Genomic DNA, 72,089 nt, shown 5'->3' with positions numbered 1-72,089 from the left:
AAAAGTGTTTGTGTTCGATTCAAAAGATAAAATAAGAACAACTTTCTAATACACTTTTTTTGAAATCAGAAATTAACTCTCACTTTGGTGAAACTATGTTTTATTATTGAAAACCTGCACATTACCCTTTCTATTTATTTAAAACCATTTTGGACTTGTTTATGAAATTATGCTAACTATGGTACTTGTTTGTATAGGACAAATTTCCTGCTTAGAAATCAGATGTTGCTGCTACTATGATAACAAGAAAAAGATGTTGTAGCTACACACATTCAAACAAAAAAGGCCATCAACCAAATCAAGTTTTAAGTGGTCTCTCACTTGGACATATTTTCTCTTTTTAATGTAATTTTGTAACTAAAAGACTTTTTTTTGCTTAATTATTTTGTTTTTTCCTTATGATGTAGACAAAAGTAACATAAAAACTATTTTTTTTTAATTTTTAAAATAAAACTAATATAATTATAAATGTTACAAAATATTCAAATAAATTCAAATGAAATGAATAAATTGTAAAACCCAGTTAAAATTGTGAAACAAATTGTAAAACAAATTGTAAAATAAATTGTAAAACAAATTATAAAACAAATTGTAGAACAAAAAAAATTATCATTATCATTTTTTTAAAAAATTCATGTGAAATTTAAAAAATAATACCAAGGAAAACCAAAAAGAACCTAATTTTTGAGAATGCAAAGATATAACTGAAAAAACAAATGTATGAATGACATGGTAAATGAAGAAAAAAAATTCTAATGAAAATTAAAAAAAATGCCATTAAAATGAAATTTAAAAAAATGGAATACTTTATGAATATGAATGCTTATGAATGAAGATCATGTTTATTTATGTAAATTGGTAAATAGAAAAAATTCTAATGAAAAAAATTAAAAAAATGGAATAATTTATGTCAATAAGTGGATGCAAATTGATAAATACAAATGCTTGAAATGTAAATGAATGTCTTTAGGCAGGAAAAAATTTAGGGTATGACAATTATCAACTTGCACCTACTTTTGAGGAGTATTCCTATTACATAGGCTTTCCTGTATCAGATTAGATACCGTTTAGTGGTTTATAGGAGGTTCCTAAGTCTCATGTCATTGGAGAGGCTGTGCATTTGAGAAAAAGGGAGATTGATGTTAATCTTGTGACTAAAAAGGGTATTCTTTGTCTACCTGCTAAGTTCTTGATGGAGAAGGTTGTTACTCTTGCTAGTGATGGGAGTATGGTTGCTTTCGGAGTTGTTCTCGTTTTCCTTATCTATGGTGTAGTCTTGTTCCCTAGTGTTGACAATTTTATGGACCCTCAATGTTATCCGTATCTTTTTTATTCGGAATCCAGTTCCTACTTTTCTCGCAGATACCTACTATTCTATCCATCATAGAACGAAGAAGAATAGAGGAAATGTTATGTGTTGTTCACCTTTACTGTACAAGTGGTGTATTTCGCACTTGCCGCAGTTTAACTTATTCAAGGATAACAAGAAGTGTTTAAGGTGGTCTCAGAGGGTCATGTCTCTCACCAATGCAGATGTGACTTGCTATTCTAGATTTTATGATGACGTAAAGATTATTGACAATTGTGGTGAATTCCCTAATGTACCTCTTCTTGGTACAAAAGGAGGTATCAACTACAATCTGATTTTGGCTCGACGTCAGCTTGGGTAGGCTATGAAGGATAAACCAAGCAATATTCTTTTAGAATGGTTCTTCATTCAAGAAGGTGTTGATAGTAGGGGGTTAAAGGATGAGATAGTACATGCCTGACATAAGATTTATAGAAAAGGAAAGGATGAATTAGAAAATAAATATTATGTTGCCTTCGAGCCTTACACTCAGTGGGTTCAAGCAAGAGCTGCTAAGATCAAGATTCCTTATCCTCTTGAAGAACTTATGTTCCCTAAAGTCATAGGACCCATTCCTGTTCCAATTGAAGATCTGAAAGGACTCCAAGTTGCTTTAGCTCGGATGAGGCAAGAAAGAAATGCTTGGGAGAGAAAGTTTCATGATTCAAATGCGAAGAGGTTAGAACTACAAAGGAAATTGAAGGAGAAAGATGATATGTTTCACCAGAAGAACGACTTGATTGAACAACATGGAAATAAAAGAAAGAGGGAGAAAAAGCCTAGGTCTAGTGCTTTGAAAGGTGTCGCTGACAAAATCTTGAAAGAAAAGGCGGGCATGAAGACTGTTTTTGAAGCTCATGTCTGGAAGCTCAGGAGGAAGTTACATCATAGAGGTGGATCTTCTCTAGTTATGGTTCTCTCGGATCTTAGGCCTTGGTTTATGTATTTTGTTTAGGATTGTTTTGAAATCATGTACCAAAATTGTAATCCTTCCAGATATTTTAATGAAATGAAAGTTCTAATTTTTCTTTTAATGTGTTATTACTTATGATGTTTGCAAACTATTTTTAATTCCTTGAAAATAATTATTTGCACATTGCATTTCAAACATCATTTGCATCATTTGATCTTGCTTTCTGTAAGTGTTTTTTAGAGTCTCATTCATTTTCCTTCTTCTTCGTAGAAAACAAGTTGACCCACTGGTACAATACTCGTGCCAACTCAAGAAGAAAGATGGAGACAATTTAGCAAGAACAAAGAGAACTTCATAAGGAAGTGAATTCATTGAAAGCGGGAATAGACAGAATGACTACTCTGTTGGAATCTTTGGTGGCAACTCAGAATCAACCTCAACCGTCTCAACCTCAAGTGATTGTTATCCCCGAGATTGCAATAGCTCTTGTTGTATCTGTTCTACCTACTGGACCTCCATGTCAGAATCAAATTCCTGCTGGTTATTCTTGGGGCATGCCTCCCAATTATATGCCAAAGAATTTCAACCCTTCTACTGAAGCTCCTTTGGTGAATCAGGTTCATCCAGTTCAACCTATAATGGTCACCACTCCTCTAGTTGTGCATGTTGTGCCACAAGTAGATGATCTTATCTATCATACTGCTGCCAGTAAGAATCTGGATGTTTATGAGAGAATGGATGAATTCCATGATCAATTTCAAGAATTGCAGAAAGAGTTGAAAGCTATGAAGGGGAAAGACTTATTTGGTAAAAATGCTGACGATTTGTGCTTGGTGACCAATGTCAAGATCCCTGTTAAATTCAAGGTCCCTGACTTTGAAAAGTACAAGGGTATTTCCTAATCTTCATAGTCACTTGACCATGTATTGTCAGAAGATGGTTACTCACAAACGATGATAAGTTATTGGTCCACTAATTCCTAGACAGTTTGACTGGTGCAACTTTGAAGTGGTATATGGGGTCAGACAGTGCTCATACAAGTTCTTTTAATGACCTTGTAGAGGAATTTGTATGTTAGTACAAGTATAATTTGTTGATTCACTTTGCACTTGACTTGAAACATGGAGAGATCTTGCATCTTCGTAGCCTTTCTCTGCCCCAGTCTATTGGGTATTTGCACGGGTCACCCTAATCACAAGTTATGAAGTCGCCTTGTCATAAGACCATCTCGATTTGACCTACCAAAGCGTCTTAAAACTGTATGCCCCTGATTAACCGTCTCTTGAAGCGGTTGACTTTTTGCCCTCTTAAGGTGGCCTGCACCAGTATGAGCCTTGAAGTAATATTTCCCATGGGTGGTTGATCTTTGAGGGAATGCCCTTATAGCTCATCATTGCAACCTCCTTGATACTAGGTGCTGATTTGCGAATTAAAATTGTTTACTCAAATCTGGTAATTTTGATGCGACACTCATGTAAGTTTTGAGATAAAAATCATTATTTAAAGTGTGAAAGACAATGTGGGAATTTGATATAAATACAAATGTTTTTAGCAAATCTCTAGGAGTCAGGTTTATGCAGTCTCATTGTAGTATGCCTTCAGAATACCTTTGCTTCAATTAGGTCTTTTGAAGGTTGTAACATGGTCTGATTCGCGGTTTGACAAATAAAGGATACAGGGATCAAAATTTTAATTTAGCCCACCCCATTCTACTTTATGTTCTTCAATCCTATGTCCAGCTAACTCGGCAGGTGCATTCAGTTTCCGAAAGAAATTTTGGTTATTTTTGGAATCAATGAGGTTTTTTATTCGTTTGCTTGAGCAACAGTCACCCTTTTTATTAGTATTCACAAAAAATTTCTCTTGATTTTCTTTTTATTGCTGAACATTTTTTTATTCTTTTGTTATCCCTAATTGTTTCCTAGACTGATTTTTCGAGTTTGGAGTCCACCGGGATGCCCTAATTTTTGCCTAATCCATTTCATCATTATTTTTGTTTTTGACTTAGCGGGTTTTTCTTATTTCTTTTTTATTTTATTGCTTTTGAAATATCATGACTACCGATATATTGGTTATTGGTAGACAACCATTGTGAACTTTGGATTTTCAACCTCTTCAACATCAGATGATGCATAAGATGTGATTGATCCCTTAATGGGATGTTCTTTTTGGAATTTGAATGCACAACCAAATTAACTAACGACTACCCTGCCCCTGGTTAAGATTGAATGGTTTTTTCGTACAAAAAGAAATACCAACTTCTAGGCTCAAAGGGGGTTGACGAGATTATCTTCCTTATAACTCTGATATTTAGGAGGTGAAAAATACCTTACATCGTCATCAAAGTTTTATTCAAAAGCAAATTGTCAATAATTTGGGTATTTGTTCTTCATCATTCTCCATTTGATCCTTGCTTAAGTGAAATGGAGAAGTATTTGTATCATTTTTCCATTTTTTTAATGAAAAAGAAAACAGTGAATTAAACATGGAGTGAATACGGATGGATTGACTCAAAAAAAGCATGCTCGTTTTATTCATATCACAATTATGAGTAACAATGTTAAAAGCAAATAATACTTTTACAAGAATAAAATGCAAATGAAAAAGCTAAAGATGGCCCAAGGATGATAATTCTTGAGGATAGTCTAGTAAGGCTTCTTTGTAAAGCGTAGCAATTTTTTTCTCAATGAGCTCTTGAACTTTGGTCTTGAAGGCGAAACAGACTTCTGTAGAGTGCCCTATGTATCCAACATGGTACTTGTATGTGGCATTATGATTATGCTTAAGACGATTGGGAAACCTAGAAGGCTTGATCTCCTTGGGCATAATTTCTGCAACATGAATAAGGTTAGGAAGTAAATGCGTATAAGACATTGGAATCAAATCATAGCGCAGACGTCTCCTCTCTTGATTGTTGTTCCCTTGGCTATTTTTCTTATGCTTTTGTGTTTGGTTTCCTTGGGTGGGCTTCTGACTCGGTAGACGATATTGTTATTGGGGATAAACTGACAGACTACTTGCAGTTGCATTCTGGATTCTACCTGCCTTTAGTTCGTTCTCAGTTTGTTCATCGATCACAACTTGATCTGACAAGTCCGTTGTACTATTATCTAGGAATAGTTCTAAGACCATGTCAATCTTCCTTTGGGCGTGATTCAAGATTTTTCTTGCACATTGCATTCTCATGCTTAACATTTTCCATAGTTCTTTGGAGACTGACTTTTAGTCAAATATCATCATCGGGGAATTGTCGTCTTTTGGATGAGGAAGGGAAAGTGAGTTTTTTCTGGTTTATATGCACGAAATGCAAATGCATAAATGTATGAACATATTTTGAGTTTTCAGAGAATCCGAGAATTATCTACAATTATAGAGTATGGAAGTAAAGACAGAAGACAAATATAGTATGGGAAAAAGAGAAAAGAATTTATGCATTTATGAACTGGTATGTATCTCTTCTGTATGGTTTTATCTTTTTTGAATGTTCAAAAATGACTGAATATTTGGGATTCCCTGGAAAAGATGCATATGACTTTTTCATTTGGATAGAACGCAAATAGATATGCAATATTTTTTGTTTAAATGGTTCAGAGATTTGATGGTGCAATAATTTAGGTTCAAAAGTTCGATATATATATGACGATGCAATAATGGTATGAGATAATATATGTTTAAAGATTCAACACATTTTGGATAATCTGTATATACTTCTCAATGCAGATTCAAAGGTTCGACATATTCATGATTTTCAAGGTGGGTAAAGTCTTGAGTTTCCTGTAAAAATCCATATCCCGTCACAGGTAGGTACTATTCTTCAAAGAAGGAGGTTCCTAAAAAGGTCCCTAGAGTCACAAACCCATTTTAAGATACTACTGCGTAGAACGAATGACTCGTCGAACAATGATGCTCCCAAAAGGATCTAATCTAATTGTGATGTCTCGTGTTGACCATGACCGAGGCATAACACCAAGAAGGTCAACATGATTTTACCACATATTATCTTGTGTGTATACTAAAGCTCGGGTATAGAGCTTTTCTCTCATGTAACTTCATAAAGCCCAACCCACAACAGAGAGTATAACAGATATCCAAAATATGATGAATATAAAGCAATAAAAGCAATAAATGGAATAAATATAAAGCAAGTAAAGAGATAAAGATAAACACTCACACAAATAAAGAAACAAACAAAACTAGGCTTGAACTACTTAAGGAATCCTCATCATAGTCTATCGCGCCGCAAAAAATATATGAGCGCATCGCACGCTCAAAGATACAACATAGTCACCACTGAACTTTATTTATTCCCGAAGGAAAGGGAAAATATTTATAAAACCCATGGGAAGAGAAACGGGTAAGGAAGTCGGTTATGCAATGAGAATGTATTAACACCCCTCACATCTGTTGTACTCAATGGGGACCGTTTTAATTGTTCTTTACGCGAATGGATGTTATTATCTAAATGTTAGTTACGAAAAGGGGAAAACTGTATAATAATTAGTGTGCTCTCCAAGGATTCGAACCCTCTTGCTTACGTATTCACATAGTGCAATGAGAAAATCAGAGCTCCGTAATTCGTGGTAGAAAATACCGATTTTTTGGTTGCTTTTAGGGAACAATTATAATCATATCCTAGAAGTGTGTAGACATTAGCTGATTCTGATCCTTGTTCAGATGCTCTAAGCTTTTAGTCTGATTGCTAAGGAACGAATTATAATAGTTCTTTTATGAAAAGAAAGAAATTTATTTTGAAAAGGTTTGAGTGATAAAAAGAAAAGAAATAGTTGCTTGAATAGAATTAAAAAGAAAGAGTTGCTTGTATTGAAAAAAGTTGAAGTTGGAAGAGAAAAATGTTGTTTGGATATGGTGAAAGTATGGTTTGGATCAAGATAATGTTGTTTGAATCCATAGGGTAGGTGCATATGAACCAAAGAGTATAATCCACCTGGCACAAATCCAAATCCACATTCCACTAAATTCATTCATACCAGAGTATAATCCATACTTAGACATCCACCATCACATCTAAAAGACTATTTATATGCCTCATTTGATGATGCTCCTAATCAATCATCAGGTACTCCTGATGTCTTGTCTAATTAAATGTCTTATTCTCATTTGGCTCCTACTCATTCACATTTAGTCTCTCCATTACCACTGATACTGAACCAAAATCCTAGACTAAGGCTAACAAATATGAATGTTGGAAACAAGCAATGGAAGTTGAACTTTTTGCTCTTGAACAAACTGGTACTTGGAAGATTGTGGATCTTCCTCATAACATCAAACCCATAGGCTGCAAATGGGGTTACAAGATCAAACATAAAGCAGATGGAAGCATTGAAACATTCAAAGCAAGACTAGTTGCCAAAGGTTACAACCAAATCAAAGGATTGGATTTTACTGATACATTCTCCACAATGACAAAACTCACGACTATCAGACTTGTTTTAACTCTTGCATCCATCCATCATTGGAATCTACATCAGTTAGATGTCAATAATGCTTTTCTCCATGGCAAATTACATGAAGATGTTTACATGGTCATCCCACCAGGTATCACTCATACAAAACCTAATTAGGTTTGCAAGTTAGTTAAATCCATATATGGGCTCAAACAGGCCAGTCGCCAATGGTATGAAAAGCTCACGCCATTGCTTATTTCTCATGGATATACGCACAAGCTGCATCTGAACACTTACTCTTTGTCAAAACCAAATTATCATAATTTACAATTCTTTTGGTCTATGTTGATGATGTCATACTAGCAGGCAACTCTCTCTCTCTCTCTCTCTCTCTCTCTCTGAATTTGCAACTATCAAAACAATACTTCACAAAGCTTTCAAAGTCAAGGACTTAGGAATGTTGAAATATTTCTTAGGTCTAGAAGTTGCCCATTCCAAATTGGGAATTTCTATGTGCCAGCACAAGTATTGTCTTAATCTTCTCACTGACTCGGGCTTGCTTGGTGCCAAACCTGTCTCTACTCCCTCAAATCCCGCCATCAAACTGTGCCATGATGATGTTACACATTTGATGACATTCAATACTATCGATGATTGATAGACATAATCATTTATCTGAACACAACCCGACCAAACATCACATATACCACTCAACAACTAAATCAATTTCTCTCCAAACCTTCCATTACTCATCACCATGCAACATGTAGAGTTTTGTGTTATCTTAAATCTTGTCCCGACAAAGGTTTATTTTTCCCATGCAACTCCTCCCTTCATCTTCTTAGATTTTCTGATGTTGATTGGGTCAGATGCAGAGATACACGTAGATCCATTTCAGGTTCATGTTTTTTCATTGGTCAATCTCTCATTTCATTGAAAACAAAGAAGCAACATACAATCTCAAGGTCCTCATCTGAAGCGGAATACAGAGCTTTGGCTGCAGCCACATGCGAGCTTGAAGGGATCATTTACTTGTTACATGACATGCAAGTCAAATGCACCAAGCCGCCGGTCCTTTACTTGTTACATGAATAAGGTTAGGAAGTAAATGCGTATAAGACATTGGAATTAGATCATAGTGCAGACGTCTCCTCTCTTGATTGTTGTTCCCTTGGCTATTTTTCTTATGCTTTTGTGTTTGGTTTCCTTGGGTGGGCTTCTGACTCGGTAGACGATATTGTTATTGGGGATAAACTGACAGACTACTTGCAGTTGCATTCTGGATTCTACCTGCCTTTAGTTCGTTCTCAGTTTGTTCATCGATCACAACTTGATCTGACAAGTCCGTTGTACTATTATCTAGGAATAGTTCTAAGACCATGTCAATCTTGCTTTGGGCGTGATTCAAGATTTTTCTTGCACATTGCATTCTCATGCTTAACATTTTCCATAGTTCTTTGGAGACTGACTTTTAGTCAAATATCATCGTCGGGGTATTGTCGTCTTTTGGATGAGGAAGGGAAAGTGAGTTTTTTCTGGTTTATATGCACGAAATGCAAATGCATAAATGTATGAACATATTTTGAGTTTTCAGAGAATCCGAGAATTATCTTCAATTATAGAGTATGGAAGTAAAGACAGAAGACAAATATAGTATGGGAAAAAGAGAAAAGAATTTATGCATTTATGAACTGGTATGTATCTCTTATGTATGGTTTTATCTTTTTTGAATGTTCAACAATGACTGAATATTTAGGATTCCCTGGAAAAGATGCATATGACTTTTTCATTTGGATAGAACGCAAATACATATGCAATATTTTTTGTTTAAATGGTTCAGAGATTTGATGGTGCAATAATTTAGGTTCAAAAGTTCGATATATATATGACGATGCAATAATGGTATGAGATAATATATGTTTAAAGATTCAACACATTTTGGATAATCTGTATATACTTCTCAATGCAGATTCAAAGGTTCGACATATTCATGATTTTCAAGGTGGGTAAAGTCTTGAGTTTCCTGTAAAAATCCATATCCCGTCACAGGTAGGTACTATTCTTCAAAGAAGGAGGTTCCTAAAAAGGTCCCTAGAGTCACAAACCCATTTTAAGATACTACTGCGTAGAACGAATGACTCGTCGAACAATGATGCTCCCAAAAGGATCTAATCTAATTGTGATGTCTCGTGTTGACCATGACCGAGGCATAACACCAAGAAGGTCAACATGATTTTACCACATATTATCTTGTGTGTATACTAAAGCTCGGGTATAGAGCTTTTCTCTCATGTAACTTCATAAAGCCCAACCCACAACAGAGAGTATAACAGATATCCAAAATATGATGAATATAAAGTAATAAAAGCAATAAATGGAATAAATATAAAGCAAGTAAAGAGATAAAGATAAACACTCACACAAATAAAGAAACAAACAAAACTAGGCTTGAACTACTTAAGGAATCCTCATCATAGTCTATCGCGCCGCAAAAAATATATGAGCGCATCGCACGCTCAAAGATACAACATAGTCACCACTGAACTTTATTTATTCCCGAAGGAAAGGGAAAATATTTATAAAACCCATGGGAAGAGAAACGGGTAAGGAAGTCGGTTATGCAATGAGAATGTATTAACACCCCTCACATCTGTTGTACTCAATGGGGACCGTTTTAATTGTTCTTTACGCGAATGGATGTTATTATCTAAATGTTAGTTACGAAAAGGGGAAAACTGTATAATAATTAGTGTGCTCTCCAAGGATTCGAACCCTCTTGCTTACGTATTCACATAGTGCAATGAGAAAATCAGAGCTCCGTAATTCGTGGTAGAAAATACCGATTTTTTGGTTGCTTTTAGGGAACAATTATAATCATATCCTAGAAGTGTGTAGACATTAGCTGATTCTGATCCTTGTTCAGATGCTCTAAGCTTTTAGTCTGATTGCTAAGGAACGAATTATAATAGTTCTTTTATGAAAAGAAAGAAATTTATTTTGAAAAGGTTTGAGTGATAAAAAGAAAAGAAATAGTTGCTTGAATAGAATTAAAAAGAAAGAGTTGCTTGTATTGAAAAAAGTTGAAGTTGGAAGAGAAAAATGTTGTTTGGATGTGGTGAAAGTATGGTTTGGATCAAGATAATGTTGTTTGAATCCATATGGTAGGTGCATATGAACCAAAGAGTATAATCCACCTGGCACAAATCCAAATCCACATTCCACTAAATTCATTCATACCAGAGTATAATCCATACTTAGACATCCACCATCACATCTAAAAGACTATTTATATGCCTCATTTGATGATGCTCCTAATCAATCATCAGGTACTCCTGATGTCTTGTCTAATTAAATGTCTTATTCTCATTTGGCTCCTACTCATTCACATTTAGTCTCTCCATTACCACTCATACTAAACCAAAATCCTAGACTAAGGCTAACAAATATGAATGTTGAAAACAAGCAATGGAAGTTGAACTTGTTGCTCTTGAACAAACTGGTACTTGGAAGATTGTGGATCTTCCTCATAACATCAAACCCATAGGCTGCAAATGGGGTTACAAGATCAAACATAAAGCAGATGGAAGCATTGAAACATTCAAAGCAAGACTAGTTGCCAAAGGTTACAACAAAATCAAAGGATTGGATTTTACTGATACATTCTCCACAATGACAAAACTCACGACTATCAGACTTGTTTTAACTCTTGCATCCATCCATCATTGGAATCTACATCAGTTAGATGTCAATAATGCTTTTCTCCATGGCAAATTACATGAAGATGTTTACATGGTCATCCCACCAGGTATCACTCATACAAAACCTAATTAGGTTTGCAAGTTAGTTAAATCCATATATGGGCTCAAACAGGCCAGTCGCCAATGGTATGAAAAGCTCACGCCATTGCTTATTTCTCATGGATATACGCACAAGCTGCATCTGAACACTTACTCTTTGTCAAAACCAAATTATCATAATTTACAATTCTTTTGGTCTATGTTGATGATGTCATACTAGCAGGCAACTCTCTCTCTCTCTCTCTCTCTCTCTCTCTCTCTGAATTTGCAACTATCAAAACAATACTTCACAAAGCTTTCAAAGTCAAGGACTTAGGAATGTTGAAATATTTCTTAGGTCTAGAAGTTGCCCATTCCAAATTGGGAATTTCTATGTGCCAGCACAAGTATTGTCTTAATCTTCTCACTGACTCGGGCTTGCTTGGTGCCAAACCTGTCTCTACTCCCTCAAATCCCGCCATCAAACTGTGCCATGATGCTGTTACACATTTGATGACATTCAATACTATCGATGATTGATAGACATAATCATTTATCTGAACACAACCCGACCAAACATCACATATACCACTCAACAACTAAATCAATTTCTCTCCAAACCTTCCATTACTCATCACCATGCAACATGTAGAGTTTTGTGTTATCTTAAATCTTGTCCCGACAAAGGTTTATTTTTCCCATGCAACTCCTCCCTTCATCTTCTTAGATTTTCTGATGTTGATTGGGTCAGATGCAGAGATACACGTAGATCCATTTCAGGTTCATGTTTTTTCATTGGTCAATCTCTCATTTCATTGAAAACAAAGAAGCAACATACAATCTCAAGGTCCTCATCTGAAGCGGAATACAGAGCTTTGGCTGCAGCCACATGCGAGCTTGAAGGGATCATTTACTTGTTACATGACATGCAAGTCAAATGCACCAAGCCGCCGGTCCTTTACTTGTTACATGAATAAGGTTAGGAAGTAAATGCGTATAAGACATTGGAATTAGATCATAGCGCAGACGTCTCCTCTCTTGATTGTTGTTCCCTTGGCTATTTTTCTTATGCTTTTGTGTTTGGTTTCCTTGGGTGGGCTTCTGACTCGGTAGACGATATTGTTATTGGGGATAAACTGACAGACTACTTGCAGTTGCATTCTGGATTCTACCTGCCTTTAGTTCGTTCTCAGTTTGTTCATCGATCACAACTTGATCTGACAAGTCCGTTGTACTATTATCTAGGAATAGTTCTAAGACCATGTCAATCTTGCTTTGGGCGTGATTCAAGATTTTTCTTGCACATTGCATTCTCATGCTTAACATTTTCCATAGTTCTTTGGAGACTGACTTTTAGTCAAATATCATCGTCGGGGAATTGTCGTCTTTTGGATGAGGAAGGGAAAGTGAGTTTTTTCTGGTTTATATGCACGAAATGCAAATGCATAAATGTATGAACATATTTTGAGTTTTCAGAGAATCCGAGAATTATCTTCAATTATAGAGTATGGAAGTAAAGACAGAAGACAAATATAGTATGGGAAAAAGAGAAAAGAATTTATGCATTTATGAACTGGTATGTATCTCTTCTGTATGGTTTTATCTTTTTTGAATGTTCAACAATGACTGAATATTTGGGATTCCCTGGAAAAGATGCATATGGCTTTTTCATTTGGATAGAACACAAATACATATGCAATATTTTTTGTTTAAATGGTTCAGAGATTTGATGGTGCAATAATTTAGGTTCAAAAGTTCGATATATATATGACGATGCAATAATGGTATGAGATAATATATGTTTAAAGATTCAACACATTTTGGATAATCTGTATATACTTCTCAATGCAGATTCAAAGGTTCGACATATTCATGATTTTCAAGGTGGGTAAAGTCTTGAGTTTCCTGTAAAAATCCATATCCCGTCACAGGTAGGTAATATTCTTCAAAGAAGGAGGTTCCTAAAAAGGTCCCTAGAGTCACAAACCCATTTTAAGATACTACTGCGTAGAACGAATGACTCGTCGAACAATGATGCTCCCAAAAGGATCTAATCTAATTGTGATGTCTCGTGTTCACCATGACCGAGGCATAACACCAAGAAGGTCAACATGATTTTACCACATATTATCTTGTGTGTATACTAAAGCTCGGGTATAGAGCTTTTCTCTCATGTAACTTCATAAAGCCCAACCCACAACAGAGAGTATAACAGATATCCAAAATATGATGAATATAAAGCAATAAAAGCAATAAATGGAATAAATATAAAGCAAGTAAAGAGATAAAGATAAACACTCACACAAATAAAGAAACAAACAAAACTAGGCTTGAACTACTTAAGGAATCCTCATCATAGTCTATCGCGCCGCAAAAAATATATGAGCGCATCGCACGCTCAAAGATACAACATAGTCACCACTGAACTTTATTTATTCTCGAAGGAAAGGGAAAATATTTATAAAACCCATGGGAAGAGAAACGGGTAAGGAAGTCGGTTATGCAATGAGAATGTATTAACACCCCTCACATCTGTTGTACTCAATGGGGACCGTTTTAATTGTTCTTTACGCGAATGGATGTTATTATCTAAATGTTAGTTACGAAAAGGGGAAAACTGTATAATAATTAGTGTGCTCTCCAAGGATTCGAACCCTCTTGCTTACGTATTCACATAGTGCAATGAGAAAATCAGAGCTCCGTAATTCGTGGTAGAAAATACCGATTTGTTGGTTGCTTTTAGGGAACAATTATAATCATATCCTAGAAGTGTGTAGACATTAGCTGATTCTGATCCTTGTTCAGATGCTCTAAGCTTTTAGTCTGATTGCTAAGAAACGAATTATAATAGTTCTTTTATGAAAAGAAAGAAATTTATTTTGAAAAGGTTTGAGTGATAAAAAGAAAAGAAATAGTTGCTTGAATATAATTAAAAAGAAAGAGTTGCTTGTATTGAAAAAAGTTGAAGTTGGAAGAGAAAAATGTTGTTTGGATGTGGTGAAAGTATGGTTTGGATCAAGATAATGTTGTTTGAATCCATAGGGTAGGTGCATATGAACCAAAGAGTGTGTGACATTAACCAATAGATGGTGTGACCAATGTAGAATTATAAGGTTTTTCCTAGATCCGGAGATCAATACCTACAAAAGGGGTTCCTAGAGCATGGAGCTCCACAGGACAGTGCATGAGGATTGCCAGAGCATAAGGCTCTACAATGAAATGCATGAGAATTTCTAGGGCATGAGGCTTCACAGGATAATGCATAAGAGTTGCCAGAGCATGGGGGCCCCACAAGGCAATGCATGAGAGTTTCCATAGGGAAAAATAAAATAAAAGGGTTTGTCAGGGCATGAGGTTCCACATGACAACACATAAGGTTGCCAGAGCATGAGGCTCCACAGGACAATGCATGAAGGTTACTAGAGCATGAAGCTCCACAGGGCAATGCATGAGAGGGTATTGGTTCATAGATGGGTGTTTAACCATGAGGTGATTAACCTAAAGAATGTATGGATGTCAAAGAGAGTGTTGTGTTTGGTCCAAAGAGGAAGTGTATTGTTGATGAAGATTATTGAATTGTGGCTTGATGGTTTTGCTAAGGAGATGAAACTTCAAGGTCGAGTTATCATTGTTAAATGTGATAGTCAAAATGCAATACACATGTCGAAGAATTCAGCCTATCATGAGCAAACCAAACATATCGATGCGAGGTTCCATTTCATCAGAGAGATAATCGAGCGCAGAGAAGTCCAAGTGATGAAGGTTTTGACTGATGATAGTGTTGCTGATATGATCACCAAGATATTGTCAAGTAACAAGTTCTTCAACTGTATGTAGTTGATAAAATTGCATGATGACAGTTATTTTGTTCCCTTGTTAGTGTAGAGTTTGTTCCAAGGTGGAGATTTATGGTATTTGGATCAAACTCTAGCCTCGACAAAGTTAGTTTCATGGTTCGACAGTAGTCGAAGATGTGAATGTCGTAGTCGAAGTCTGTTCTTGCATGCAGAAATATGTTACTTGTTGTTTAAGTTAACATGTTGAATTGAGTCAGTTTGTTGGGTCAATTATTTAGTATGTTAGTTGAAAGATATGGTTTAATTTTCTAATAAGTAGCATACTAGTTTTCACTTCTCCATCAATTCCTGATAATTCTAATCAGAGGAAGAAAGTGGTATAGTTGAGATTCAATTGTAAATATTGTTCCCTAATATATAATTGAATCAAGAATCCAATTTTAACCATTTTAAATTATTTTTTTCTCTTCTCACTTTTCCTTTACTCTTTGATTTTTTTATTAATTAAGAAACTAATCAATACTCTATTTTCTGGACATCATTTTTGCACCCTATTTTATTGTTGAAATTCTAAGTTACTTTTCTCCAACTATAATCTTATTGTTTATTATTTATATTATTAACTATGTAAAAACAACCTAAATTAATTATTAAAACTACTTTTTTTAACATCTATAAATTTGGTTGAAGGGTTTTATATAAAACATTAACGAGTGCAACATGTCAAATTCATCAAAGTTTATTAACTCATCGTTGGTGTGAGGGAAAATCAAATGAATGGCCAAATATATAAAAAACTAAAGCATGGGCCATGTTGAATAATAATAATAATAGAATTATCAAATGGTTGCACGAACCATAAATAAAATATGTAACCACCAATACATTCCTTCCACATAAGTGGGAACACATTGCCAACTCAGCACGACATCATCATTGCGACATGTCAACCCACGACGGCATTGTCGATTGTAGATTGTTGATGCATCTTTTCAAATTAAAGAAGAGTTTTATCATGTAATATCATTTTTGTTAATTCATCAAAAAAAATATCACGCATTTGATTTACTATGAACTTCCTTCATGGCTCATAATAATTTAATATTTATGTAAAACTTGAAACAATAATCAATGAAATTTCAATAAATAATCCCTAAATTTTTTTTTTCAAAAATAATCCCTAAAATAACCAATTTTAAAAATGTAGTGGAGAACATACAAATTAATATAATATTTTTAAAAAAAGATGCAAATTAATAAATTAAATTAAATTAAACCAAATTAGTTAGTCTGGTTAATTATATTTTTGAAAATTATTAAAAATTAAATCAAATTAACCCGATAAAAATATCACTAGTTCACATATTTTTTTAATCAAAAGTCAGTTCAAACCTAATTGATTACACTCCTAAATATCTTTGTGAATAATGTGATGACTTAGTTAAGAGAATTTTTTTTTTAAATATCCAAAAATTTTAAAAAAATTTCAAAAATATCCAATTTTTCAAAATAATTACACAAATGGCCAAAATTGGCCATTTTTTACCCTTAGGCGCCACCCTAGTTGGCGCCTACCCTTAATGGGGAGGGCAAGTCGCCACTAGGGGTGGCGCCTATGCCCAATCCTTTTTTTTTTTTTTTTTTTTTTTTTTTAATTTTTTTTTATTTATAAATTTATGTTTTTTATTAAGTATATTAATTTATGTTCACACATATATTTTGTCTAAATTTTTTTATTTATATATATATATATATATATATATATATATTAATTTATATATATATATTAATTTATATATATATATATATATATATATATATTAATATAATTTATAAGTAATTAATATTATTTGTAATTTTTGGAAAAAAAATTAATTTATATATGTATAAAGATATGATAGACAATATTTTTAAAGATAAAGATAAAGATATAAAGATAATAAACAGAAAATATTTTTATTTAAATAATAGACAAGGCAAATATTACAAAGATATGATTAATCACATATGATGCGGTCCCTTGTACGATCCGCACGGGGGAGGTCTAGTTACTCGCCTAGACGGTTCACGTGGTGGTGGTGCTTCCCTATTACCACCCCTTGCCCTAACGCGCCCCCTTGCCGCTTGCCGTTGTGGTTCGGTCGAAGTCCCTTCAGTGCTGTAGGAAAGACGGGTCCCCTCTGCGCCCTCGAAGCTTTGTCTCGGTGGGACAAACTGACTACTGCTGGGTGCGCCCTCGAATTGTGGTCTTTGGTAGTTTAGGGTTGAATCGGGTTGGCCAAAGTGCAATGTTTGTTGTGGTGTGTAGTAGTCCTGTTGGTAGTCCTCTTGTATACCCGTGTCGGGGCTAGGTGGAGGACTGGAAGAGCTTGGGAAATTGCCGTGTTGGAATTGTTGGGATTGGTGGAAGTAGGGGGATTGATATTGTGGTAGGTGTTGGGACTGTTGATGGTGGTGGGAATGTTGAGTTTGTTGTTGGTAGTCTTCATGGTATTGGGATTGAGTTTGTGGTATGTATTGTTGATTTGGTTGGGGGGTGGACATGTGTTGTGGTTGTTGTTGTTGGTAATATGGTGGTGGTGGTTGTTGTTGGTAATAAGGTGGTGGTGGTTGTTGTTGGTAAAATGGTTGTGGTGGTTGTTGTTGGTAATAAGGTGGTGGTTGTTGTTGTTGGGAATACTGTGGTGGTTGTTGTTGTTGGAAATATGGCTGTTGCATCCGGGGATCGTCCAAATAGAACGGGTCAGACACAATCATTTCTGGATTGGTATTTGCTCTATACCATTCCACATATTCCCTTGTCGGCTTCATTTCGTTGGGCGCCACCGGAAATTGTAGAACATAGTGGGCACGGTCTTTCCACATTTTTCGAAACTCCTTAGCAAATTCCTTCCAATTTTGGGCATACCACTGGTGGCTGACTTTTTTTAGATGCCAAGGTTCCATGGACATTGGGGGGCCTGGGATGTCTTGATGCATTCCGAATTGAAGCTTGACACGGTCACTTTGGTGCATCTCCACAGTGGTGAACCGCATTATGGCCGTTTTTGCTGTCCAAACAGCTGCATCTTCGGGGTTTGGTTGATGTTCCAATCCCAAATATGGCCTCCAAATAAACTGCAAAGAAAAAAGTAAATATGTTATTTATCGAGAATGCATGACATTAATAAATCAGTTAGAAGTTGAGTGATTTAGTGGTAATACATCCTGTGCTCGGAGACGATCCAACAGTTGACGATAAAATATAATTTTATTTTTGGGGGTAAGACTGTAATCCAGTCCGGTTGTAATGAACCTAAACAAAAAAAGATAAATAATATTAGTTACAAATATTTATAGAATAAATATACAAAATGAAATAAGATCATAAATTTACCTAGTTGCGTAGGGGAAGGAGTAGTCATTAGGATTTTCTGGGGCTAGCCTCGGCAATCTCCACCACCCCCATGTTTGAAGCAAAAAAGCACATCCAGAAAATGTACAGTGCTCATTTTGTGCATTTTTACACAAAGAGCTATATAGGAATGCTAATACTGCAGAACCCCAACTATATGTGCTTATTCTATCAATGTCCCCGAGCAAACTCAAGTACATAAAATTTATGCTATTTCCCGTCCCTTCGGGAAATAGCAAGTTCCCAAACAATAGCATAATGTAAACCCGGGTTTTTATGACTTTTTCTTGTTCGGAGGATTCCTCAGTCAAAGTTATGGAGTCGTGGTACAATTGTAGGCTAGATAATTTAATACCCTGACCCCTTGCTTTGGCAGACCCCTCACCCTCGACCAGATCTACCCCCAACATTTCAACACATATTTGGTTAGGCTGTTGAACATTTCCGGTCACAGGCTTACCATCTATTCTAAGACCTAAAAGCATGTACACGTCCTCTAATGTGACGGTACATTCACCAGTTGGTAGGTGAAAGGTGTGTGTCTCAGGTCTCCAACGTTCACACAGAGCCAAAATGAATTTGGCATCAATGGTGGCATTTACGACATGCATTACATGACCGAAACCCGCACGCTCTATGTAAGGTACGCACCATGGGTCTGGATAAGGCATTGGGTGTGAACGTTGACGAAATTTCTTGGGATCCTTTAAAAACAAACAATATAAAAAATCATTATATTGGACTTTCAAAAAACTAATTACAAACATACGAAAGAGGCAATGTTCAAGAATAACTTACGAATGAGGCAATGTTTGCCCTAGTACCTCTGTGTTCTTGGCCCATGGTAAGAAGCGACATGACTGCAATGTAGGAAGAAGCTTGGTGGATGAGAAGTTTCGCCTGAGTTCTCTGAATAAAAGTGTTAGTGGTTGATGAAAACTTGCAAGAATGACCCTCTATTTATACTCGTTTTCAAGTAGACTGAATATGCAAAAATGTGACAAGTGTAAGGCATGCGTGGTAGTGTTGGCATGCATTGGTGGAATCTGATGATGCAGAAACGTGACAAGTGTAAAGCATGCGTGGGAATCTTGCATGCATAGGTGCAGACTAGGTGGGAGTTGTCTTGTCTTGGGGAAGACTTGGTGGAATCTGATGATGCAAAGGTGTGACAAGTGTAAGGCATGCGTGGGAATCTTGCAGAATAGGTGCAGACTAGGTGGCAGTGTTGGCATGCATAGGTGCAGACTAGGTGGGAGTTGTCTTGTCTTGGGGAAGACTTGGTGGAATCTGATGATGCAAAGGTGTGACACGTGGAAGGCATGCATGGGAATCTTGCAGAATAGGTGCAGACTAGGTGGTAGTGTTGGCATGCATTGGTGCAGACTAGGTGGTTATGGGTAATCGATCTTAAAATTCACCAAAAGTTTAATTGATTCGAATGAAAAAAATAAATTAAAACAATAACTGATATCAATATTTTGGTGTCTAAATATATTTCTCGAACACATTTACATTAGCATAATTTGTTACTATGATGCATAATAGAACAAAGCCACAAGCAGAAGCTGTCCATAGCTGTAACTCTGGGATCCCTAAATCTCTTGCCACTCTTCCAGCCAACCCGAAAGTTCCATCAGTATGGAAGGATTCAGATGACCCTGTGCTGGAAATGGTACGACTTGGTGGTGAAGACTTGATGGGGAACAGGCATGCATGGGAATCTCTGAGACTAGGTTCAGGCTATAGGTGGATAGGTTGGCATGCATTAGTACAGACTAGGTGGGAGTGTTGCATTCAAGGGTGTGACACGTGTAAGGCATGCGTGGGAATCTCTGAGACAGAATAGGTGAAGACTTGATGGGGAACAGGCATGCGTGGGAATCTCTGAGACTTGGTGGTGAAGACTTGATGGGGAACAGGCATGCATGGGAATCTCTGAGACTAGGTTCAGGCTATAGGTGGATAGGTTGGCATGCATTAGTACAGACTAGGTGGGAGTGTTGCATTCAAGGGTGTGACACGTGTAAGGCATGCGTGGGAATCTCTGAGACAGAATAGGTGAAGACTTGATGGGGAACAGGCATGCGTGGGAATCTATGAGACTTGGTGGTGAAGACTTGATGGGGAACAGGCATGCATGGGAATCTCTGAGACTAGGTTCAGGCTATAGGTGGATAGGTTGGCATGCATTAGTACAGACTAGGTGGGAGTGTTGCATTCAAGGGTGTGACACGTGTAAGGCATGCGTGGGAATCTCTGAGTTATTCACAATATCTTCACAGCAATCTTCACACACATATCTTCACAGCAATCTTCAGTAAGATTCTTGCAGTATAAATATTCACACACATTTTCAAAGGGATTCACAATATCTTCACAGCAATCTTCACAAAACCTTGACAATATCTTCACAAAACCTTCACAAAACCTTCACAAAACCTTCACAAAACCTTCACAATGTCTTCACAAAACATGTCATCTTCTTCACAATACAAAGTCAAAGCTCACGTCAACGGTGAGACTTATGAATGTGATATGTCTGGCTTCCTATTTAGAAACACCGAATGCACTCGGTTTTGTCTAAATAGAGGAGCTGACTTCTCTTATCTGAAAAGGAAGATTGAGTCCAAACTAAGACAACCCGTGTCCCAAATTTTTTATCAACAACCTTTTTTTTCAGAAAACAACTCTGTCAAGTTTTATAAGTCATTGATTCAAAATGACATGGAGACACAATACATGCTTCGTAACCATGAGTACTCTGGTTACGACTACATAGTGTTGTACATTGTGTTGGAACAACCTCAACCAACTCAGAATATTCAATCACAGGTTATTGATCCTGTGATTGATGACGAACAAGATGCTGAGCACCACGTTGAAGACGATGTGGTTGATGATGCTGAAGACGTGGTTGATGACTTGGTGAACCGTCATTCTGAAGACGAAGACCAACCTCAAATACCTATAGCGCAACGCTACTCACCTCCCGCGCACTTCACAACACTTAACTTGGGCGAGGATGAGCCCTCATCAGATATGTTCTACAACCCATATATGAGGTCTGATGAGGACTTAAAGAAGGGTGACCAATTTCGGACCAAGGAAGAGTGTCTGTTAGCAATAAAGAACTGGCACTTGAAAAATTGTGTTGACTACGATGTTATCAAATCAAATCCGGAAAGATACGTTATTGAATGCAAAAATCTGGAGTGTGGATATAGGTTGATGGCATCATACAAGAAGAAGCATAATGCGTGGGTGATAGGGTCCATATCTCAAGCTCACATTTGCGTCAACACCAACATGGCACAGGATCATCGCAAACTTAGCCATGACATGATCTGCCATTCCATATTACCTCTAGTTGAGGCTGACCCGTCACTGAAGGTCAAAACAATTATCTCCCATTGTGTGGCTGTTTTCAAATATACACCGTCATACAGAAAGGCTTGGTTAGCGAAAACCAAGGCAATTGAACTGGTGTACGGTAACTGGGAGGAATCATACAAACAACTACCACGCTACCTGGCTGCACTACGATTGTATTCACCTGGGACGGTTACTATAATGGAGACCTTGCCTGCACAATCCCCTGACGGAACTCGTCTAGAAGGTAATGGAATTTTCCACAGACTTTTCTGGGCATTCCGTCCCTGCATCATCGGGTTCACATTCTGCAAACCACTTGTTCAAGTCGATGGAACTTGGCTGTATGGGAAATACAAAGGATCGTTACTGATGGCGGTCGCACAAGATGGCAATTCAAATATTTTCCCAATAGCCTTTGCATTGGTGGAAGGAGAAACGGCTGCTGCATGGAGTTTCTTCCTTAAGAATCTTCGAACGCACGTGACTCCACAAGCTGGCATCTGCGTGATTTCTGACAGGCACGCTTCAATAGACAGTGCATACAATAATCCAGCAAATGGTTGGCATGACCCCCCGTCTACCCATGTTTACTGCATCAGGCATATTGCCCAAAATTTTATGCGGGAGTTCAAGGATAACTTCTTGAAGCAACATTTGATAAACGCGGGGTATGCCTTAAACCAACCTGGATTCCAATACTATCGCCGGGAAATAGTGTTGGCAAATTCTGATGCAGGGAGGTGGATCGATAATATCGACCGAGCGAAGTGGACTAGATCATATGACGATGGGGTGAGGTGGGGCCACATGACAACAAATCTTGTGGAATCAATGAACGGCGTCTTTAAGGGGATACGTAACCTCCCGGTAACCGCATTGGTGAGTGCGACGTATTTTCGGATGGCAACGTTGTTCGTAACAAGAGGCAGGCGCTGGAATGAAGTATTGCAGACGAGTCAGGTATATAGTGATGCCTGCATGAAGTTTATGAGGCAGGAATCTGCCAAAGCCAGCAGCCATCGGGTTACGGAATTCGACCGCCATGGCCACACTTTTAGTGTCAAGGAAACAATTGACCACAACCAAGGGCTGCCCAGACAAGAGTATAGGGTCCTAATACCAGACCGTTGGTGCGACTGTGGTCAATTTCAGGCCTATCGTATGCCTTGTTCCCATGTCATTGCAGCGTGTTCACACAGCCACTTCGATGCATTATCGCTAGTGTCTCCAATCTACAAAGTTGCAACATTGCTCAATGTATACGACAATCCCTTTCCGGTGGTAGCATTGGAGGCGTATTGGCCAGAGTATGACGGGGAAATTGTTTGGCACAACGAATCGATGCGGCGGAATAAAAGTGGTCGCCCAAATAGCAGGCGCATTAGAACTGAAATGGACGTCGCAGAGAAAATGCAGAGGAAGTGTAGCATATGTAGACAACTAGGGCATAATAAGAACAAATGTCCATATCGTGGATCTAGTTCCACAACTTAGTTTTCACTTTCATAAATCTATGTACCAAAATCATTTTAAATTAAAGTTTACTTTTTATTCCAAATAGAAGATGACACTTGAACAACAAACACAAACATCTAACATTACAACACCAATTACTAAAACAAAAACAAATACTGGAACAAAAACAAGTACTAAAACAAGAACAAGTACTAGAACAATAACAAATACAACAACAACATGACAAACAACCATTAAAATCTAAGAAATTACAACAGTTAACACTATGTCGTCTGATCCATGCATCATTTGGATGCAATCAATGTCGCTTTCAACTTCAACCCACCAACGTATCGTTTCTCCAGTTTCAAATGAGAACCTTGTTCTAAGCCTCTGAATCCTTCTGATGACTTCACCAGGTTGGTAATCTCCCTCTAACCAAGACATCAAGGACCTTTTTAGTTGGTCCAACGAACGGATGTTCCAAAATTTCATCTCCATTGGGGGTTTCAAAGGCGAGAAAATAACATGCCCATCCCTTTTTAAGATTACTGGTTCAGGATCCGGGCACCTTGATGATGTTCGCTGCCATGACGACGGTCTTGGGGATGCCATGACCGAAACCCGATACAGAAGGTGGTAGGAAACAGTGGTGAAGAAAATGCAAGGAAATAACACTTTATTTATAGGAAAAGATCTGGGTTGTACACCAGTCTACCTAACCCTAATTAGTGTCGCACTTGATTAATTAGGGTTTCAATTAGGTCATAACTACCAAACTCGGATTATAACCGATCAATATACCCTAATTATAATTGATACATTAACCTTAACATGAATAACCCTAATTCTCCCAAAAATTTATAAATAATATTATTTACTTATAAATTAAATTAATATATATATAAATTAATACATATATATATATATATATATATATATATATATATATATATATATATATATATATATCTTGTAAATAAATATTTATATATATTAATTAAATGTGTATAATATTAATTGTTTATAAATTAAATTAATATATATATATATATATAAATTAATATATATATAAATTAATATATATATATCTTGTAATAATTTTATTTATATATAAGTGTTAATATAAATTAATATAATTTATAAAAAAAAAATATTTATCAAATATCTAATATTTAAAAAAAAAAATTAAAAAAAAAAATTAATAAAACATTTAAAAAAAAAAAAAAAAAAAAAAAAAAGGGATTGGGCATAGGCGCCACTCCTAGTGGCGACTTGCCCTACCCATTAAGGGTAGGCGCCAACTAGGGTGGCGCCTATGTACACAATTAGGGCAAATTTTGCCCATTTGTGTAATTTTTTTGAAAAAATGGTTAATTTTGAATTTTTTTTTAAAATTTTGGATATTTAAAAAAAAAATTCTAGTTAAGATGAATTTAATATTATATTTTTATCAAATCAATATCAATAAAGGTTTTAATGGTGATATTCTGAAAGTGTAAAAAGATTTATACAATCATTCAATAAAAATATATCATTTTGTTATATCATATTAATATTTTAAAAATTTTAATCTAACTTAACGGAATATATAATCGCTATTAATTGATAATGTAAAATAAATTTATTCTCAATGTATCATTCCTTTTCTCATCAATAAAATCATTATCATAATTGTGAAATAAAAATGTTCATTAACACATGTTTATAAGGAGTGAAGTTTTTGGTTATTGAAATTTTAAGTACTTTTAAGAATTAATGTATTACGACCCACTTTTGAAGATACTTTCTTTTTTAATAAGCTTTTATGTTTATAATTTTTATATAGTTTATTTTTAAAAAATGTAAAGTCAGGGAGACAGACCTAAAGTTTCTCGAATATACATTGGAGTATTCAACATGTAATACGTAAAGAGATAAATGAGATAAGTTATAGAGGTTTGAAAAGAGTTAAGAGAAGATAAATAATACCTTAAAATATACATATTCGACCAAGAAAACCTACTCTTGTTTTTAAGAATTAATTTTGAAAATATCCACTAAACTTGTGAGTTTTTAGAATGATTTATTCACGAACCTCCTTATACAAGAAAATAAATTTTTTAGACTAATTTCTAATCAAACAACTAACAAAACTTAAAGCTTTTAGTCTCCAAATCAGACAAAAATTTGTACAAAATGACTTCGAACCATATTTTCAAAACAAAAGCCTTTACTTAAAGCCTTGAGTAACTCTAACTTCTCAGTCTAAAATATCCTTCAGTATTGTTTGAAGGGTGATTCAAAAATATCTTAAGGGAATGGAAGATTGCAAAACAACTTACACAAAAGCTTGATTTTGAAAAAAAGGTGAGAAGCCCAAACTACTAAAAAATTTCAAAACACTTTAAAGTCACTTTGGAAATCAATTTTGAAGATAGGGCTAGTTTGTTTTGACTTTAAAAAAATAAATATTTTTTAAAATATTACAAGTTTTTTAAATTTATTTTTTATAAATTAAAAGACTAAATATGTTATTCTATAACATAAATATATATTTTTGAAGATCAAAACATAGTCAAAATCATAATTTTTTCAAAAAATTATATCTAAAAATGATGAATAGTTAAAATAACATTTTAAGAATAACTATTTAAACCAAATTTCTATTTAAAGCTTTTATAAAAAATTTCTTTGTAAATTTATTTTACACCAAAATATATAACATTATAAAAATTATTTAAAAAAACAAAACAAAACAAACAGACCCTTAATTTTAATATAAAATGACTATTTTTGGATTTGTATTCTCATTGCTAGATAGCTTATAATTAGTTTGGATGGTCAATGCTTGGTATTTTAAAGTTAGAGTTCTTCGAAGGTGATAATGAGTTGTTAAAAAATAAAAGCCTAGATATGAGGAAATAAATGTCGTGACAAGTAAAAAAAATCCATAATGGAGATGAATTTGAATGAAGTCGATATCTTTGAAAATGTTAATAAAAATGCAAATGATTTTATTCTAGTTGAGCTTAATGGAAATATGACTTAAAAACATGATGGTTCAAGTTCAACATTTTAATGAGTACGACACAGAAAAATTCACAAATGAAAATACTTCAAATTCACAGAATTCTAAATTTGTAGATAAAACGTAGAAAAATGAGCAATCATTAATGGTTGTTCTAAAATTTTCTGTCGTGGTCCTTGAGACATGGAGTTCTTAAGAAAATTTTAAGTTAACATGGCTAAAAATGAGGATGAAAATCCAATTTGTTGGGGGAGTTTGGGAAGCGAATCGCCGAAAGTGTTAATGGACTAAATATTATTGGATATAAGAGGCATTGACACTACATATTCACAAAAACTAAGATATTATTAGTACGAGTAATTTATCTTATAAATTCAATATTTCCTCTATTTCTAGTCGATCACTCATATTTGAATCTCAATAAATTCCACTACAAGTGTTAATCACTCATATCATTAGTCTTGATCCATATTATGATCCACTTCTGCTCCCTCAGTGAGCCTAACCTGCTCGGATACCACTTGCAAGAAAGTTTGAAGAGTGAAGCACCATAAATGTAAATGAGTTAAATGTTAATAGATACAAGAGACTTTGACATCACATATCCAACTAAAATCTTAAGATATTAGGGATATGAGTATTTTTTTTCATTTGTCCTCTGTTATTGTAATTTTTCTTTCTATGTATGAATAAGGTGATGAAATAGATAACTCTCGAATTTGTATAAAAAAAGTTGTTTCTTATATTGAAGACAAGTTATCGTAAGAGTTTGATAGTGAGAGTGAATGTTATCAAGAGAATACCTTTTGAATATCTAGACTTGCTAATAGATGATAGTTCTTTTAAATTAGTTTTTTAGAATCAATTTTTAAATGTAATTTTTATATATATTTAATTACAATAAAACATCATATTTTAAAAAATTAATCAAAAAATTTAAAAGTGTAATTTTATATATATTTAACTACAATAAAATGTCATATTTTAAAAAAAATTTAAAAGTGATTTCAAAAACCATAAATTAATATTCCAAGTAAGGAATTTTTGTAAAAGATTATACTATCGTTATAATATGAACTTATGTTGCAACAATTGGAAAAAGGGTAATTTAAAAAAAAATCAAATTGACCATCAAATCGATTAGGATATTACACTAATAATTTATTGGTCGAATTACTGAATCATTGATCGAATCATATGTTTAATTCAAATAATTTGGTTGAATAGATTAATTTTTATAATAAAATTATTTAGTTATTAAACGATAGAATCAGATGACTCTGTCTTAATTAAAGTTCGATCTAATTGATCTTTATAAAATCAATTTTTAAATTAAAAGATGTCACTTTATATAAACTTTTTAAAAGCTATATGTCTAATCAACATTTTAATAGTCTTTTAAAAAATCCCGACAGCTATACAATTTTAAATTTTCAAAATATTATAATTTTATAAAATTGTTTTTTAATCTCAAATTTTAAGCATACATATCGCGCACAACATACAATATGCAAATTCAAATCAATTTTAAACAAATTCTACTTGAAAATAAATGATCACAAAATTTTTATAGTGTCTAATAAATTTAATTTTAAAAAAGTTTTAAAGGAAATTTACTTATATTTTAATTTTTTATTTATAAAAATTATCAAAACAGCATGGTTAAGAAATATGACAGTTTTTTAAAATCATTGATTCTTGATTTTTATCGATTTTGACTGATTTTTATTGGTTCAATGACCCATCTAATTCAACATCAAATTAGATCGATAAACTTTCCGATTCTTTATTTTATGATATTAATTACTATGCACTGTCAGTATAAAAAAATTTACACGGTCGATTCATCACCATCACCCGTTTGAATTATTTTATAAATTTTAAAAATAAAAGTCAAACTTATTTCAATATTCAATATCTAAGATTAATTTATTTCAATTAAATTATTATTTTATTTGTTGTGTCCAATTTTTAAAAAAATGGAAGACGGATAAGTAATATATTAATTTGTCTATATTTATATATAGGCGTGTTAAATTATGTATTTTATTTTTAAAAAATGACACATTTTTTTAGCAATAGTTGCGGTTGTGTTGAATATATCATCGGTATTGTGAAGTCGTGGTGAGAGTGTGTATCTTCATCTTCACCTACCGAGGCTCTATTCAATGGAGAAACTCAATTTTTCTCGGCAGGTGGAGTGGTGGCAGAAGAACATCATCTATCGTGTTCGAAGGCTTTGGCTTACCATCGCCACACGATTTGGAATTCGTAAAACTGGTTTGTAACACGTTTTGATTTCCGTTTTGCGGAGTTTTCAATTATGCATACCATGTGTTTGTTTTATTGTTTGAATCACATGATGGGCTATATTGCAATTTTGTATAGGTTGATAATGATATGAACATGTTATTACTAAAATTATTGTTCGTTAATTCTTATGTATATAGTTCTTTGTGACTCTGATTGATTTCAAATTTGAATTTTCCAAAAGGAATTGATTCTATATAGTGCATATATGTCTGGTTTTTTGGAATTGTTGGATTGTTGTTTGAATGTTGTCAATTTTATTGATTTGTGGTTTTAAGACTCGGTTAGTTTTTATATTGGGTTTAACTCATTCTTACAACTCCGACTTATAAGAAGGGGGTGATTTATAGATTCTATCTTTAATTTATGTAAAATTTGGGTTTTTGTCAATGCACCAAACCCCTCATGCTCAACCGTATTCGGTTTGGTGTGTCGATATAAATGGTGGGTGACCTGACTGATAGACTATGATATCATATTAGAATTTTGGGTTAAGCCTTAGGCTGAGTTAAGCTCAATCCAAAATTCTAATAAGCTATGAATTTTTATGTGACTAATTATAAATTAGGATTTGAATGTGATATGGTTATGAATTTGTTATTGTGGGAGAAGAAACTGAGACTACGGCAGAAAACTTCATTTTTCTTGTTTGTTTTAAGTCTTCAATCCCTCAGCATTGTCTTGTAGGGTAAAGAGTGAAGAGTGTCTAAGTTTTATAAATCTATTTAAACCTTAGTTTATCAAATGTAGAACTTGAAATTTTCGGAGGATCCCGAATTATAAGTTCTGCCTTAAAAGCTTCATTTTGAAGATTATTTGTAGTGATGATTTGGTTATTTTTTAATTTAATTTTATGATTTGAAGAATTTGTAGGGAAAAGGGTTTGAATGATATTTGGAGTTCATTAGAAGTGAATGTTTTGTTGTGTTATAATGGTTTTTATGTGTTTGAAACAACGAGTTCTGAAATTAGAAGAAATGTGCAGGGCTAAAGAAGCTAAGAAATGATGTGAGGGCTTGTGAGTATGAGGATATTCGTGTGATGTGGGAGATGTTGAACAGGAATGAATCATTATCAGAGTTTGGTGGCAATTCTCCAAACAAAATCAAGAAGATGCATCACTTGAAATTGTTCAAATGGGCAAGGTGTGTTGCTCCATATACTAGTCACTCCTAATCAATCATCATGCTCTTGTGTGTCATCATGTGTGTGAGTTTATTTCTCTTCACAAAAAGCCACTATACTTTGTTTGGTGTGGTTTATTTTCTTCAATCGGGAATAAAGAGATTAGGGTTTCATGTAGAACATGGTCTCTTCTCTCATGTGAATCAGCTCAATTGTTTTGTTGTTGGTGCGCAGTGTGTGTGTGTTGTAAATTGCGAACTACAGAATTTGATTCCTACTAATAAAAAAACTCAAATCATTTTGTAGATATCAATTGTATCCACCAACTTGATGTAGTCACCCCTTAATCTTATGGTATGGAAATAACATAGTGAATCATCAATTTAGTCCTCGAAGTCTAAGAATCAAGAATTTCGATCCTTGAAATTAACAAAATTATAAAATGATTTCCAAAAAATTGAAAATTGTTGATCGCATTAGCTCCTAAAGAATCAATTTCAAGGGAACTAAAATGTCCCACCCAAAATTACGTGTGATCAAGGACTTCCGGTTACAAGGATCATTTTAGAATTTTGTCTATTTCAGGAACTAAATTTTACGACATCTACAATTTCAGGACTATGTTGGCGATTCACTTGAAAATAATGTAAAGTTTTGTTGTGTGATTCATCATCTTGTCACTTTGGAGACCCATGAATTGTGTCTCAGTTTTTACCCCTTCGTTTTGTATCAGAAACAGAAACTATCTGCATTATGCAGAAGATTTTAGAAGATTTTGGAATGGTTCTCTCAATCATAGCAATTATGCATGTAACTTTATAAGTGTTTATGATAAAAGTCGAACATTACATTTCTAATGATTTGATGGTTATGATTAATTCACAGTGTAAAACCCTATTTTAACACAGATGGTGTATGAAATAAATCCAAATTAAAAAGGTAAACATACAAAAAATAAAACGATAATATGTTAAATTTTATATAAAAAATATCTTGTTATATTGGTCATTTTTTTTCAATGTACCTTCTAACAAAAAGAACATCATAGAATTACTATTATATTAATTCAAGGGCAACTAGTTCAACAAACAAAGTTTACGCAAAATTACACTTGAAAACTCTATCAGAAAGAAAAAAGCTCACGTTTCACAATCTGAATCACTTTTACTATAGTAATATTTACACAATAGTGTATACAACAACAAGCTGATTGAACTTAACCAAACTAGAAGCCAATAGTAATTATCCAAACGTGCTTCAACCATATCATCAGAAAACCAACTTGGTGTTCCTTTAGAATCTGTGTATACCTCAACTAGTGTAATCAACAATGCACTCACAAAGCTTCCAACTCCAAAAACACTAGTATACAATGCAATTCCCACTGTTCTCATATTCTTTGGAACTTCACCATAAAAGAATTCCTGCATACCAACAACTGTGAAAATATCTGAAACACCGAGAAGAATGTACTGTGGTAACAACCAGAAAATGCTTATCGGCACTATTTCTAATTTTGACCCTTCACTTCTCATTTGCCGACCGATATCGAGCCGTTTCATTTCAACTAAAGCTGCAATAACCATTGCTATGATTGAGAGAACCATTCCGATTCCCATCCTTTGCATCTTGTTTATACCTTTTTCCTGTCGTGTTATCAGCTGAGCAAACGGTATAAATACTTTGTCGTATAATGGCATCAATAGTATTATCGACAATGTTATAGCGCTTTGGAGTGTTGCTGGTGGTATCTTGAAATTTTTACCAATGTTTCTCTTCATTGTCATGCCTTGTTTTGTGAAAAATGTTGCAGGTTGTTGGAAAATCACTGCAAACATTAGAAGCATTGCCCATATTGGCAATAGCTTAATCACAACTTTGACATTTGGTAGCAGACACATGCTAATTTTTGAATCCTTATCCATAACCTTAATGCTTTCTGAGTTTTCGCGACAAAGAGGTGTCTCTTGAAGCCTGTATCATGAGAAAAATATATTTTGCCCATAAACAATAGATGATAATTTAGTAAATATAACTTTATGCATGTGAAGTCCCCGTTAAGTCAGCTCAATTGATAGCTGTGCAGGGGCATCTGACTGTAGGGGCGCGGGTTCGAACCCGTGACATCCCACTTATTCACCTTTAATCGGTGAAATTCCACCTACTAGGCTATTTGACAAAAAAAAACTTTATGCATGTGAAAGTGGAACTTACTCTAGTTCAACACCTTCAGATTTGTCATTTGGTAGTGTAATTTCACAATGGAAGCATTTCAATGCAGATGCTTTTATAGTTTGAAACATGTTCATGAAAGGCTTCTTATCTTGAAGACCATCATCATCATCCTGTTTTTTATATGAATATATCGAACTTCCGCTAGAGAAAATCAAGATAGAAAGAAGCATTGAAATTGCAGGTATTGCAAACCCTAAAACCCAACCAAAAGTGTCTTGAATGTAAGACATGAATGTAACACCCATTAGGCTTCCAGCACAAACACCAAAATACCACCATTGGAAGAAAAGTGCTTTTTTGTTGCTACTTGTGTCATCTGTGCCACAAGGTAAATCTTCTTCTTCACCAAGTTGATCAGCTCCAAAGGCTTGTAGAGATGGATTATATCCACCTTGGCCTAAGGAAATTAAGTAAAGAGATAATGAAAGGAATGAAGAAGACATTGTTCTGTTTTTGTGATGCCATGACCTTGCTAGTGCTGTTGTTGTCAATGCTGCAAGTCCCTATGAAGAAAACACAAGAAAATGTCATTAATTTTGTGAGAAAAGTTGAACTTTCAAATTATTTGTAAGAGTTTTTGGAGTAGACTTATTTGAGTTTTTCTAACATTTGTGAAACTGTTTGAATGTGATATCAAACATGCGTTATTGCTTTGTATACTGGTGTTCTAAACTAAAAAGTATTTAGTTAGATACCGACACGACACCGACCTTATCATGTAGATAATTGTACTATAGTTTTAGAAAATATAAGTGATTGTACATAAATTTTTAAGTGTTAGCCGGACTCATGTCAGACACTCACCGACACATGTCAATCAGTCGGACACTCTAGCTCGTACTAAAGTGTCTAGGTTATATATATCCAAAAAGAAACTCCCTTTGTTAAGAAAACAAATTTGGAAGAAAAGAATCTTGCCTCACACTACATATGATATAGTAAAATCTTTTCTTGAAGAATTTGAATAGTACTAAAATGAAAAGTTATGGTAAACATTTTTCCCTATAGAGAAAAAAAAGTATAGTTTTCTTTTTTAATGAAAATTTGGATGGATATTCTGATGAAATGTAGAATATAACTTGGAAAAGGAATAAAACTTTCACTGATTGAGAAGTGAAATCTCAACTTTTCCAAAACATCAATATCTGTAATATTTGCAACAGAAACTCTCCAATTTTGACCACAAAAAACTAAAGAAAACTTTAGTCTCGCATATTCTTAAAATATGAGTGTTATGACTCAGACTCCAACAAAATTAATGGATCTCCTAAAGCTTATACTATACTATATATAAAGTAGGTCATCTAAATTTTCAGCCATGTATAATATCCATAACAGATAAAGTTTGAGCAAAACTTTATAACAAATATACTATGAAAATAAATTATCAGTATAAGTTTGAAATCAATTTTGGTATCTGAACTTTTTTAATAAGTATATAATATTTTTGAAAGGTGACTCACCATAACATAGAGAAAAGATGAGGACATTATGGTGGAATATTTTTCCCAATAAGCATCAGCAATAGGTGCCACTAACAATGGCATTATGGAGGTGAATCCAACCCAACTATTAACCATTTTTGCTGCTGATGAGTTGCTTAAGTTCACAACATCTGTTAGATAAGTTACCAAATTTGATGCTACTCCTTTGAATGCAAACCTCTCTATACCTGCAATGACTGTCATATAGAAGCAAAAACAAGTAAAATGTAAGTTCTTACCCTAAGATTGATATAATACAATATAAAAAATCACAAGAGCATGCAAGATCAATAGAATCTTGGTTGGATTATAATATCAAACAAATGAGGACCAGGGTTTTAAATCGTGGTAACGGAATCAGGAGAATCGCAGTTAAATGAGACTCATAAAAATTTAATAGGGATCACGATTGTCTGCAACTTGAATTCAACTGAAGCGTCTTGCATTTAGACTAAAGTCTTAATGCAAGGTCTTGTTGTTGAATTCAACAACGGACAATCCCGATTTATTCAGTTGCGGTCTACGAACACATTGTAGAGACATCAAAAATCATAAAACTGCAATCGAGATTTCGGCAGTCGAAAAAACCCCTATTAAAGACTAGTTTTCTACATTTCCCATTTGCAATTACATATATTCAATGGAATGGATGCTAATTTGTATTCAAGGAACTATTATTTGTTTTATCTTCATGCTATTAAGATGGAATCTAAGATATACTATAAGATAAAGTTAGATACTTCATTTTTGTCATCCAAGAATATGCACATAGAATTTACCTATGAGGAGAATGCATGAATTGCTGAGCCTCTTCTGTTTGTGTCCACCAGCCATAATAAGAATAATAACAAGATACCAAATGCTTGTAGAAAAATGCAGAAACCAATATCCAAATCTGCACTATGAAATTTACTAAATGAACCAAAAGCTAAGAAAAAATCATAAACATAGTTGGTTGTGATTCCTCATGAATCATGTTTTGTTCTTTTGAAATCACTACAATATTGGTATATTCACCAAATTAATGTGAAGATACCAACTAAGTTTCAATTATTAGACCTTAAGTTTAGGCTTTAAATGACATTGAAGATTGTATAGTACACATATATAGAAGGATTGTGTTTGTCTCTAGCACCTTAATGGGACACTAGACATTCACTTTGTTAATGGCATACTAAAAAGCATGACCAAGAAAGTTGCAAATGCATTTCAGTTATAGATAAATATGAAAAATATGAAAAAAGTAGAAGCCACTTTCAGTTTGAGAAATGATATATAATTACATCAGGTTGATTCTGTGAAACAAACTCTCTACTCTCTAAAGTTGTGCCTCACATGTTTGACACATGTTCATGCTATGAATTGTTCTCCTTTGAAATGTTGTGGAAATTGTGTTTATAGCATGTATTGATCTCGACTGTTTGATTTTGTTTAATAATCGAGATTATTTAAATTCGGTGATCGTATAAATCTATATTGTAAAAATAACCTATGAATCAAAATACTTAGTCGTAAAATATTACCTAATATATCACGGAGATTGTCTTTAAAGATTTATCTGATTGATGTGCACAAATAGTATAAAATACATCAGATCTAGAATTTAGAATTAATAGAGAAAAGACAATTCTCTGATTGTAAATTTTTTTATTTAAAATGGGAAGAATAAATAAAAAAATATCTTCCATAAATAAAAAATAGTAATTTAATTATAGGGGGTGTTTGTTTCGTGGATACAAATATTATTCCCGGGAATATGACATTGGAATTCACATATTTCCTTGTTTGTTTCAAGTTTTGATAGTTTATGCCTGGATACTTTTTATTCCCAGGAATATGTTTTGTTCATAAATTTCTCCATTTTTATTCCCATGTCAAATGATGGGAATCTTATATTCCCATGGAAATATAAAATAACTAACCATAACTTCCCACTCTCATGTTATTTTAACACATTTATTTTTAATTTTTTAATTTTTAAAATTTAATTAAATAAAACTTAAAAATATTCCTAGGAACTTTATTGATTTTGCCAAACACATTGATGGGAATAAAGTTCCTGGCAATACTATTCCTAGGAATGATATTCACGGGATTATAATTTTAATCCATCAAACAAACACACCCATAGAGATAGAAAAAGGTAAGTGGTTAAGGGAGGTTACACTAAATCAAGTAAAAGATATTACTATATGACCAAAAAATTTGACCAAATCAAGTACTATCACAAATAAAGAATAATATAATTAATTTTTAAGGAAAAAATATTTTTTCATTTAAAATTAAGAGACAATATATATAGAAAACTATTGAAATATATTACAATTTTACAATAACTCCCTTGTATTAAAATTTTCAAAAGAATATCCAAAAATGGATTTTCTAAATCAAGAGTAACATGAATCAGATCAAGATAAAATTGGTGTATCAAATTCTCTGAACTCAAATACACATTTTATATATTGAGATCTATTCGTCAAATTACATTCTCACAAGTTTTGTTATTAATACTATTTTATCGGTGGATATTTATAAATTTTATAGATATTTCGTCATAGATCAATTCCATTTTATATTTATAATTTTTTTTAAAAAGTTGTTACAAATCATATACCATCCATAAAAAAAATTTAAAAAATTTAAAAATCGTTTATAACAAACTAACTTGGTCAATAATATTTATTCTCATAAACTTTATCCAAAAATTGAATAAGATCACTTATGACTTGACTCTACGTAACTAGATTATATTATAATTTCTATATTTAGTATATACTTTTCATACAAGAGGCAATGGTCATCCTTAAGTTGAGCCAATTAACTAATTGACCTCAATCATATGGTAGATAAACTTAGATGTAATTGTATAGAATTATCAAAAAGAAGAAGAAAAAAAATCAACCTAACAAGCAAAATTTGGAGTGGAGTTACACTGTCCTATGATTCTATTTCACTAAACTTGTTTACTTTAAATGTCGACAATGGTGATTTAGAATGGTTAATCAAACAGTACATACCTAAACATATTTATACATAATCTCAAGTACGCACAATTTTCCTCACTAAATAATTATTGTGCTATTTCATTTTGAATTTAATTGAAATACACTGACAGTGTAAAGAGATTTTACACCGTCAGTTAATCATAAACGTTGGATATTGAAACAAGTTTGACTTTTATTTTAAAAATTTATAAAATAATACAAACAGATGATGGTGATGAATCGATAATGTAAAACTTTTTATACTGACAGTGCATAGTAATTAATCTCATTCATTTTTGTATGTGTATAATATAGAGAATTATTGTATCAATATAACTCCTTTCTTGAAATTGATTTACTATCTTAATGATTGATAATTTTCAAGTAATTGTTATTTTATTTTTCACTTTTATTAACGAAAGAAGATGAAGTTAATTGAGATAACAAGAGTTAGTTAGTATGTAACTAACTTGTGTAGCAAGGTATTATTAAATGCAAGAGATTCATGTTAGTTGTGATGTACCATTATTTCAATATAAATTATGTAATACTATTATATTCAATAATAATGAGAAAACTCTTATTAATTCCTAGCTTTATTTTTCTTCTTTCTTCACCATACATGAACTCACTTATGTTCCATATTGAGAATGTATGATTTCTATATTACTAAGATGGTATCACTTGCAAACACATAGCTCTCATTGATTATGTTCTTATACATCCATCCATTTCATGTACATCTTCTTCATTCTTCTTTGATCATGCACCATTCTTGATCCTTCCACCATGGCACCGCCGCGTGCCACCACTTCTCAAGTTTGTGTCTCCAATGGTGACATACACTCCATTTACTATATTCATCTGAGTGAAGGTCCCAACTCCGTAAAACTCACCCCTTTTCTGATTGATTCCAATTATCTTTCTTGGTCTCGTTCAATGCAACGAGCTCTTGGCGCCAAAAACAAACTTTCATTGAAGTTCCAGACATTCTTGATTTGAATAGAGCAATGTGGGAAAGATGCAACTACTTAGTTCATTCATGGATACTCAACTCATTCTCTTAACCAATTGCTCAAATGATTGTTTTTTAGGAAATACTTTGGATATGTAGATAGATCTCAAAGAAAGATTCGTTAAAGAGGGTTGAATTCGAGTCTATCATCTTCGTGCAGAACTCAACAATCTCAAGCAAGACACGAAATCAGTTCTTGATTATTTTACTGAAATGTGTGGATTGTGGGAAGAACTGAATTCACATAGACCTATGCTGGTTTGTACTTGTATACATCAACATCGTTGTGAAGTCATACGTTCTTCTAAGAATTTTCATTTGGAAGATCAAGTCATTCAGTTTTTAATAGGATTGAATGATTTTTTTTGTCATCAAGACTCAAGTTCTACTCATGGAACTCATATCTTCTATCAACAAAGTCTACTATACGATAGTAAGAAGAGAGCAATAACATTGCTTTACTACCTAAATCAGATGTTATTTATGTTATTGAAGATTTTAACACTTTGATCAATGCTTATGATGCAAGAAAGCTAAATGACCGTGGTAAGAATAATGTATATAAGAAGGATATTCGCATGTGTACTCATTGCAATAGAATTGGTCACATTATGGATGTTTCTATAAGAAACATGGTGTTCCTCCTCACTTTGGAAAGAAACAGGTTAAAGCAAATTCATCTACAACTATTGGTATTGAGGACTAAATTCATTCTAATGGTGGTGAGGATAGTTCAATGCCTGCTCAAGCTGGTATTACTCAAGAACAATATGCTCAACTAATGAGCTTACTTAAACAAACGAATCTCATGCCTCAGGTTCAATCTTTCACTGCTATGCCTAGTTATAATTATACATCAAATGAGAATTCATGTACTTCTATAGTGTCAAGCATAACATGTTCTAGTCATCATGGCTCTAGTTCTTGGAGAATTGATCCAAGATCAAATGATCCTGTTTATTGTTCTTAACAATATTTCAATTCCTATTATTAAAATAAGTCAATTAATGTTTGTCTGCCAAAGGAATCTTTTGTATCAACCAAGTATGCAAGCACAATTATATTCTCTCCAAACCTTTATCTCACACATGTCCTTTACACTTCTGAATTTTCTCTAAATCTAATTATTGTTTCAAAATTATGTCAATCTCTTCAAGGTACACTTCAATTCTTTGATAATAAATGTGTGTTGTAGGACTTGAAATTCCAGAAGATGATTGGTTTAGCTATTAGATGGATGGCTTATACAAGCTTGTGATTGATTGTGATGCTCAAACTGGTGTACCTTCCCTCAAGTTTCAAACCAACATTTATATCCCTTCAATACTTGTATCAATCAGACCCGTACTATACCTAATCAAGCCTTATGATATTTTACATTAGGGCATTTATCTAATGATAGATTTTCCAAAATGTCTTAATTGTACTCCAATATTACTCATGATAATAAAGTAGTGTGCAATATTTTCCATTTTGCTAGACATAAGAAACTACCCTTCAGTTTTAGCATATAAAAAGCTTCTAAATGTTTTGAACTAATTCACTTTGACATTTGGGGTCCTCTAGCTGTTAACTCAATCCATGGCCATAAATATTTTTTATAGTCCTTGATGATTTCAGCAGGTATGTATGGATCATTCTACCTAAATCAAAGGATAACGTCGCTACACATGTTCAACACTTTTTCACCTTAATTGAAAATCAATTCAAAACTTGTCCAAAGTTTATCAGGGCTAATAATGGTCTAGAGTTTTTACTTTCTTCATTTTATGCTTCTAGAGGCATTATCCATCAAAGATCATGTGTGGAAAACCCCTTAACAAAATGGAAGAGTTCAGAGGAAACACCAAAAAGTCCTAAATGTAGGAAGAGCATTATTATATTAGTCCAAACTCCCCAAAACCTTTTGGTCATATGATATCTCCTATGCAACTTTCATTAACAAAAAAAGTTAGTACTCCCCTTCTTGATAACAAATGTCCTGACCAACTAATTAACAATTCTATTCCTGATATGACTAGCATCAAAGTTTTTGGTTCCCTTTGTTATGCATCAACCCTGCAACAACATAGAGCTAAACTTGCTTGTAGAACAAGAAAGTCTATTTTTCTAGGATACAAAATTGGGTTCAAAGGATATGTTTTATTAGATCTGTCAACTCATGAAATTTTCATATCTAGACATGTTACATTTCTTGAACACATTCTTCCATACCATAACGAATCACCATCCCAAGCTCATTATTGGGAATATTTAACTGATGTACACCATAAGACACCTATTGATTCTTCAACATAACCTAATGACAAGTCTATACAAACACACATATCCACTCCTTTACCTCCCTAAAATACCCAGACTCAAACTCCTTCACCCCATGATACTCAATTTCTTGACATTGATCATAATCCACCTGGCACAAATCCAAATCCACATTCCACTAAATTCATTCATACCAGAGTATAATCCATACTTAGACATCCACCATCACATCTAAAAGACTATTTATATGCCTCATTTGATGATGCTCATAATCAATCATCAGGTACTCCCGATGTCTTGTCTAATTAAATGTCTTATTCTCATTTGGCTCCTACTCATTCACATTTAGTCTCTCCATTACCACTCATACTGAACCAAAATCCTAGACTAAGGCTAACAAATATGAATGTTGGAAACAAGAAATGAAAGTTGAACTTGTTGCTCTTGAACAAACTGGTACTTGGAAGATTGTGGATCTTCCTCATAACATCAAACCCATAGGCTGCAAATGGGGTTACAAGATCAAACATAAAGCATATGGAAGCATTTAAATATTCAAAGCAAGACTAGTTTCCAAAGGTTACAACCAAATCAAAGGATTAGATTTTACTGATACATTCTCCACAATGACAAAACTCACGACTATCAGACTTGTTTTAACTCTTGCATCCATCCATCACTGGAATCTACATCAGTTAGATGTCAATAATGCTTTTCTCCATGGCAAATTACATGAACATGTTTACATGGTCATCCCACCAGGTATCACTCATACAAAACCTAATTAGGTTTGCAAGTTAGTTAAATCCATATATGGACTCAAACAGGCCAGTCGCCAATGGTATGAAAAGCTCATGTCATTGCTTATTTCTCATGGATATACGCACAAGCTGCATCTGACCACTTACTCTTTGTCAAAACCAAATTATCAGAATTTACAATTCTTTCGGTTTATGTTGATGATGTCATACTAGCAGGAAATTCTCTCTCTCTCTCTCTCTCTCTCTCTCTCTCTGAATTTGCAACTATCAAAACAATACTTCACAAAGCTTTCAAAGTCAAGGACTTAGGAATGTTGAAATACTTCTTAGGTCTAGAAGTTGCCCATTCCAAATTGGGAATTTCTATGTGTCAGCGCAAGTATTGTCTTGATCTTCTTACTGACTCGGGTTTGCTTGGTGCAAAACCTGTCTCTACTCCCTCAAATCCCGCCATCAAACTGTGCCATGATGATGTTACACATTTGATGACATTCAATACTATCGATGACTGATAGACATAATCATTTATCTGAACACAACCCAACCAAACATCACATATACCACTCAACAACTAAGTCAATTTCTCTCCAAACCTTCCATTACTCATCACCATGCAACATGTAGAGTTTTGTGTTATCTTAAATCTTGTCCCGACAAAGCTTTATTTTTCCCATGCAACTCCTCCCTTCATCTTAGCTTTTTTGATGTTGATTGGGTCGGATGCAGAGATACACGCAGATCCATTTCAGGTTCATGTTTTTTCATTGGTCAATCTCTCATTTCATTGAAAACAAAGAAGCAACATACAATCTCAAGGTCCTCATCTGAAGCGGAATACAGAGCTTTGACTGCAGCCACATGCGAGCTTGAATGGATCATTTACTTGTTACATGACATGCAAGTCAAATGCACCAAGCCACCGATCCTTTACTGTGATAACCAAAGTGTTTTTCACATTGCAGCAAACCCGGTCTTTCATGAATAAACTAAACGCTTGGATATCGATTGTCAAATTGTAAAGGAATTTTTTTTAGCAGGCACCATGAAGCTTCTTCCTATTCCATGGCATAACCAACTAATTGATTTCTTCACAAAATCTCTTCTTCCTAAACAATTCTCTTTTTTCATGTCCAAGTTGAACTTGATCAACATTGATCAAACATCAACTTATGGAGGGATATTAACGAAGGAAGATGAAAAGATGAAGTTAATTGAGATAACGAGAGTTAGTTAATTTATAACTAACTTGTGTAGCTAGTATCATCACATACATGAGATTCATGTTAGTTGTGATGTACCATTATTTCAATATAAATTATGTAATACTGTTCCATTCAATAATAATGAGAGAACTCGTATTCATTCCTAACTTTCTTCTTCCTTTACTTTCTTTTTCTTCTTTCTTCACCATACATAAACTCACTTATGTTCCATACTGAAAATGTGTGGTTTCTATATTACTAAGAGCTTTACCTCGTTAAAGACATCTTTTAATAAATAAAAAAATATGACATAAAAAAGACATATTTTAATTTAGGGGAATACCATTTATCAGTTTTTATGGAAATTAAAATGCATGAACCATCACGGTCAAGATATAAACAAATTAATTAAGATTCGATGTTTGTAACCTTTGTGCTATCGTAGTGTCCATTATCAACTTTATGTTTTATTTTTCTATCACAAGTAATTGCCTTTCTAATCATGTTTTGGCTTTTGATCTTCTTTGTTTACCAAAAAATTGTCTTTCTAATCCAACTTTTAATATGGTCTTTTTTAAATAGTTTTCTAGTTGACCAGTCACACTACTTTGGGATCAAATCATCTGCTCCCTCTATTCTAAAATTTTTGAGAATAGTTAAAATGATTTATTTTAAAGAAATTTTTTATTGAGTAAAATATTTTTGTGTTTGACCCTCTATTTTAAAAGTTAGTTTTTTTTTAATCCCCATTCAATTATATGATAAGTTTTAGGGACTTAATATTTAGATAAAAAATTTAATATTCGTGTTATATTTTGAAACAATTTTATCAATCTATTATATTAAATTTATCTATTTATAAATCACCACACAGTAAAATTTACCCTAAAATGCATAAAAAAATTGAAACTTAAAAAAATAAAAAAAAATTGATTTTTATAATGTAGATATAATATAAAACTAAAAATGCATTTAAATCTATATTTTCTTAACGAAATTTATATAAATTATTTTTAATATTCCATCCCAAAAAAATATTTTTTAATAAATTTTACATGTTATATTTATCTATTTTAATAATATATATTTAGCTACCCAAACAAACTCATTGAGTTATAATATTGAAAATAAAATTGCTAATATATTTAATACAAAGCAATTTATAGATGAATTTAACTCATTGAAATATCAATTTTTATTTATTTTTTCTTCATTTTATATAACTTAAAATTATAATATTTTTTTATTGATTAAATTCGATATGTTCATTTTAAAATTATATTTTATTTATTCTTTCATATCTACAAGGAACAAGAACATACATGTTAACCTTGAGGCAAGCATGTCACACGCAAACACACAATATCCACAAGCAAAAACAACATGAACACATACTTAGAAGAATGAGTATGTGGGAGAATAAATAAACATTAGGAGTATATGTTCATGAGTATATATGAAGAAAAAAATATATAACTTTATTTTGCAAATGATCACTCTTTCTTTGTGTACTTTCTTTTTAAGGTTGGTGCTTCAATGAGATGTAAACCACTTTGCTTAATTATTACATAGTGGAGTGACAAATTATATCCATATTAGCAAAATGTTATGAAAATATTAATTGCAAAATGTTATATTCACATGGATTAGGTCATCCTAACTATTCATCCACCAACCCTAGTTTGATCATACAACAAGTAAAAATTTTCATCACAATATCAAGACATGTGAATAAAAGGATACTCTTTAGGTTTATTGTTTGGTCAAATAATAAAAAAATATTTTTAAATCTGTTATTTTAATCGTTTGAATTTTGTTATATCTCGAGTTCGAACATTTATTCTTAAAAACAGACATTATATAATTAGAGTTGTCTTTAAAGACGTGTAATGTGAATTATCACAAATTAAAAAAAACATTGATTTATAAAAATGTGTTTAGATGTCATAGGTTAAAAACTAAATTACTTGTGTGACAAAAGATAACCCTAATTATTTGTTTATCCCTTTTGCTTTGATCTTTTTTAACAAATATGAGAAAAAGAACAAAACAATTTATTTTCCCAATTAAGCCAATGTTAACTTACATTCATAAATGTTGAACAAAACAAAAGAAATAAAAAGAATATACTCACATTCATAAACATGGCTTACATCACCATCTAAATACTTTTTTTGTTGATATATAAAAGCACATACTCTTGTAATTATCCAAATTCATATCACTAACTTAGCTTTTCATTACTTTCACGCCATTTTCACTTATACACTACACTACACTACACGTATGTGATATGGTTTTCCATTTTTTTTTATATCTTTTCCTTTTTTGATACCAAATTATAATGTCATCAATAACAAACACTATGCAACTAGTCCTATTGCTTCTACTTTTTTTAATCATAAAGCAAAAGGTGTTTTCAAAATATAAGAAAAATAAGCATAGTCCAAATTAATGTTCCTAATTATATTACATATACAAGCAAATACTTTATCTCTATGGTGCATCTAATTTTTGAAAAGTGTTATCCACGTACAAATTATACCATCAAATCAACAAAAGAAACAAAGTTATTTAATACATCTTTTGTGAAGGAACTAATCTTTTAATAAATAAAGAAATTATTGACATACTCAGCTCGATGACAATTAGATTCGGATACAATAACATGATGTAATAACTATTGTGAAGATCGTTTAGTTTAGAGAAACATATTTACTCATTGAATCTTACGATGATGCTCGTAACGGTGAGATCCAAGTATGATGAGAAATTTTAGAGAAAATAATATATATATATATATATATATATATATATATATATAATTTTTATTAAATATTAAGTCATAAAATTAATGAGCTGAAAGTTAAGTGCGGTAAGATGATGACCTAAAGTAATAATTTGTAGAAACCAAGTGCGCGGTGAGATGATGACCTAAAGTAGTAACTTGTTCCGGCTTATATTTGAGTTGGTTATGGTCATTAAAGATACAAAGTTATGGTCATTAAAGATACAAAGTGTAATAGAGGAAGCAATTATGCAAAGCAAAACAACATGGATGAAATGTGTAATGGAAAGGCTTTTAGGACAGAAAGTGATTTCTCCTACTAAGATTTTTATCAAATAATTGTGAAGGGTTTATGATCAAGATATGTTCATAAAGAAATTCATAGTCACAACAACTTTAGTTTCCACTAAACAAGGACAAAAATGACTCCTCAATTTGGTAAATTGCTTTAAAATTTAAAGACAAATTTCTTTTCTTCAAAGGGATTCAAAAGAATAAGAATCTATAGATTCATTCTCCATCTTTATATGTGTGATTGATCCCAACATTGACCATAAAGTTTTTGTATAAGGGTTTCCATGCTTCAATAATCAACATCACTATTTTTTCCATAAACCATTAACTTTTATCTCCACATCTCAAAGATAAATAATACTTTTTTTCTTTTTCAAAAGTGTTGCTAAATGTTCATGATACTAATCAAATCATAGAAACATATGAAATTTATTAAATAATTATTGCATTAAAGCAAGTAATAATAATAATAATACTAATAATAATAATTAAATAAAGATATAAAATTGGTACCTTAAGAGTTGTTGGAAGAGTGCACTTTTCTTGGATCTAAAAATTTCAAGCTGGCATCAAATTACATGTTGACAAATCAAGAATCATTGTTCTTTGGTTTCTTGGCACAATAAAGGCTCCTCCATCATCACAATTTTGGTGTAGAAAAGAAAACTTTGAGATTAACTTGATGAAAGGTGGTTGTGATCAATGATGGATCTTTTTGTTACCATAATATCTCCTAATAATGCTGAAAGCTTGTTGGAATATTTCAAAAGATGAGATCCGTTTTATCTTTTCCAATGCAAAATTTCAATTTTTTGTTGAAAAAGATGATAGAGTTTAGTGATTTTTGATGTACAATGTTGTGATTGTTGTTTTTTTCTAAGAAAAGTAGAGTTTCTTGGCTATCATCTTAAAGATTGAAAAACTGAATCGATAAGGCATTGGATTGTCTTTATAGATGAAGGAATTTGTTTTATCTAATGTCTATAAATAAATGTTGAAATAAAAATAGAAATTATTTTTTTTAAATGAAGATAAATCTCACTATTCCAAATTCTTGGATGTATGTTAAGGTCGATAGATTTTGGAGCATCAAAGCATCACTAGTAGCTATTCTAATGTACCAAGGAATAAAAGTACTATTAAATGTGAATAATAATTTAGAGCAGCATCAATCATATTATAAGTTATTTGTTTTTAACACAAAGGAAGCGATTCTTTTTAAACCAAGGAAGCATCAAGTATCAATTATATGATATGATACTTCAAAAATGAGATTCCATAGTAATGGTATTAACACTTGATGTCCGTTTAAACTTCAAATCGGCTGATAGTTCTTTAAGAAATTTAAAATTATTTCAATTTCAATATGTTAATAAGCAATTTTTGTCACATAAACTCATTTCGTTAATGAGAATTCGTGAGGCGTTAAATCAATCATGGTTGCTTTTATGACCAATCAAAATATGTTGTGGGAATATCTTCTATCTTTTCGTATTTTTAAAAGCCTAGAATGGTTGTTTAGGACTTTTGCCTTAATTTGATTCTTAATTCTGATTAATGAACAATAATCTAGCTATTTTTTTTTTTATTTTCTTAAATGGTATCTTCGATGATAGGAACCCTTCTGCTATCTTTTTGGATGGTGAAGCATCCCCGTTAGGGACACGCTTTATGTGCAAGGATTCACTCTATCATATGTCTTTATATGGAAAATTTGTGTCCCCCTTATTGTCCCTTTTTCAGGTGTCGTCTTTGGTGTATCTACCAAGTCTTCCTTCATGAATAAGTCTGATTTCATTCTTCAGGAGGATGTACACAATAGTTTTATGTCCATAAAGTTAGATACTTCATTTTATTAGTGTGTGTTATCTCTTTCACGACATAAGGGTATTTCATCCAAATTCTATGAACCCTGTTGGTATATTCTTACAAGATTTTCTCCATGTATGTGTTCAACGAGTTATACTCTAAGAACCTGAACTAAGATCCCTTATTCTCTTCCTTATCTTCGTCTTCATGACGCATGTTGTCTCTTTGTTTTATGTATTAAAGTATGTAACTGTACTAGTGAGGGTTAGTAAAGTCTCAATCGTCTCTCCAATGAATTGATCGTTTCAATTTGTCTTCCTTCGGTGACCATGTTACTATACAGTAGTTTCGATACTCTCTGTACTTAAAGCCCATTAAGAATCATTAAGGTGATTGTCCCTGATTAATGCAACCTTTTTATTATGATTAAAATCAAAACCTTTGTCGGATCTTGAGTCACAATGTTTTCCAATTATCCATATATGCATTATCTTATGCATTTAAGTCTCTTTTTTCGGTGACCCCCTTTACGCTAGTTTTGGGTCGGATATGGTTCAGTCTTTTGGCCTAATTCGACCTCATTCATTGTGGGCACAACCTCATTCACCTAGGCAATCTCGTTTGAATTCAATTTATATCCCGACCTACTCTTGGAGTGCATACTCATCGCCATTATACCCTATGTGCCTAAAAGTTTATAGTTCCTGACTTGCCAAGAAACATGACATCTACGTAATCCATTTAGAATTAGTCGTGTAGAGGCAAAATGTTTTTCTGAGATTGATCAAGAGGTCATACATTTACAAACTCCCTCAAGCTTGAGCCGTGTTACGGATAAAAGCTTTACTGAGACTAGTTAAAAGTCCAGACATTTACGAAGCCCCTCATGTATGAGCCAATTATAAGAAAAATGCTTTTCTAAGACACACTGCCGATTGACAATTGCGCCTCAACTGTTAACTCCTCTTCAACGAGCTTACTCTAATTTTCTGGAAGCGAAGGCCTTTTACCGTGGTTGGATATTGTATGTTGGTTATCCAAACCTACTCTTTGACTCCTTTACTTATAATAGATGCAACAAATTTCCACTAGTTGTAAATATTTCTAGATGCCTTTGGAATTTTAGAAACCCCATGGCATATCCCTACTCCATGCAAACCTGGGAGAATAACTTTTAATGTGGTTGTTCCTTTTCCTGCAACTTAAGCCTTTAAATAGACTTATGATTTTTCATTTTTTGTATCTTTTCACTTCAACTTGTATGCTTACTTTGCATCTCCTTCCATTCCCTTCATTCCTTATCTTGCAGCTCCTTGAATCACTCACGACATCAGGTAACACTATATTTCCCTTATGAGTTATGGACTCAATGATTGACGAGCTCGAAATAGGGTATGAGGAAATTAGATTAGAAGTTTATTGGGATGTAGATTTTTTGGTAGTTATGATAGTTCATCTAGTGGTAGTCTAGGGAATGGATCACCTAGTGATATCAACACTAACTTTGTGTCTTAGTCCTCAAGTCCGACAAGATCTTTCATGTCGCTCTCAACTTCTAATCAAAGCTCCTTTTGTGGAATCTATGAATATTAACCAATTTGTCACGAAGATGATTGGGTAAGCCTATCGGTTAAGCATGGAACAGTCTAATACTAGGAACGAGACTGGCGTGATACTATAGTCATGCATGGAAGATGAAAAGGATTGCATGCGTTAGCCTTATGGGGGAGGGGGGGGGGAAGATTATTTCTATTTTTATACCGAGGTTATTGAGTATTTTGCGGTTGTTATTCCTTTCACTCGACTTCAGGTCGACATTCTAAATATCGTAAATGTTCCCCTTCCCAACTGCATCTGAAAAATCGGGCATTTGTTCGATGATTCGAGATTCTATTTTAGGGCCTTAACATTATGCTTACACAAGGTGTATTCTTCTCACTCTGAGACGAAAGGTTTGAACATAGGTGGATGGGTGTCAGTGAGTTCCATCCATGGGCGAGCTCTTATCTCCCATATACTTTCAACTACAAGAACTGAAAGGATAAATTTGTTGGTGTTAAGGGAATCACCCATTGTCCCAAGGTTATGAATGAAGAGGATGAGACACATATGTTTTTTGTTTATTGGAAAAGAGATCCCTTGCTATCATGGGCTATGAACTGATAAAATCTAGATATCGGTGTAGCGGGAAATTCATGATCATCAAGCTATTGACAAGCTAGAGATCAAATAACAAGAGTCGCCACCGCGCTTTTATTGTTTCCAAGGGAAAAGGGAAAAAGTACGAACAAAACCCAAAAGTAAGAAGTTTTCAAGTCAAAACTAATAAAAAGTCAGAGATCACATGTAAGGGGGTTGGTTACACAGAGGGAAGGTGTTAGCACCCAAAGTGTCCTAGGTACTCCTAGGGAGCTCTTTTTGTGTGCATATGTATTTGGTATAAAGTGATGTTTACAAACAAATAGAATGGGGGGATGAGAAAAGAATTCATTAATTATATTTTTATGTTTGACAAGACCTTCGGTCTTGTGCCTACGTACCAACATAAATATGAGGGATCAAAACCTCGTAGTTCGTGATACAAATTTCAAAATGGATGCATTGCTTTTAACAAAAATTAAGTTTGAAAGCCACAAAGGCCTAAAATGGTTTGAATGAGTTAGTTCTTTTTTGGCTTTTTTTGAAAGTTTAAGTCAAGTATAGTTAAGTCTATTTACAAGTTTGATTTAAGAAAAGAAGTTTGAAAATGCAATGGCATAAGGCCAAAGTTTATATCTTTTTGCAAAAGTGGTCTAAGTTTAGAACAAAAGTGATTCACACATAGAATATTTTGAAAAAAATGGAGGGATAGATTTTGAAATTAAAGAAATAGGGAGAAGATGAAGAGACTACCCTATGTACAAAATTAAAAGTTTAGAGTTGAAAAGATCTGACCAAATGGGTAGCAATCCAATAGACAAGAATGTCAATAGAAACCCAGAATTCCCTTGGACTTTTAGAATCAAGCAACACACAAATTCACAATTATATTATCTTGAAGAGCAAGGCATCAAATAAATATGGCCACATCCAAGCTTATCTATTCCATGATCTTCTCCAAAATGGCCCATGCAACAGCTGAATTCCACAAGTTACAGGTTCATAATACAACTTCATAATGATCATGTTGTAGATGAACTTAGAGATGTCTTCAAATATGTATAAGATGAATTTCAAATTGCAAACACTTGGTTCTTCAACAAATTGGCATTGGCCAAGTCCTTTAGCATAGGTAAGTTACCTATATTCTAAGTCCATTTGTCCAAGATCAAGCCAACAGTCCACTCAAAAGTTTTTTAGGGTTTTTGTTATCATTATGTACATTAATGGTCAAAGACCACACAAACAAGCAAAGTATACACAAACAAAATACATCACACAATATGGTCCAAATGGACAAAGTGAAAATTGCATTAACATAAACAATTAGAATGATATGTGGCAAATGAAATAGAGTGCTAAAAGTAAATTGCATTAAAGTAAAAGCTTGAAATTAAAAGTTAGTAGTTAATTGGTTAGAAGTTAGTATTGTTTTGCTTTTGCTTTTCATTTTAAGACATTCTTTGGAGAACACTCAACCCACTTATCACAAGCATGAATCCTTGAGCCAAAACATCTTCCAAAGGAAGGAAAGAAGGCCAAGTTTCCACACAATACCATGAAAGAGGGGAGACTTACAATCTCACTAACTAGAATGCTTATGCCTTTTATGTCACAAATTTAGCGCTATGTTAAGCAATCATAATTGAACTTATGTAGAAGTCACAACTATTTGAGGTCGGGCAATAGAATTTTGGTGTTAATGCATGTTAGAGACATAGTATAATGGACTATGCTCATGAAACATACCACACACAAAAGGAATATGCAAAAGGTGTGGCATAATCTTGTCCATACTCATGTCAATTTTTCAATCAACTAGCATTAGGACTTTGAGATATCATAGGCCAAATGGAATGAATGAATGAAGAAAGGGAATAAGGTGAAGTGAGAGGGGAATGGATCAAAACACAAATTGGTCAAAGGAGGACTTTTACCAAATTAATATCATCCATTCATTTTGGGAGATGGAATGTACATTCCATCAATCCCCTAAATCCAATGATATTAACTTGACAAAGTCAAATCAACCTTTACCAAGGCCCAACAACAAAAGTCAAACATAAACAAGTCACCACAATTGATCAAAAAAATTATTTGGCATTTATTTCAATTAAAAAAACTAAAATAATGCATTTAAATTAAACATGGTTTGTCTAATTCCTAAAATCTCATCAAAACACCAAAGAAATGGCCATGAGATTTATCATAGGTCAAACAAGGTCAAAGGACCTTGGAGAAAAAAATTCATAATTTTTGGATATTTAAAAATATTTTTAAACAATTAAAAACAAATGCAAAATCAATTAATTCATGAAAAATATTAATAATGATCCAAAAAATAATTTTAATTCAGAATATGAAAGAGAAAAGTATTTGAAATTTTTTGGTGAAAGTCCCATATTTTTTGGATCAATATTGAATTTAATATGAATTAATGAAAATAAAGCAATTAAAATGAAAATTAAAATATCAGAAAAAACGTAGGCCACTTGATCTCCCTCATTAATTAAGGTGGCAGATCAAGTGGCCACCAGCGCGCGTTTCATGGTACACGCGAGTTAGCGCGCCACACACTTGGTAATCACAATGGACGCGTGAGATTAGAACAAAATAACAAGATCATGTGGCTGGGAGGCATGCCAGCACATGGCCGGAGCTGTAGCTCCGGTCTTCTTCTCCGGTGGACCTCACCGGACTGATCCACCCTCAACCATCACTTAAATAAAAAAGGAGGACATAATCTGAAAGAAAAAATGGCGTAGAACACGAATCTGACCTCAATTCATCCTAACTCCAAGTATATTGAGAGATACATGGAGTTGAAATTTGAGGTACATGAACTGAGTTGCTTCGATTTGGCCTTAAAGCAACTCAATCTTCTTGCCTACATTGGTAGGACTTCAGACAACCAAAGAATCAATAGAATTGAGCAAGAATTTGAGAGAATCGAAGAGATCAAAATTTCTGGAAAATACCTTCAATGGAGGTCTGGATTCAACTGATCTTGATCTTGCTTGTACTTGATCTCACTCCACTTGCTTGCAGAAGAAGAATTGGATGCTTACAAGGCTGTGGATTCCTGGAGATTTGAATTTCAAAATAGTGGAAATTCAACCTCAAATTCAAATGAACTTCTCATGTTTATCCTTTGCAAAGTGAGGGTTTGAGATGGGGGATCAAAGCTGGCGCGAATGTGTCTTCATTGCTGAGCATATGAGGCTCTATTTATAGCTGAAACCATTGATATTTGCACACTTGAAATCACTTTCCAAATTTGGTCATTGATGATGCATGGGTGCATGGGCGCGCATAGGCCCATAAAATCATTGCAATAAGTCCATAAATGAATGTTAGATAGTCTGAATTCAGCTTGGATTGCAAGGCAAGTGTGCATTTGAATTTGAAGTTTGATCCTTGCCAAGTAATGTCACCATGTTCATGTCATGCGCAGCCTATGCATTCCTTGTCCAAAATGAATGAATTTGAGCTCTTTGGAAAAGTGAGATCAAGAGGAACAACTTTCATGTTCAACACTTTTTCATTTGGGACTTGGAACTTGGAGAAATTTGGGGTGGAAGTTTGGAAATTTTTGACATATCAAATTTTTTCTAAGTGTCAAGCCATATATCTCAATATTCCACCTTGCTTAACTTTTTATATGAGCTTCAAATGAGAAAAGTGTCTTCGTCAAAGTTGTATCTATTTCAAATATATTCAAAATGGTCACTAATTTCATGTCATTTGGATTTTAAATGATAGAGTTATGCATTTTTAAAGTTTGGAAAAATCACTTGATCAATGGTATAGGTCAAAAGTGACCTATAATGTGACCTCATATCACATGCTCAAAAAAGTTTAATTAGCTCCCACTCTAAACATAAAAGTTGAAGTAGACACATTTAATTTAATTGTGAAACTTGTAAATATTTCATATTATAAAAATTGAGCAAGTTATGGCCTTGGGAAGTTGACTTTCAAATTAGGGTTTAGACAAAATGACCTATAATGTTTCAACATAGAAAATGATTTTCCAAGCAAAACTAGATCCAGGTATCAACATGAAAGTTGTTTGGAATGTCATTTAGAGTAAGTTTTATCTTGGAATCATTTTGATATGGTGAAAATTGTAGGAGATAGGGTCTAGGGAGACCCAATTTTGATCTGATGAATCCATCTGGCCAACCACCATCAACCAACTTAGTAACCTTCAATTCTATTGACTTTACAGGCTCATGGTGGATCATATATGCATAAGATGATGAATTTTTAAGTGTCCCTTGAGAAATTTGATCAATTGGTGAGATAGCTTGTTGGAGAAGTTATTCAAGATACCCAGTCAAACTAGGGTTTCCAAGGCAAATCACCCTCAAACTCTTGAAGAAAACTTGATCAATATAACATGTAGAGATCATTGGGACTCATATATGATGTTCATAACCATTCTTGAATCAATTATTGGTTGTGCTCTTTGTTCATGAGGGGCTCAAACCCTAGATGTGAACTTGATGAATCAATGGAAATCATGCCCTACCTACAAAAGAGTTAGACAAATGCAAAGACATATTTTTGGTATTTTGGTTAGTGAAATGATAAAATACAAGTATGATACAATCACAAAGTACTTGGTGATCTCTCCCAAAACAAACCCAATGAAAGAGGGGTAAGGAGGATGCCAAAGTATGATCCCAATGCTAATGCTTATGATGAAAGTGCATGAGGGATCTTAGGGTCAAAATTGGGGTCTTACAGTCGGGACCTCTTTTCCCACTAAAGAACTGAATTCCACCACCAAATTTCCTAGGGATTGGAACTTGACGTTTCTCCTAAGTACAAAGATATATCATACTATGAGAGCTTGATGGCCCATGAAACATCTTATCTACTAAGTTTTACTTCTTTAACCTTGATAATTGTGATAGTTGGTCCTCAGTATGATGTGATTCCCCTAGAAGTAAGGCCTCGATTTCATGATTGTGATAACGATCGCCAATGTGAGTCATTCTATCTTCCTGGTAACATAGTTCATCCCTCTTAAGAACATTGCTAATAAATTAGATAGACTCATCTCCTCTATCTCCCTCTTAGCCTAGGACCAATTTCATCACACTATTGGTGTCTTACAAGTACACATAGAGGGGGTCCCTTTTTTTGGGTGAGTCAATACGATAAGGGCTTCCTGGAAATTCTTTAACTTCTAAACCACTCTTTTTCATTCCTATGTGCATTGAAAATTTTCTATCTTCCTCAATGTTGCAAAGAAGTGAATGAATTTATCACTTGAGCATCACTGGATAGTGCAACAATCCATCTAGATAACTGTTAAACCTCTTTTACGGATGTCAGGCTTCTCAGATTGATAATCCTCTTACATTTATGGAGATTTTCCTCGATATGTCTCCTAGTTAGCGTGAATCATTAACACTTCTTGATTTATACTCCAAAAGAGAATTTGTTAGGGTTTATGCATAAATTATATCTTCTTGTAGATGCTAGAGTTTTACTTAGGTCATCATCATGATTTCCTTTATTTGGGGTCTTGACCGCCATGTCATCAAAATAGACTTCCAGGCTTCAAGTGATATGCTAAAAAAGATAGTGCTCGTCGGTCTCTGATAGGTAGCTCTGAAGTTCTTCAAGCCAAACAACATGATCTCATAATAGAAATTTTTGCAGTTAGTATTTTTGGCGTATCGTTAGGGTTCATCCATATTTGATTATAACCCGAGTATGCATCCATGAAGCTTAGAAATCAAAAAACCTAAGGCATTATCAATCAACATATCACTGCTTGGTGGTGGGTAAGAATCCTTGAGACATGCTTGATTAAGGTCGATGAAGTCTACATACATTCTCCATTCTCCTTTGAAATTCCATTCTTAAAGGGACAAATGTTGGACCAGATTCTTAATCCAAGGTGTTTAACATCTTAAACCATAATTGACATATTATTGATAAACAAGTTAATAAATAATGAAACAATAAACGAACACAAAGAATTTTTAACCAAGTTTGGTGTAACTTAACCTATGTTTCGGGGGCTTCCAACCCAAGAAAGGAAATCCAATATTTTGAATCTCACTCCACTTGCTTGCAGAAGAAGAATTGGATGCTTACAAGGCTGTGGATTCCTGGAGATTTGAATTTCAAAACAGTGGAAATTCAACCTCAAATTCAAATGAACTTCTCATGTTTATCCTTTGCAAAGTGAGGGTTTGAGATGAGGGATCAAAGCTGGCGCGAATGTGTCTTCATTGCTGAGCATATGAGGCTCTATTTATAGCTGAAACCATTGATATTTGCACACTTGAAATCACTTTCCAAATTTGGTCATTGATGATGCATGGGTGCATGGGCGCGCATAGGCCCATAAAATCATTGCAATAAGTCCACAAATGAATGTTAGATAGTCTGAATTCAGCTTGGATTGCAAGGCAAGTGTGCATTTGAATTTGAAGTTTGATCCTTGCCAAGTAATGTCACCATGTTCATGCCATGCGCAGCCTATGCATTCCTTGTCCAAAATGAATGAATTTGAGCTCTTTGGAAAAGTGAGATCAAGAGGAACAACTTTCATGTTCAACACTTTTTCATTTGGGACTTGGAACTTGGAGAAATTTGGGGTGGAAGTTTGGAAATTTTTGACATATCAAATTTTTTCTAAGTGTCAAGCCATATATCTCAATATTCCACCTTGCTTAACTTTTTATATGAGCTTCAAATGAGAAAAGTGTCTTCGTCAAAGTTGTATCTATTTCAAATATATTCAAAATGGTCACTAATTTCATGTCATTTGGATTTTAAATGATAGAGTTATGCATTTTTGAAGTTTGGAAAAATCACTTGATCAATGGTATAGGTCAAAAGTGACCTATAATGTGACCTCATATCACATGCTCAAAAAAGTTTAATTAGCTCCCACTCTAAACATAAAAGTTGAAGTAGACACATTTAATTTAATTGTGAAACTTGTAAATATTTCATATTATAAAAATTGAGCAAGTTATGGCCTTGGGAAGTTGACTTTCAAATTAGGGTTTAGACAAAATGACCTATAATGTTTCAACATAGAAAATGATTTTCCAAGCAAAACTAGATCTAGGTTTCAACATGAAAGTTGTTTGGAATGTCATTTAGAGTAAGTTTTATCTTGGAATCATTTTGATATGGTGAAAATTGTAGGAGATAGGGTCTAGGGAGACCCAATTTTGATCTGATGAATCCATCTGGCCAACCACCATCAACCAACTTAGTAACCTTCAATTCTATTGACTTTATAGGCTCATGGTGGATCATATATGCATAAGATGATGAATTTTTAAGTGTCCCTTGAGAAATTTGATCAATTGGTGAGATAGCTTGTTGGAGAAGTTATTCAAGATACCCAGTCAAACTAGGGTTTCCAAGGCAAATCACCCTCAAACTCTTGAAGAAAACTTGATCAATATAACATGTAGAGATCATTGGGACTCATATATGATGTTCATAACCATTCTTGAATCAATTATTGGTTGTGCTCTTTGTTCATGAGGGGCTCAAACCCTAGATGTGAACTTGATGAATCAATGGAAATCATGCCCTACCTACAAAAGAGTTAGACAAATGCAAAGACATATTTTTGGTATTTTGGTTAGTGAAATGATAAAATACAAGTATGATACAATCACAAAGTACTTGGTGATCTCTCCCAAAACAAACCCAATGAAAGAGGGGTAAGGAGGATGCCAAAGTATGATCCCAATGCTAATGCTTATGATGAAAGTGCATGAGGGATCTTAGGGTCAAAATTGGGGTCTTACAGTCGGGACCTCTTTTCCCACTAAAGAACTGAATTCCACCACCAAATTTCCTAGGGATTGGAACTTGACGTTTCTCCTAAGTACAAAGATATATCATACTATGAGAGCTTGATGGCCCATGAAACATCTTATCTACTAAGTTTTACTTCTTTAACCTTGATAATTGTGATAGTTGGTCCTCAGTATGATGTGATTCCCCTAGAAGTAAGGCCTCGATTTCATGATTGTGATAACGATCGCCAATGTGAGTCATTCTATCTTCCTGGTAACATAGTTCATCCCTCTTAAGAACATTGCTAATAAATTAGATAGACTCATCTCCTCTATCTCCCTCTTAGCCTAGGACCAATTTCATCACACTATTGGTGTCTTACAAGTACACATAGAGGGGGTCCCTTTTTTTGGGTGAGTCAATACGATAAGGGCTTCCTGGAAATTCTTTAACTTCTAAACCACTCTTTTTCATTCCTATGTGCATTGAAAATTTTCTATCTTCCTCAATGTTGCAAAGAAGTGAATGAATTTATCACTTGAGCATCACTGGATAGTGCAACAATCCATCTAGATAACTGTTAAACCTCTTTTACGGATGTCAGGCTTCTCAGATTGATAATCCTCTTACATTTATGGAGATTTTCCTCGATATGTCTCCTAGTTAGCGTGAATCATTAACACTTCTTGATTTATACTCCAAAAGAGAATTTGTTAGGGTTTATGCATAAATTATATCTTCTTGTAGATGCTAGAGTTTTACTTAGGTCATCATCATGATTTCCTTTATTTGGGGTCTTGACCGCCATGTCATCAAAATAGACTTCCAGGCTTCAAGTGATATGCTAAAAAAGATAGTGCTCGTCGGTCTCTGATAGGTAGCTCTGAAGTTCTTCAAGCCAAACAACATGATCTCATAATAGAAATTTTTGCAGTTAGTATTTTTGGCGTATCGTTAGGGTTCATCCATATTTGATTATAACCCGAGTATGCATCCATGAAGCTTAGAAATCAAAAAACCTAAGGCATTATCAATCAACATATCACTGCTTGGTGGTGGGTAAGAATCCTTGAGACATGCTTGATTAAGGTCGATGAAGTCTACATACATTCTCCATTCTCCTTTGAAATTCCATTCTTAAAGGGACAAATGTTGGACCAGATTCTTAATCCAAGGTGTTTAACATCTTAAACCATAATTGACATATTATTGATAAACAAGTTAATAAATAATGAAACAATAAACGAACACAAAGAATTTTTAACCAAGTTTGGTGTAACTTAACCTATGTTTCGGGGGCTTCCAACCCAAGAAAGGAAATCCAATATTTTGAATAAGTACAATTAGTCTTATAAGAACAACAACCCCATGTTGTTCAATGCCTCTTCCTAATACTAGTGACTTTTTATTTAGGAATCTTCCTAAACATGAGAACCCCTTTCACTTTCTCCCAGTCACAAATCCCAAATGATCACTACAATAATCAGAATGATAATTGTCGAATTACAACTCAATTAAACAAATCAAAATCTATGCTTTAAGATCTTACTGAAAGCGCAAGAGTGGTGCACAAACAAAAACTCAAAAGATAAACCCTAACTCAAGGAATCTTCAATACTTGCACACTTCAAACATTAGGCTTGAGTCTACTTAAATAGCAATGCAAACTCTGTTTTTTTTTTCAATGGCCATTTGATCACGTCCAGAGCGAAGGATATTCTATTAAGATTTTTTTTTCCAAATATTCTTCAAAAATATTTTATTTGATTTAAATTTAAATATCCATTTAAATTTATTTGATCACGTCTAATCTAATTAAACAAATCTACATAACTACATTTCTAAAAGATAGTAACAAATAGCAACAAATGTCATTAAGATCCAATTAGAAAAAACACTCCAAACAACATCCATCATGGTCTGCTGACAAGGGCCTGATGTTGCACACATGCTTGAATACTCCATGTTGTTTTGTATAATACATCCAATAAAAAAGGAACAACAATCTCCCTCTTTGGAAAATTTTAGCAAAACAACTCTTTCAAAAACATACAAGATATGCAAAACAAATTGAGCAACATAAGCACACCACAAACACAACACACAAAGCAACCAACAACATCACTAGAAGTAGAAAAATTAAAATACATGAAATGTGATTGCTACACATAATGCTCCCATACAACCAGGAACGCAATCAGTCATGTATGCACACACTCAGTAGTTAGTGTCGCATCCGCGAAAAACAACCGGCGAGCCGAAACAAAAACACAACACAGAGCCGCCACTGCGCGTTATTTATCCCAAAATAGGGAAAGGAAACGCTCAGAGAAACCTGGAAAGACATGGTCTCGCGACCAAAGAGAAAGGGTAAGGGAGTCGGTTACGCAAGGGGAAGGTATTAGCACCCCTCACGTCCGTCGTACTCGACGGGATCCACGTTCTAAAAGAAAGAATAGGTTGCTAAAATAAACAGACAAACATCATACACACACGCTAAGACAACACAGATGGGGTTAAGAGGAAGAGAGCTCGATAGGACGTCGCATCCTATGCCTACGTATCTCGTCTGGAACGAGAATCAGAGCTGCCGTAGTTCGGCTCACGCACGCCAAACAAACAAACAGAAACACAGGCAAACATGGAGCCTGAATGCCAATCACTGGACTTACATCAGCATCCGAACCAAAACGCACACAAGAAGGCAAACGTGGAGCCCGACCGCCAATCACTGGACTTACGTCGGCATCCGAACCAAACATACACAAGAAGATAACGAGCAAACACACACAAAAGAAAAAAAGTGCCCGGAGAGACCTCGCACGGTCTCCTGCCTACATACCTCGTCTGGAACGAGGATCAGGGCGATGTAGTTCCCCTTAAAGGGAAAGAAAATCTAGCCAGAAACCAAGGGGAAGACACACTACCAGGGAGCTGTACTCGAGCCTAGTGTTGTCATGCATCATTGCCCTACGTTGAGGTTTCTACCTACTTGCACAACTGCAAGCTAATCCTATCCAGGAAGAAAGCAAGCATACAAGCATACAAGCAAACATGGCAAACAAATATTCACAAAGCACACACTATAACCAGTCAAGTGAGGCTCAAACAATGGGTTTGACTGCCGAAGCAAGTCATCTGTACATGGGTAGTATTCGCTCTTAACCTTGCCATTGCGGGGCTAAGGTGAAGCAGATGAGAGGTGAGTGAAGATTAGACTTCACAGCTCTTATCCCTGACCAGGGAGAGCTTCAGACAAAGGAGCGTGGGTCCAGAATGGAGGGACCCTTCTACGCTCAAAGACTCTGACTCGATTGTGCAACAACACAGGATCTTGGGTTCGTGCCCCAATGCATCAACACACAGCCGTGTGAGCAAAGGGACGACTCACAGAATAGTGGGGGATAGATTGCATATCCCTTGGCTTCCACCAATTGCCTCATAGAGGTCTTCACCTGCTTGGCACAAATGTAAACAATCACAAACATCGCCTCTTAAGGAGGACTTCAGACAGTTGCCTGGCCAAGTAACAGGCCAGGTCTTCCAGACTACATGAAGTATAGAAGTCCTACCTCAAGCGGTTTAAAAACCAAGCAGCAGCAAGCAAGTTCTTAAAGAACTGTAAGCGACTAAATGTACCTGAAATCAATCAAGTATCATCAGTACTCAGACAGACAAACAGTAAACAGTAAATGTTAATCTATACAGACAACACAAGTTAATGCACACAAGTGCAAGCTATAAGCTCAAGCTCAAGCTTCACAACCTACAAAACAAAGTCAAATTAGTTCTCATCATCAAACAATCTCAATTTAATTGACTTGAAGCCATCTCCTTAAGCATTGTATATTTCATCCTGAAAAGTCAAACCAAATGTGAGAAACTAGACCACTAGGCCAAGCCTAGGGTCCAAAAGGGAGAAAAAATTCTAAACAGCAAGCAATTCTCAACCAAAATCAAATTCAAGCAATTCAAAAGCAAATGCAATTGGTCCCATACTCATATCAATCCCCATTATCATTTCATGCACAATTTGGTACAAACTAGGTCAAATACAACATCAAAAGTCCAAACAGAATGACTTCAATCAAAAGCATACCAAAACAATTCCAAAAATCCTCAAATAATTCACACCTAAACAGGACACAACCAACAAGTAGCATGTTAATTTTCAGCTTAATTGGACAAAAGAAAGTAGGTCAATGAAAATCAAGAAATCCAGACACAATTATTCAAGCCAAACCAAGACATTCAAGAAAGCATTCACTTCAATAATTCATAAAACAGTGACAACATATTAGAAATGAATGGGATCAAAAGCATAATGTCCTATAATGTGTCTAGAATGCTCATATCAAATTTCATATTCATCCAAAACCATATGAGCATTTCACAAAAGATATACCAACATGTATCACACAAGATTGCAAAATGAACCAACAGAGAAGAAAAATATAAATCAAATTGAAAACACAACCAACAAATCCAGAAAAATTCACATGTTATCTTGACACATCAATGATCATACATGCAAAATTTCAATCCAATCCAACAATCATAGGTCATGCAAATAAATTCATGAAGTTGACCTAGCTAGGTGTGACACAAATTGTCACACCTAGATTCAAAAAATCATATCTCAATCATCAAGTATCCAAAAATCACAAACTTTACATGGAAATCACCATCAACATGTCCAGAATGAGCACAAAAAATTTCAATCATTTCTTTAAATGTATGAGCATTTCATGATGAAAATGGTGAAACATGCAAAAAATGTACACAAGTCAAAGATCAATAGGCAAGGTCAAAATTTCTCCATGCACAACTTATGTTATCATGCCTATAAAAAACTAGGGAGAATTTGGAATCTATCAAAAAAAGTCTCACTATTTTTGGATTAGTAATTAATTTTCTATGATTTTTTAAAGTTTGTTAATTGTTGAAATAATTATTTAAAGTGTTTTAGTGAATTAAATAAATCCAATGGCATAGTTGTAAATCTCGCTCAGATGCTCAAAACTCTGCGTTTTCATTAATCCAGTGGCACTGTGTGATTGGTCGCGCGTGGAGGGAAACAGATTTCAAATTGCCAAGCGAAAGAAACTGGATCAACACGCGTTTTTTCCAGATTTCATCATCATCACCATCAGTTTTTTCCAGAAATGCAAGAACATCAAGAACATCAAACTTCCACTAAAATTCACAAACGGATATCCGTTGGAAAGGTCTAAACGCCAGGATTCCAAATATGTACATGATTCATCCTAATTCTAGCTACATCTCATGGATCGACCAAATTAGGTTTTGTCATCAAAGCTTAAAATCAAAATATCTCGCTCCACAGTTCATCAAATCAAAAACCACGCCTAGCATGATCATCTACATGGAAGGAACTATAGAATGCATATCACAATTCACAAAATGATGAGATTCGAAATCTCACCTTAATCTGAAGGCAGTGTCAAATCTTGAAGTTTCCACGCGAAATTCCTTGAAACAGATGGAGTATGATGCTAGGGAAGGTGCCTTCAATGCTCAGCTCGATCCAATGTTGCTCCTAGTGCAAGAAATTTCAGTTTGCCATTGTTGACCTCTTCATGAACAGTCACGAATCCAAGAGCTCCTTGATGCAAATTGCCAAAACAGTTTGAGAGGAAGATGATTGGAGGATGGAGCAAAAAGAAATTCTCGAATTGATGAAGAATTGAAGGAGTTTGATTCAATTTTGTTGATGAATGTTCTTGGTGAAGTTTGAGAATTGGAGGGAAAAGTTTGTTGAATTTCTTGTGAAATGTGATTCTGATCAAGAGTTAGTTACAATTAGGATTATATACTTCCATTTAATCCAGCTCTTAATCATCAATTAGCCAAAAACACATGTAATTAGCAAAATGTGATTTTACTAAGCAAGGGCAAATATGTCTTTTCACTTAAGGCTCTGTGACAGCTGTATGACAGCTCACACACTCTCAAAATGCCATGTGTGATGTGTTGCAACTTGTCCCATGGTCATTGGTTGTGTATTCCTCATTTTCCACATGCTATGGCACTTTATGCATTTTCAAGTACACTTCAAAAATGACTTGTTCAAATATTGCACCTTGGATGTTTATGACCACTCAAACAATTTCTAATTTGCATTTGTGAGGTCCTACAAAAATCCCCATGTCAAAATTCTCATTATTTCTCAACTTGGACCATTTTGCCCTTGGATTTTTAACTGTACACTTGAAAATTGACTTTTTGTATTGACCATTTTTGATGAAATCCAATTATGCACCATGAAAGTACATGTCAAATGGAGTTTGCACATAAAAAGATCATCCAATTTGGACACTCCATGTGGAAGTTATGCCCCTCTGATTATGGGTCATTTTTGAAATTGAATGGACCATAACTTGCCAACCATACATGGGATTTTCAAGTTCTTGGACTTTTTGGAAAGGTGAGAACAAGATCTACAACTTTCACGTTGAACAATTTTTCATTTGAAGCTTCCTTGGACATGTAATTTTGAGGTAAAAAACTTTCCATTTTTGGAAACTTCCATTACAAGTCACTTTCTATTTTTGGCAATTTTTGTCCTGACTTTATTTTCTCCATTATTGAGCTTTGACATGTCAAATAACACTTGTTCCAACATGAATGAAGTGTATCCAACTCTCTCCCACCTCCAAATCCATAAAATCAAGCACAGTTGACCACAGTTGACTTTTTCAACTGATAGATGAATTTGGCAATGCATAGATCAAACTGAGCTCCAATCCTCTGATGAAATGGCTCAAGGATGAACCCCTAGCCTCAATAAGCTCCATATAATCACATGATGATCCCCATCTCCATTGTAGACCCCATCTCCTAGCCATGCCCTGATTGGCCCAATGCAACTGATTAGGGTTGACCAGTGGTCAAAACCCTAATCTCAAGGAATATGCTTCAACTCTTGATGATAACAAACCATGATGATGATGTTGTATCACTTCAATCAAGATGAAGACCAATCTCCTTGAGAACCACAAAACCCTAATTTGGATCACCATCCTCAGACAGTTAATGATCCAGTCCAGTGAAACCCTAGCTTGCACCTCAACTTCATCTTCTGATCAAGACTTATGAGGATGACTTGCACAATGTAACCACATGATATGCAATATGCAATGCCTAATGACCTAAAAATGATATGTAATATGATATGCTAGTCCCAAGAGAAGAGGGCAAATTTTGAGGTGTTACAGCTGCCCCTATTCAATCCACTGTGAACCTGTCGATATGAATAGCCTCGGCTTTCAGATGATCAGGATGAAGAGTGATTGAATACCAAGAACAGACGAACAATTTGCACTCTGATGGGAAAATAATTAACAAGGCCTGTCAGAATCGGCGAAGAACAATCTTGAAGAAGAATCCGTCTGGAACAGAGAAAGTTGGCCTGATCACCGAAACAGCAACATCGACCTGGATGCCAAAATAAATGGTAACGCAGGGATAACCATGGCCTGAACACCACACATCCGCTGGGGATTATATTTCTTTTTGATTTTCTTGAACCCCGAAATTTTTCTCTTCTTTTTTTCATTTTCTTGAACCCCGAAATTTTCTTTTGCGCAAATGATCCTCAGATCACTGCATTTGAACCCCACTCTCCTGTTTGCCAAATAATGAACCCCATTCTCCGGTTTGAACCCCAGTCGCCTGACGATAACTCACGATCGCCATTGTGAACCCCGTTCTCCAGAAAATGCCGCAACATCTCCCTTTCTCCATTTGAACCCCGTCTCCAGAAAATGCCTCAACATTTCCTTTTCTCCGATTGAACCCCGCTCTCCAGAAAATGCCTCAACATCTTCTTTTCTCCGTGATAATTCCGCTGGCAACGCCGGAAATAACACCAAACCACTCTGAGGGCGACATGTCAGAGGGTATACCTTCACTAAGGAAGGTAACATGTGTATCTCTTCCTCAGAAGACACCTATAACGACCTCCATTGGCCTCAGCCCGAGTCTAAGGTGACACATGAACAGAAGATAATCCTAAGGACCTCATCCCGGATATAATCTTCAACTCCAATCTCTATTTGAACCCCAGAAAATGCCTCAGCATATACTCTTCTCTGATTGAACCCCGATCTCCAGAAAATGTCGCAACACTTCCCTTTCTTCGTTTGAACCCCGTCTCCAGAAAATGCCTCAACATCTCCTTTTCTCCATTTGAACCCCAGAATCGCGCTGATCGCGTAACGTCTTCTGATATTATTTCCATCTCTGTCCAACGGAAACATTTCCTCCAATATCGCACTACTGGGGAACATTGCTGATCTGACGTCGTGATGCTGAACTCCTCAGAGTAACACTTTCAACCAGACACTGATTGATGACTGGGAGAAAACTCGACGTTTACTGGACATCGAACAATGATGTTTACAGGCACCAAACAATGATGTTTACAGGCACCAAACAATGATGTTTACAGGCACCAAACAATGATGTTTACAGGCATCAAACAAGGATATTGACAGGACATCAAACAAGGATGTTGACAGGACATCGAACAATGATGTTGACAGGACATCAAACAATGATCGACCAGACATTTACTGATGACTGGGAAATAACTCGACGTTTACTGGACATCGAATGATGATGTTTACTGACACCAAACAAAGCTCGACCAGACACTTACTGATGACTGGGAAATAACTCGACGTTTACTGGACATCGAATGATGATGTTTACTGACACCAAACAAAGCTCGACCAAACACTTACTGATGACTGGGAAATAACTCGACGTTTACTGGACATTGAACGATGATGTTTACTGACACCAAAGAAAACTCGACCAGACACTTACTGATGACTGGGAAATACTGTTGCTCCAAAATCCCGCTGCTAAACTCCTCGGAGTATCGTCTTCACTGTCCGGCAAAACCAATCCTCAAGCGGTAACCACGACTTGAATCGCGCTGATCGCGTAACCTTTCCATCTCTGCCCGACGGAAAAACTCCTCCAGTATCGCACTACTGGGGAAATACCTTTGATCAAATCATGAGGCCAAACTCCTCGGAGTAACACCTCTACTTCTGGTAAAACCACCTCTCAAACGGTAACCACGGCTTGAGACTAGCTTGTGCTTGCAATATGATGCATGATTGATTTTTTCTGCGTAATGCTCCATAATTATGGAAATGCTACGCGCTTTATTATTTTTCTATGCAACATGCTATGCTTTTTTTCATGATGAATGTATAAAAAGTATCCCCTTCAAGGGATTCTGCTGAGGAGCACGAGACACTCTGCTGAGGAACTCGTCAATACTTCAATCTCCACCCCGCTGGGGAATAATACTGCTGCTGGGACAAGGCAACCCTTGCTGGGGAAGAACCTCCTTTGCACTCTGTGGGGATACAACAATCTTTGACTTGCTGGGGATATCAATCCCGAACCTGCTTTGGGGAAACCCCACAGATACCTGACGACTTCACTGGGGAAATGCTCACAGATACTCTGCTGGGAAACAACCACCTCCAGGCCTGGCGACTGGGGAAGCACCGATCTGACACCTTCTGGGGAATAACCATCCTGACCCTGCTAGGGAAAACGAATGCTACTCCGCTGGGGACAACCCATGCAATCCACAGATAGAATCAACTCAGCTGGGGATGCAGATATCGGCCTGCTACGGAAACTTGTCCAATCCACTGGTAGGATGAACACTGCTGGAGATATATTTCATTGAAACCCGCTCCACTCGGGGATAGCAACCTTCGGCCTAGTTGCTGAGGAAACACCGTTTACCTGCCGGGGATAACCATCACGACTCGGCTGGGAAAGTCACAGGCCTTGGATCTGCAGGAGAGTTGGCCCTCTGATTCTGCTTGGGGATCTAGCTGGGGGAAATGAGAAAAGTTGGTACAGAACACCCATCGACTCGTCGAACCATGGTATCCACCTCCCAATCTCGTACCGACTTCCCACCTTTGAGAATTCCCAGACTCGTCTGGACCTTTTCTGCTCCATCATCTTGTATTCCCAGTCGCTCCGCGCTCGACGGGAAGCGTACTCCTGGGGACTATACAGAAATTTCAATTTTCCGACTTTGAAGAGTCTTCTTGATTAATTCCAAAGGTCGTCATACGCCTCAACGCCTCTTCGCCACTTCTCTACCCATTCACTCATCCCTGATTGGACCCTGCGGGGAATCTCTACAGACTTTCCAATCTTCCGATTTTGAAGAGTCTTCTTGATTATCATCAAAGATCGTCGTATGTCTCAACGTCTCTTCGTCATTCCTTCATACATTCGTCCCTGATTGGACTCCATGGGGATTTGCTTTTTGCCAACAGCTTCCACATCACCACCTGCAAGTGAGTGAACATACGTAACAGTTCCTGCAAAACAGATCGTTAGATAAAACCGTGCCCCAGGCGTGTCAAGATTTCAACACTTGGGTCACTCAGCCTTCCAAATAAGATTTCAAGCTTTCAATCTTATAAGCATGCATCGGAAGGGACCTGTACGTTTCAAAATGCAAGATTCTTTATCAAAACATTTGGATGTTTTTGCAATCAAAGCGGTAATGAAAAACAAAATTATTTGACTGAATATGCATTTTATTGATTGAAAAAGTGTGTGGCTCAAGTTGAGCAATACAAAGGAAGCAATTCCTGAAAAGAGGTAATTGCGCACAAAAGGAAAAATCTATCCTAATGGCAATGTGAAACCCGTGATCTCATCGAGTTCCAACTCGGTTACACCCCATATGTCCTCAGACTCTCCGTGCTTTCTGCCTTTTGAACAAGACAATTCCGACTGATCCCCACCGGGTATTATCCATGATGCTTTAACCAAAGCGCAAACGATCATGCCAGACGCAGTTATTCGTTTCAATCCCTCTTTTGCCTGGACCGCCCTTTCGGGTTTTCAATCCACCGGGATACCCTTTTTTGCCCAAGTCGCCTTTTCAGGTTTTCGACTTGCCGGGTGTACATTTTTTCATTTTTATCCCTAATTTTTGCCCGAACCTTTCTTTCTGTTTTTGGTTCGCCGGGATGCCCATTTTTGCCTGGACTATTTTATTCTTTTCGTCCAGCGGGTCTATTTATACGAAGTATTTTTTAACTGCGTCTGCATTCACAAGGGATGGAAAATCCTCACCGTCCATGGTCGTTAACAACAAGGCTCCGCCAGAGAAAACCTTCTTGACCACGAACGGACCTTCATAATTCGGTGTCCATTTGCCCCTTCGATCGTTTTGAGGAGGAAGGATCCTTTTCAGCACCATATCACCTACGTGATATACCCGAGGTCGCACCTTTCTGTCAAAAGCACGCTTTATCCTTTGCTGGTATAACTGCCCATGACAGATGGCTGCCAGCCTCTTTTCCTCTATCAGACTCAATTCTTCATATCGGGTCCTTACCCATTCAGCCTCTTGCAACTTCACGTCCATCCGGACTCTCAAAGAGGGAATCTGAACCTCAACACGGCCTCCATCCCATACCAATGAGAAAGGAGTCGCCCCAGTAGATGTACCGAGGTACAATACCCAGGATACCAGCTTCATACTCAATCACACCGTCGGTGCATTCAAACGCTATCCGGGCAACAAAAGGAACATGGGATCCTTTCGGCTTTACCAAAGCAGCACTAACTCCTTCACATTAACCCCATCAGACATCAGAATCCGTTCGGATTCGGGGTCAGGCCCCTCCTCCGGGATCGGTTACTCTCAATCTTTCGATTAGAGCACCTCGAGATGTCCTCATCAGGGAATTCAAACTTCCTCGGTTGATAATCCTCAATGGGTTGCGGAGCGACGTAATCCGACAATACACTCCCCTTGATTGCTTTCTGAGAGATATATCGAATATCTTATTCAATCAAAATCATTGGCCCTTTCGCAACCCGTCCGGTCATTTCTGGCTCTTCAAAAATCTACCTGATCAGATCCATCTCGAAATCCACAAAGTGATATGAACCAGCATATACTGTCTCAGTCGGCGAGCAGCCTATGCCAAAGTACATCAAGTTCCCCGAGCAGTGAATGTATTGTTTCACAGTCGGTAAACTTTTTGCTAAGGTAAATTGCATGCTCTTTTCGACAAGACGCGTCATGCTGACCCAATACACCTCGTAGACCCCTCGAAGGCCGTCAAGTACCAGATTAACAATTGTTCCTTTCACAGGAGGCATCAGAATCAGAGGTTCCTGCTAGTCATCATTTTTTTATTTTTTTCATGCCCCTTTTGACAATCATTATTTCACCTGACCGTTTGATCTTTCTTTTCAACATCCTGAGTATGGATTCACACGTGGCTGTTAGATGAGATGTGAACCATGACAGGTAGTTCAATCTTTCTAAGAAACCACGAACCCCTCTTTTTCTTTCTCGGTTCAGGCGTTTCTCTTATTGTTTTTTTTTTTTTTTTTTTTTTTTTTTTTGCAGAATGAACCTCGATTCCTCCCTTACAATGAACCCCAACAGCTTACGGGCCCGCATTCTGATAGTGTACTTACTCGAATTCAACCTCAGTTTGAATTGTTTCAACTGGTCAAACGACCTGCCCCAGTCTGCCAGATGCCCCTCTTCTGTTTGGGACTTTGCTATCATGTCATAGCATAGCATTCGATTTCATGATGAATCATGTCATGAAACAAAGTCACCATGGCTCTCTGATAAGTAGCACCGGCGTTCTGCTCCTCTAGAGGACAGTCTTCTCTCCATGGTAGCTTGTGCACAACGATATCGGTGTTCAACCCTGGCATATTCTGACATGACCAGGCGAAGGTATCCACATGCTCCTTCAACAGGACTACCATTCTGCTCTCGGCTTGCCTCTGAAGCGGCCCTAATTTTCACTCCCTTCCCGACCTCGGCGGTGCTTGGAATAACGATCTCGACCCGCTCCGCATGCGGCTGAATCACCTTCTCCTCTTGTCTTGACAACCTGGCTAATTTCCAGCAGATCACAATCTTCTTCGCCTTCTTCTTCAGCATGATAGATCGGATTGTCGAAGTCATATGAGGTGTAACCAAATCGTTATCAACGAGATCCGGAGAATTATTTTTCGACTTTGGGACGAGACAAATCAAAAAAGAAAAATGGAAACAAACATTGCCATTTTTATTTGTTTTTAAACTGCAAAAATAAATGAAAAACAGGGAACACCGCTTTTTGACTGAAAAACATCCATTTATTAATGATGCAGAAATGTTGCAAATTATGAACATGAGGTGGCCCTTACAATGAACCATTACGTTTCGGGCAAAACGTATGGCTTTCATGCAAATAAAGACTAACAACAAGAAATATTACTCTTCCGGACGAGTGTCAGTGCTGATCTTTTAAGCCTTCCAGCTTCCTGGTACGCACAATTTTATCCACGATTCCAGTTCGCGGTCACTATCAATCTCTTCACCCACCGTATAGGCGTGATCTGAATCTAGCATTCCAGCACTGACAAAGGTGAACGACGGACGACGTCCTCTATTCTGCTCAGACGAGTCTTGACCTGGATGATAACCAATCCCAAACATATCCGCCTTTACCAAAATGCCTATGATCTGCCCCCAGCCTGGGATCCCTCCATTTCTCACCACTTCCAATGCCTGCTTGTAAGAAGAAATGGACGGCTTTTTCTCTTTCTCAACACCAATGGCACTTTCCACCTTGACGGTTTCAGCTGCCAGACTGGATGTTTTACATCTCACATCGTCCATTTCTACTTTCATCTTTCTCTGGACCGATTCCCCAATTACTACACACCCCTTTGTAGCGATGGCCGCACAACAATCATCAACACGAGGGAAAGCTCCATTTTTCATCGGGCGTTTTGGAACCACAGACATGGGCATTCTTAACTGATCCTTCTCAGTCACTTCTATCCCTTTCTTGTCCTTCGACATCATTTTTGCTTTTACAGGACCATGCCTCGTCACGGGGTTATCACTATCATCTGCCATCGGTGCAAAGCCGATTGTCTTAGAATCCACCAAGTCCTGGACCACATGCTTAAAAGCTTTGCAATCCTCAACATGATGTCCGGGTGCTCCAGCATGGAACTCACACCTGACATTCTCATCGTAACTGGCAGGTCTCTGATCAGGTTTCAATAGAGTCAACATCCTTGGCTGCACCAACCCAAGATCCTTCAACCTCTTAAACAGAGAGGCGTAAGTCACAGGCGGCTTATCGAAATGACGATCTGTCGTCCTCCTTCTCACTTGGCCCACTGCTCTTTGTGTCCTCTGTTGAGGTGGTGGTTGCCGCTGTTGTGCAGATTGATTACTAGTAGGGATTGTTACCGTATCAGCATATGGGTGATAACGATCCTTACCGCGTTCTCTTTTGGCCTGCGCACCGCCTGATTCAACTTCCTTCTCAAGATGACCATTGCCAGAGGGCTTCTTTGCTACAGAGCTAGAGGGATTTGTCACTTCGGATGACGGAGCCTTTCCCTGAACTTTCTCCTTGATCATCCAGCCCTCAATCCTTTCCAATCTCTCGGCCATGGCTTTCTGCCCCAAGGCAAGCCCTTGCACAACACTGAACAAATCCCTCACCATCTCTTTCAGTTCGAGGATGTCGGCTTTGGGAGGATCCATCAGTTTGGATTTGTTTCCCCCAGCAGGATATCTGAGCAAACGAGCTATGCGCCCCGGTTGACACCTACAAAACAGCAAATGGGTTAATATGCATGAATGCAACATCTATCCATATGAGGAAGATTTCGTCCTTTGATTCTGGTTTCATCGAGACGGATAATATTTCACCAATAGCATTTTGACATCCAGATGTCTCTCAACCAGATTCTCAATCCATAATACTCCCCATATGGCTAGACGTAGGTTTGGTGCAGATGAATGCAAAATGAGAATGATGTATGAATGCCATGCACTGTGCCATCCTCCAAGTCATCTGATCATCTGCTGCTCTGAATCACGGCTCTGACTCTGAACTGATCACAACCATCTGAGGAATATGCAACCATAAATCCGACTCAAGGGTTCCGAAATAAACGGAACACAGATACATCATCATCATCATCAGTCTCTGAACAGATACCAATAACCATCTGAATCGGCCCGGGGAATCCTGAAATAAACGGATCCCCACTGATAACATCGGCCCGGGGAATCCTGAAATAAACGGATCCCCACTGATAAATAACTCGGACAGCACTCCGGCGTCTCGACAATAAATAGCCATAAATCCGACTTATAAATAGGACTCTGATCCACGGAACAAAAAGTCACCATCTGAGCAATGCATCTGAAAGAATCACCCTCCCCTCACAGGTAAATTCTAATCAGGTCATCCTAAGGCGGATAATAGTCTCGACAATCGGGCAGAGATACTCAATGGGTTTGCCCTTTCGGGTGTGCCATTGTAGCTCCCTTAAGATCGTCTAAAC

General features: G+C 35.4%; 3 protein-coding genes across 3 annotated transcripts; 1 reads left to right on the top strand and 2 right to left on the bottom strand.

Moving 5' to 3' along the window:
• Nucleotides 1-17,176: 17,176 nt before the first annotated feature.
• LOC127115543 (protein MAINTENANCE OF MERISTEMS-like) lies at nt 17,177-19,331 on the bottom strand. Its single transcript, XM_051047062.1, has 3 exons — nt 18,616-19,331; nt 18,444-18,534; nt 17,177-18,356 (listed from the first exon to the last, which is right to left on the bottom strand). The coding sequence occupies exons 1-3, from the start codon at nt 19,302-19,304 to the stop codon at nt 17,241-17,243; spliced, it is 1,896 nt and encodes a 631-aa protein (XP_050903019.1). The 5' UTR covers nt 19,305-19,331; the 3' UTR covers nt 17,177-17,240.
• Nucleotides 19,332-28,535: 9,204 nt separating this feature from the next.
• On the top strand, nt 28,536-30,215 carry LOC127122894 (uncharacterized). The gene is made up of 2 exons (XM_051053171.1): nt 28,536-28,753; nt 29,769-30,215. The coding sequence occupies exons 1-2, from the start codon at nt 28,642-28,644 to the stop codon at nt 29,957-29,959; spliced, it is 303 nt and encodes a 100-aa protein (XP_050909128.1). The 5' UTR covers nt 28,536-28,641; the 3' UTR covers nt 29,960-30,215.
• A 735-nt stretch (nt 30,216-30,950) lies between these two features.
• On the bottom strand, nt 30,951-45,848 carry LOC127122887 (protein NRT1/ PTR FAMILY 5.8). The gene is made up of 5 exons (XM_051053163.1): nt 45,447-45,848; nt 34,407-34,522; nt 33,607-33,824; nt 32,123-32,646; nt 30,951-31,882 (listed from the first exon to the last, which is right to left on the bottom strand). The coding sequence occupies exons 2-5, from the start codon at nt 34,459-34,461 to the stop codon at nt 31,048-31,050; spliced, it is 1,632 nt and encodes a 543-aa protein (XP_050909120.1). The 5' UTR covers nt 34,462-34,522; nt 45,447-45,848; the 3' UTR covers nt 30,951-31,047.
• Nucleotides 45,849-72,089: the final 26,241 nt, after the last annotated feature.

This window comes from Lathyrus oleraceus, chromosome 1 (genome assembly GCF_024323335.1).
Source record: "Lathyrus oleraceus cultivar Zhongwan6 chromosome 1, CAAS_Psat_ZW6_1.0, whole genome shotgun sequence".
Classification (NCBI taxonomy): Eukaryota; Viridiplantae; Streptophyta; class Magnoliopsida; order Fabales; family Fabaceae; genus Lathyrus; species Lathyrus oleraceus.
Note: the sequence above shows the minus strand (reverse complement) of the source record. Positions and strands in the feature narration are given on the sequence as shown.

What these genes read in the sequence shown, in the direction of transcription:
- LOC127122894 (XM_051053171.1), top strand. Translation starts at nt 28,642, where the DNA reads ATGGAGAAACTCAATTTTTCTCGGCAGGTGGAGTGGTGGCAGAAGAAC. An exon ending in ATTTGGAATTCGTAAAACTG is followed by an intron (nt 28,754 to 29,768) that starts GTTTGTAACACG and finishes AGAAATGTGCAG; the next exon opens with GGCTAAAGAAGCTAAGAAAT.
- LOC127122887 (XM_051053163.1), bottom strand. Translation starts at nt 34,461, where the DNA reads ATGGCTGGTGGACACAAACAGAAGAGGCTCAGCAATTCATGCATTCTC. An exon ending in TTCATGCATTCTCCTCATAG is followed by an intron (nt 33,825 to 34,406) that starts GTAAATTCTATG and finishes TCTATATGACAG; the next exon opens with TCATTGCAGGTATAGAGAGG. An exon ending in TCTGAAGGTGTTGAACTAGA is followed by an intron (nt 31,883 to 32,122) that starts GTAAGTTCCACT and finishes CTCATGATACAG; the next exon opens with GCTTCAAGAGACACCTCTTT.
- LOC127115543 (XM_051047062.1), bottom strand. Translation starts at nt 19,304, where the DNA reads ATGCCTTATCCAGACCCATGGTGCGTACCTTACATAGAGCGTGCGGGT. An exon ending in TCCTTCCCCTACGCAACTAG is followed by an intron (nt 18,535 to 18,615) that starts GTAAATTTATGA and finishes TTTTTTGTTTAG; the next exon opens with GTTCATTACAACCGGACTGG. An exon ending in ATCGTCTCCGAGCACAGGAT is followed by an intron (nt 18,357 to 18,443) that starts GTATTACCACTA and finishes TTTTCTTTGCAG; the next exon opens with TTTATTTGGAGGCCATATTT.